Raw genomic sequence first — 70,902 nt, forward strand, 5'->3', positions numbered from 1 at the left:
TTTTTCTACAGATCGAGTTTTTTTCTCTTCTCTCCTAATGCTTAATTTTGGGTTGCACCAAGAATCTCCTGTTGAAAGACTGACACTGCTCTCTGTCCATGCCTCCAGCCCATTGAAGGAGAAAAGTCGGAAGGGTGTTTGAAAACAGAGTTTGAGGTCTCTCTGTGTAACAGTGTGTATACCCGTGGTTCTATGAGTTCGTTCCCTTTCTTCTTTCTCTGTGACTAGAATCCCAATCTTTCTGCAGACAGTTAGTCTGGAGAGAATTGCTAATGTTACTTAAAGGTCACTACATTTACCGGCCTTTCCCTTCGTCCATGTCTGCCATGCATAAATGAAATTCAGCCCAGACTACTAATTCCTGCTACAACGAATGCTGATGCAGGAAGATACAAGGTTCAAGACCTGCCAGGGAAATTATTAAGATCAGCTCTCTAGGGAAGAAAAAAAAAAAAAAAAAAAAAAAACTCAGAGGCTCCACCTTACTGGGCAATTCCTGGATTGAAGGTGGGGGCTGAGAGCTACATTCAAATCCATTTCCTACCCAATTCAGTTCTTAGGGAAGAAACAGAAAATTGGATGAAAAGGTGAGAGAGAGAGAGAGAGAGAGAGAGAGAGAGAGAGAGGTGAACACGTTAGGAGAACCCTTTCTAGAAGTGACAGCGTTTCTGTTTCTTTGGGACATGGTACCTTTATACAGCCCAGGCGAACCTCATGTAACTGCCCTGTTCCACCCTCCCCAGGCTCTGGTGTTACAGGTGAACATTGCAGCCCAGGTCTTCCCTATCTGTCAAAGGACAGCACAAGCTCCTGATTGATTTTAATACTATAAAGACTGGAAGGTGTCTGCTGATAGGAAATACTTGAGAACTGCAAAAGGACAGGGAACAGGGAATCATGGCCTTTGGTGGTAACATGGGCCTCAGACATCATCCTAGGACCATTCTGCAGAGTCAAGTACCCTGCATGGTCCTCTTTGACAGCACAGGCCTGGACATCACCATGGCCTCATGTGGCAGCTCACGCTACTCACATCAGGCTGTTCCTCACAATCCCCATGTCTCCATGTCTGCCTCTCTTCATAGTGCCCAAACAGTTCTGCTTCTCTTTTTTTTTTCCCCATTTTTCCACCATATACTTGATCATCATAGTGGATCCTGCCCTGCCCACATGGCAATGGGGAATGGAGGGGTCTCTCCAGTGTCTACACCAGCTGTACCACGGTGATATCACTAGCCTTTTTCTTTTGTTTCATTTGTTTATTTTTGGTTTTTCTTTTATGTAAAGAAGGTCTCACTTTATGACCTAGATTGGCTTGGAAATAGGCAGACCAGGATGATTTTGAGATTTTCCTGCATAACCCTGCAGAGTTTGGGTATTAATAGGCCTGGACCTCTACACCCAATACTATGATTGCATTGGCTTTTGAAAATTAGACAGCTGTAGAGATTTTCAGTAACGGGATCTCATTTTATACACCACCCCAGTCTTGATGATTCTGTACTGCTATAGCATCCCAAGTCATAGGATCCAACCGTCTCCGAGTCTACTGGTCTTCAGTACATGTCAGAATCTCAAAGAAATAGACTCTAAGGCACTGAAGGAATGGGCTTGCTGGTGAGAGCCAGAGAAAGCTTGCAAAGAGAGGGCACGGTTCCTCAATTCATGCCCTTTATACAGGCTGCCAGCAGGAGATTTGGTACAGATCAAAGATTCATCTTCCAACCTGGATATATCAAAATTAAAGATGTGTCTTCATACCTCAAAGATCTTCATTAGAAGTGTATCTTCTCACTTTAAATGATTTAATTCAGGAAAAATCTCTCACAAGTGTCTAGTCATTTGGGTTTTAGTAAATTCCAGATGGACTCGAGTTGACAACAAAGAACAGCATCACAAGCACCGTGCCTCCTGCCTGTTGCCATGCTCCCCACTGTGGTGGTCATGACCTCTAACCCTCTGAAGCTGTAAGCTCCAAATCAGACACCTTCCTTGTAACGTGCCTCAGTCAAGCTGTTTCTCACACTTTGATGGTTAGAATAAAAATGCCTTATAGCAGTGGCATTAGTAGAAGGTATGACCTTGTTTGAGTAGAGTGTGACCTTGTTGGAGGAAAGGTGGCCTGTGTGATTTCTGAAGCTCCAGCCAGGGCGATTAACTTAATCTCTTCCTGCTGCCCTTTGGTCCAGATGTAGAGGTCTCTACTACCTCTCCAGCACCATGTTGCTTATATGCTACCATGTTTCCAGCCATAATGATAATGTGATCTGTAAGCCTGCCCTAATTATATGCTTTCATTTATAAGAGTTCTGTGGTCACAGTGTCTCTTCACAGTAAAAGATATTGGTACTAAGACACACAGCAGTAAAAAATGTAAGTGAACACACTAAGTACTTATACCACCACAACTAGTTTTGTACAGTGTGAGGAACAACCACAGAGTTCCACCTGTGTTAGGCATGCATTGTGCCAACTCAACCTTATTCCCAACTCTACACAATTTCACTTTTAATTGATGAGATGCTAAGGCAATGCCAAAGGTCTTTAATAGAAAACCTAACTTAAATGGGGGCCTGCTGAGACATTCTGGTGTGGGATTCCTAGAAGGGATTCAATGAATGTATCAGATCAGCACTTGGAAGAGGCCTTTGTCTGTTCAGCAACAGAATATATAATCGGTAGAACAAAACTGAACTGCTAGAAAGCGCTCTGCAGCTTGCTAGCTTAACTGCCCTATGTGGAGAAGTGTCTCTGCAGGGCTCTGCATGGGAATCTTCCCCATCCTGTTCCTTCTGGGTGAGAATCTTGATTGGGTGCAACTGTCCTGAACTGCAGCTTCCTCCCTGTTTATATCCTGTAAGTGCCCAAGTCCAACTCTAATATGGGCTTCTCCTCTATATGCTATGATATGTTTTATTATCATTGGTGATACGGGATGTCCTTCTGTATATGTGTTGCTCTATTGGTTGATGAATAAAGCTACTTCTGCCTATAGCAGGGCAGAATAAAGTCAGGTGGGAAATCCAAACAGAGATATAGAGTAGGTGGAGACTGGGAACACTGTGCATCTGCTGAAGGAGACAGATGCTGGACCTTTAGCAGTAAGCCACACCCACATGCTGATACACAGATTAATAGAAATGGGTTAATTTAAACTATAAGAGTTAGTTAATGAGAAGCCTGAGCTAATAGGCCAAGCAGTATTGTAAATAGTATAGTTTCTGTATGACTTTTTTAGTCTGAGCTGACAGGAAATGAAAGAGTAGTCTCTTACTCAGAAATGGTACTATGGGAACTCCTTCAGCCAGTGGCCTTTGGGATGCTGGCCCACTTTGGGCATGGTCTCTTGTACTATAAATTCAGGTATAGGGGCATTCACAGCCCCTTGGCTGCTGGATTTGGTTCCTGTTCCCCACATACACAGAGGAATTCAGATCACTACTCTTTCTGTGAGTTTGCACCCAAATAAATAAACCTTTGTTATACTCCATTCTGGTCTAATTTGAAACTATTTTGTATCGCAACAAAAGGGTGTGCCAACATGGGAGAACTACATCCACATAAATCCTGGGAGTGCTTGGGTAGGAATTCTTGACATACAAGAAAAGGAGAGTTAATCATGGCTTCTTAGTAGCAGCATTTTCTCAGGCAAGCTGTGTTTGCTAGAAGCAAGCAGAGGCATGGTTCCATTAAGAGAAGTCTTCCCGAGTCAGCATTAGCAGGAACAACTGCACAGCTTCTTTAAGAGAGGGCTTCCTGGTTCCTGCTGGCAGCACAAACTCTGTCTCTTTTAGAAGTCCTGTACTTAAATGGGTTTTCTGAGCAGCATGCTACAAGTTACATAATGGCAACATAGACCTGCTGCTGTGTCCCTGGATAGGGGCTGTGAGCATGGTTTGCAGAGCTGGCAGTGAATGTACCTCTACCATGTTGGACTGGGCGGGGCCAAGAGGCAAAGTAGTCTTAGTCTGAGCTACTCCACCTAGCATTTTAAGAAGCACTCCTGGACAGAAAAGGATTTCAGATACACAATAGGATAGACTCAGATATAAAAGACCTCTAAATGAGACTTGATTTAAAAAAAAAAAATGTATGCAGGATTGGGAGAGATAGAAAAATAGACAGTTACAAAAAGAAACAATTTTAAAAAATAAAGTCTTTAAAGAGACAGTAAAAGTAATATAAAAAATACAAATAGTCATAGATTAAAGAAGTAAAGAAAAATAAGCCACATAAAAAAATTATACACAGAGAGTCTAGATTAAATATTGTGTTTTCTTTGAAAATTTGACTACAAAGAAACATTTAATTCTGGGAGCTGCTAAGTTAAACCAACATAAAGGTATCTTAATTTCAAAATATGGGTCTACAGACATACTTCCTTGGAAAAGAGGTTCTGCTTTTGTTTCTACAGAGGATTGGAACCGAAGGATCACTTCCAGACTAATTTTGTATGATGAAACAAGAGGCCCTGAAAGGTCTTTCTGAACCTCTGAAAATACTTCACCTAACAAATAGCAGGAAGCAGTTTGGAGAAAACAACACCCAAATTCCCAAAATAATTGTTTATAAATGTTTATAATCTTCAAAGAATATGGCATTTAAAATTTTTAAGAACTTAGACTTTTCTTGACAGTGAGACATGTCTGTTTCTGGCAGCACAAATTATTTCAGAGAGGTTGATGGGCATTGAAGAAACTCATTACAGAATTTGCCGTCAGTGTGACAAGGCTAGGCATTTGGGCAAGAAACTGCTCCTGCCTGGACTTCTTGATGGTATGCTGTCTGAACTGGACATGCAGAACCCACAAAAAATGACTTTTAAAATTTTGAAAAGTTGGAATGGTCCTTTAGGGTTCCTGTTTCACAGAAGAAACTACCAGAAATTCTGTAGGACAAAAAAGAAAGCAACTGATGAACTTTGCTTTTACAAGGCAGAAGAGATCTTCAAATTTCCTGCTTCATGGAAAAGTCTTAAGGGTACTTTGGACCTGTAGGCTGAAGATGGATTCCCCAATGTTACAGCAGAAGTTTGAGTGATTTTCCAGGCAACAAGATGTCTCTGTCAGTTCTAGAACTTTGGAAGCTGCTTAGAATTCACTTCCTAGTTACATAGGTAATATTATATCCTTCTCGAGTCTTTGATGGAGATAAAGACCAGAAAGTTATAGTTTTTCTTAATTATGACAAAAGATAAATTAGATATGAAACTCTAGACTCACAAAGATGAGACAGATGATAGAATATTTTCTTTAATTTTTGCCTAGTACAAATCTATTAAATATTATAACTGTAATTCTTGCTTGATACCTATTTTATTATATTTAATTTTACTATGTTATAGTTAAAACCTTCCTCTTTAATTAGACAGAAAAGAGATGCTGTGTGTTGTCCTTATGTAGATGTGTTGCTTTATTAGTTGATGAATAAAGCTGGGTAGAATAAAGCCAGGTGGGAAATCTGAACAGAGACATATAGAAAGAGTGGGTGGACACAGAGGACACTGTAAAGCTGCCAAAGGAGATAGATGTTAGACTCTTACCAGTAAGCCACAACCTCCTGCCAATATACACAATTAATAGACATGGGTTAGTTTAAGACATAAGTTAGTTAATGAGAAACCTGAGCTAAAAGACTAAGCAGTATTGTAATTAATATAAATTCTGTGTGTTTTTTGGGGGGTTCTAGCCAGTCTGAAAATGAACAAGTAGTTTCTTACTTACACACTGGTTAATATTAAAGCTTTTTCAACCAATGGTTTAGCAGAGAAAAGTCAAGCAGGAAATCCAAACAGAGACAGAGAGGGAGAATAAGTAGAGTCATGGAGATGCCATGTAGCTGCCTAAGGAGAAAGACATTGAACTATACTGGTAGGTTACAGTCTCGTGATGATACACAGATTAAGAGAAATGGGTTAATTTAAGATGTAAGAGCTAGCTAAAAATATGCATAAGCTATTGGTCAAACAGTGCTGTAATTAATATAGTTTCTTTGTGATTATTCAGGTCTGAGTGGCCAGGAAAGAACATAATAGCCTCTCCTGACAAAATGGTGCCCTCCATCAGGGGCATGGATCCATATAAGACCTAAAAAAGCTTAAGGGGAAAAAAAAAGAGGGTTTCTAGACACACAAAAATGGGAGCCAAGTACAGCTTCTTGGTAGCAGCATTTTTTTTTTTCAGGAAGGTTTTGTTTGCTGGCAGCAAGCAGAGGCATGGCTCCTTTAAGAGAAGGCTTACTGACTCAGAATTACCAGCAAAAAACTGCTCAACTTCTTTGAGAGACAGCTTCATGGTTAGTGCTGGCAACACAAATAGCTCTGGCTCATTCAGGGGGCCAAGCACTTAAATGGTGTTTGTGATCAGCATGTTAAAAATTGCTTTATGGCAACATAGATCTGCTGCATTGCTGGTGCTGGGGTGGTGAGCTTGGCTCGTCGAGGAAATGAACATACCTCTGCCATGTTGGAAGGGGCAGAGCCAACAGCTAAAGTAACAGTGTAACAGTAAAGTAATCCTAGCCATGCCCGCTAAGCATTCAAAATAAAGAGGCCATCCGGGTCAGAAAATGATTACAGATGCACAATAAAGACAGAATCAGACAGACAAAAGTAAAACTCAGGACAGATCACAGTGTGTTTAAAAAATGTACATAAGCTTGGGAGGGAGAGGAAAAAGAGAATAGACAAGAGTACAGACAGTTATAGATTAAAAGGAGTAAAGATAATAAATTAAATAATAAAAAGTTATAGAGGTAAAAATAAGTCATGTAAAGATGGAATATACACAGAGAGTCTGAATTATGTATATTATTACATTTTCTTTGAATTTTCTGTCTATGAATGAGTTAGGTACAGAGAGACATTTCATTGTATAGTCTGCTAAGCTAAACCAACATATATATTTGAAAGGTATCTTAACTTTAAAATTTGAGTCTTAGAATTTGTTATTTTGAAAGTACGTTATGTTTTCATTTCCAAGGAAGATAAGAACATGTGTATTCCTTCCAGGCTATTGTGGTTTGATGGAACAAGACTCAGCCCAAAAAAAGTCTCTGTGAAGCCTAAAAATACTGTGCCCAACAAACAGCAGGAAGCAGTTTGGAGGAAACTATGTTCAAATCCCCAAAATGACAGTTTATAAATATTTATTTTTATTTTAAAAGGGTTGGCTATAAATGGTTTCTGGAAAGAAGAGGGAATATAATACAGAGATGAGTACTTTGCATTGGTATGGATCTTGGTCTATTGATACAAATTTAAGGTTGCTTTTGTTACACTATATATATGTATTTCTGCTCTTGTTTAAGTTATTTTGTTTGTGCAGCCCATTTTAAAATATAATGCATAATTAATAAATAGAGATTAATAAATAGCCATCTATAATAGTCAAACTGTAGTCATGCTATGTATGCTTTCTAGATGTACATAGATATATAACAGATAAATAGGTATTATTTAAAACTTTCATTGACCTACAAAACATGGCATTTAAAATATTTTTAGAACTTAGACTTTTCTTGATAATGAAATACATCTGCTTCTGGCAGCACCAATTTACTTCAGAGATTATGGGCAATGAAGAAACTCCTTGTGAAGTTTGCTGTCGTTGTAGCAAGATTAGCCATTTGGTCAAGAAACTGCTCTTGCTTCAACTGCTTGACAGCATATTGTATAAACTAGACAAGCAGAAAAATGACTGCTGAATTTATCTACATCAGGTGAGAAAGCCTCTCAGGGTTCCTGCTTCATGAAAGAGTCTGTGAGACACTCTTCAGGACACAGAAGAATGTGACTGACAAACTGTCAATATAGGCAAAACAGTTTTTCAAATTTCCTGCTTTGTGCAAAAGTCTGTAAGATACTATGGGCCAGTAGGCTGAAGATAGATGCCTCAATGTTACAGAAAACTGCTGGGTGACTGTCCAGGCAACAAGATGTCTCTGTCAATTCTAGAATTTTGGAAGCTGCTTACAAAGCACTTCCTTTTTTATTTGGTAATATTATATCCTTCTGGAGTCTTTTGTGGAGTTGAAGACAGTTATAGTTTTCTGTATATGATAAAAGATTAATTAGATATGAAACTTGCAAGATACAAATAGACTGAATATTGTAAGTGTAATTCTTGCTTGATAACTGTTTGCTTATATGTAATTTTACTATGTTAAAGCTAAAACCTTCATTTTTATTTATACAGAAAAGGGAAGATGATGTGAGATTCCCCTCTGTATGCTGTGGATATGTTTTATTACCATTGGTTAATAATAAATCTCTTTCAGCCAAAGGCTTCGCAGAATAAAGCCAGGTGGGAAATCCAAATAGAGATAGAGAGAGAGAGTAGGCTTAGTCATGGAGATACTTTGTAGCTGCCACAAGAGAAAGATGCCAAACAATATACCAATAGGCCACAACCTTGTAGTGATTCACAGATTAAAGAAGTGGGTTAATTTAAGATCTAAGAGCTAACTAGAAATATGCCTAAGCTATTGGCCAAACAGTGTTATAATTAATATAGTTTCTGTGTGATTATTCAGGTCTGGGTGGCTGGGAAGCAAATGAGCATTCTCTACTTACATAACTCCAAAGGAACACTGCAGTTCTCTGTCCCTCACCTTGTCTTTCCTTCCCTTTGGGTGACACCTGCCATACAAAGCAAAACCCAGCCAGGAGCTCAGATGCAACAAGAGCCCATTGCAAAGGCTTCCTTTTCTTCAGGGACAGCTTTCCTGGGGATCAAGACCTTTTTTAGATGATTATAACATGAGCCTTAACAAATGACATGACAATTTCCTATAGTACTGTGTCCTAAGCTCGGGGAAGGCAGAGCTGACATAGGGAAACTGATTTCCTCTGATGGTAGAACCCCAGATACCAATGTGCTAGCATCCCATTGGCTGGTACTTGTTTTGTTTCTCTTTCTCAGTTTCAACCTTCAAAGTCTTAAGTTTCATTTCTCTTCTGTCTTGGCAGAGATCAGACTTAGGGAACAAATCCTCAAAACATGGTGGCCTCAATTTGCTCCCCTCTACAGATTCAAGATCTCTTGGTTGGTGTCTGAAGGCCTGAGAGCAAATCTAGAGGGCAGAATTTGGAAGAACTGAGAAGAAAACACTCTTCATTACGGTGAGTTTAATTTTAAACTGAAAAGAGCCAGGAAAGAGGAACTGCTGGCTCCCTGCTGAGTCCTGGGGTGAGGAGGATGGTGAGGAGCAAGCAAGAGGGGAAGCCTTGAGGAAGAAAGTTTTCAAATAACACAGATGTTTAGCTGTTTCTTCAGAGGAGTTCATTCTCCTCTTGAACTGTTTACTATTGAGTCTCTCAGGAAACCCCTGCTGCAAGATAGGATTAAAGCTAGAGTTGTGTCTGAATACAGAGTTGAAGGTCTTGCTGTGTAATAGTGTATTTGTAGATGGTTCTATATTGTCATTTCCTTTGCTTATGTTTCTATGATTAGAAGTCCCATTCTTTCTGGAGCCTCTAGTACATTCACTTGTACTGTGAAAAAGCCTCAAGTCTGTAGAGAATTGCTAATGTTACTTAAGGGTCATTGCCCTTGCCTGCCTTTCCCTTGGCCCATGTCTGCATGCCTAAATGAAATTCAGCCCAAGCTAGTAATTTCAGCAACACAGAAATCTAATGCAGTAAGGTCCAAAGAGCAAGGCATCCCTTGGGACCCAAAAGACCAACTCTAAAAGAAAGGAAAGAAGGAAGGAAGGAAGACTCGAATGATGTTGTTACAGTTAGTGAGTTGGCAGGCACTTTCAAGTTTACGCTAGGCCCAGGATTTGATTCGAATGAAACAGACAAAGAAGAAGTTGACAGAAGAAAAAGATTGTGTGAGAACACTGGATTCACACACTGAAATCTCAGCCTTTCTTTTCCGTTGAGACATGGTACTTTAATTAAGTGTTGGGTCCACGGGGGTCACACAAAGATGGGGATAGACCACCAAGTCTAATAAACAAGAAGCAAATTTTATTCCAGAAACCAGATTCCAGGAAAAAATAAAAAAATAAAATGAGAACTCTCTATGGAGCACAAAAAGCTGATCAGCTAGCTGAGACCACAGCAAGAAATGGATTTTGTAAAGCAGTAGCAAAGGCCAGTTTTTGAATTCCTCCTTTTATAGCAAGCATTAGGCAATAACAAAAGAATTTTTACAATCTCAAGGTAAAACTCAGATACAAATTGCCCTTCTTTGCAATTTCCATCAACAAAGTTTTTTAGTTAAACTAGTGTTTGTATTTAGTTCCTTGTTTTTTCCTGACACTCCCTGATAGATAGTGTTTATCAAGGCTCGGCACCTCCCCTGACACTGCCAATTTCACATAGCAGGGAAGGGTATGGGACAACATAAAACCAAAAAGTCAAAAGTCACGTACATCCCATCATTTAAAAGTTAACTCAGCTTGCATCAATTTCTTGTCATAAGCGGCCAGGGGCAGGGGGAGGTAGGATCTAAAAGCTGAACCTCAGTTAGCAGAGCTGATTCTCAGTTTGTAGAGGGCTGCTTCACTCATGTAAACAGAACAAACAGTTGTAGAGTTACCCACTGTTAATAGTTAATCCTTAAACTCCAGATAAAGCTGCCAATAGCTTGCTCTCATTCTCCTAGGTTTACAACTTTATATTTCTTTACTTTTACATTCTTATTTCTGGAATCTAAATTGTGTTATATTCTTATTCTTGGATCCTTCATGCAGCCCAGGCTAACCTCATCTAACTATTCTGTGGCACCCTCCCCAGACACTGGGGTTACAGGTGAACATTGCAGGACTTTTCTGTCTTTCAATGAACAGCACAAGCTCCTGGTTGTTTTTAATCCTATAAAGATTGAGAGATGTCTGCTGTTAGGAAGATTTCCAGAGCCATGAAAGGACAGGGAATCACATCTTTACACAAGCTAATGTAGACACCAGAGGACACGGGATGGGCCTCCTGTGTCCAGGTTGACTTGGAGGACTGTCATGAGTCCATCCTCTTTCCCTTTGCTCTCCCCTGCTCTTCATCAGTTTTGAACCCCTCCTGCCTGATCTTAGGCATCCACTCTCTTTACTGCCATGTGTTATAGGATATTACAGTGCATACATTAGAGTTCTCCAGGTTTTAAATTTATCAAATTCTAGGGAGTACATATTAAGTTGTTCCAGATAATACTATTTTTATTGGTTTTATTGAGATCTACATTTTTCTTTGCTTGCCTTCCTGCTTCTTCCCTCCCCTTCAACCCTCTCCCATGGTCCCCATGCTCCCAATTTACTCAGGAGGTCTTGTTCTTTTTCTAATTACCATATAGATTAGATCTATGTGTGTCTCTCTTAGGGTCCTCATTGTTGGCTAGGTTCCCTGGGATTGTGATTTGTGGGCTGATTTTCTTTGCTTTATGTTTAAAAACCACTTATGAGTGAGTACATATAATAATTGTACTTCTGTGTCTGGGTTACCTCACTCAATATGATGTTTTATAGATCCATCCATTTGTCTGCAAATTTCAAGATGTCATTTTTTCTGCTGTGTAGTACTCCATTATGTAAATATATCATACTTTCTTTGTCCATTCTTTGGTCCAGGGTCATTTAGGTTGTTTTCAGGTTCTGGCTATGACAAACAATGCTGCTTAAAACATAATTGAGCCCATGTCCTTGTGGCACAATTGAGCATCCTTTGGATATATACCCAAAAGTGATATTGCTGGGTCTTGAGGAAAGTTGTTTCCTAATTTTCTGAGAAATCGCCACACTGACACCAAAGGAGCTGTATCAGCTTGCACTCCCACCAGCAATGCAGGAGTGTTCCCTTTACCCCACAACCTCTCCAGCATAAGTTGTCATCAGTGTTTTTGATCTTGGCCATTCTTACAGGTGTAAGATGGATCTCAGAGTTGTTTTGATTTGCATTTCTCTGATGACTAAGGATACTGAACATTTCCTTAAGTGTCTTTCAGCCATTTTAGATTCCTCTGTTGAGAGTTCTCTATTTAGGTCTGTATTCCACTTTTTTATTGGATTATTTGTTCTTTTGATGACAATTTCTTGAGTTCCTTGTATATTTTGGAGATCAGACATCTGCCTGTTGTGGGGTTGGTGAAGATGTTTTCTCATTCTGTAGGCTGTCGTTTTGTCTTATTGACTGTGTCCTTTACTTTAAGAAGCTTTTCAGTTTCCTAGTAGCAACATAGTTTGCCATAGAAACCAGGCAGTAGTTGTGCTGGCCAGTAAACCCAGAATTATAGAGGATTATAAAACAGGAGGTAATAGCTCAGGCTCAGGCTCATCCTGAGATCCCTGAAGACAGGATCACCATTTTACACTGAGAGAGGTAAGAGCCAGTCACTGGCTGTTTCGCTTTTCTGGTCTTCAGATTGAACCTCAGTATTTGTCTCTGAGTTTTTGTTAATCATGCTTTATAAAACAAAGGATTGTTCTCTAGAAAATGACAGTGGAAACTCCTTGCCTAGGACAACATGCACAGAATTCACTGAACATGAAGAAGTTGAGCTGGTGACTACATGTAGCCTTCACCTCTACATTTTAGTCTCTCTGGTGAAGGAAGGTCCTCTGCAGGCTACCAAAAGAAATGCAAGCACCAACCAGGTCACAAAGCCTTCACCTACAGTCTGTCCTGCTTGTGAGATATGCTAGCACAGTGGTGGCACAGAACTGGTGGCTGTAGCCAATCAAGGTTTGATTTGACAGAAGGCCTGCAGCAAGAGAATGAACCCATACCAAACATTGCGTGGGCGACAAAGAACCAGAGACAACATACCCCAGAATCCTAGGGTAAAATCCAAACACTGCTGGATGAAAAAAAAAAAACCCAAAACAAATAAACAACGTTTCCTTTTGCTTGCTTTGAATTGTGTATTTGTGGGTCTTCCTGTGTGTATACACATTTGAAAGGATGGTTGGGGTGGTCACAGCTGGTAGATTCCTGAATTTACAGGCAGCTATGAGCTGCTTCATGTGAGTGCCAGAATCTTCTACCGAGTAATAAACACTCTTAAACAATAGGAAAAATCAAGAGACGGACAGTGTACACTCCAGGTCAGCCCCTGGACTCTCTGGTACGAGACTGGTAAGAGAAGATGAGAGGATTACACTGACTGGTGCTGATGAAGGAGAAAATACAGTGGGAGAGACATGAGTAGTTTGATGCTTGTAACACTGAAGATGTGATTTTGTCCTGGGAAAGAAAAGGAAGGACAGAAGGTTGGGTACATGAGGCAATTGGAAGGAACCAAATTCTTTCTGCTCTTCAGTGAAAGGTAATACTAATCCTGCATCTCAAATTAGTCATTTGGGATGAAATATAGCAAAGGACCTGAAAGGATGACAACATGCTCTTTTGCCATGTCACTGAACTTCTCTCTGTATTTCTCTCCTTTCTTCTTTTCCCTTATCATCGAGGGCATTCATTGATCTCTTCACGGTTCAGGGCTGATTTTCCCTTTCTCACTTGTCTCTTTCTCATCACCCAGTCACTCAGGTACCTGAGCAGAAGTGTCAGGAGTACACACAGACAGACTCAGCATCACAGCAACAATGGCCTCGTCAGTCCTGGGGATGATCAAGGAGGAGGTGACCTGTCCTATCTGCCTGGAGCTTCTGAAAGACCCTGTGAGTGCCAATTGTAACCACATCTTCTGCAGAGCCTGCATCACTCTGAACTATGAGTCCAGCAAAGGCAAAGAAGGGGAGGGCATCTGCCCTGTGTGCCGAGAATGTTACCTGTTTGGGAATCTGAGGCCTAATTGGCATGTGGCCAACATAGTGGAGAGGCTCAAGGAGTTCAAGTCCAGCCCAGAGGAGGAGCAGAAGGTGAATGTCTGTGCAAAGCATGGAGAGAAACTCCAGCTCTTCTGTGAGAAGGACATGGTGGCCATCTGCTGGCTTTGTGAGAGATCTCAGGAGCACCGTGGTCACCAAACAGCTCTCATTGAAGAGGTGGCCAATAAGTACAAGGTAGGAAGTGGGAGGGTATGGGACACAGAGCAGGAGGCAGTAACAGATGGGAAATCTCCACTTGGTGTGACAGGTCAATTACCTGGACATCATAGGCTCTGGGGTAGTTACATCATTCTATTTAGAGTCCTAAAAGGACATGATGGTTTATTCCACTAAATTGTATAAGAATCCACCTGGAGTACAAATATTAAGATGGAAAAACTGTTTTGTAACTCTCCCTATGAATTTGAGTCAATGATCAAGAAAAGCCACTTGTAGAACAGGTTATTTATTCCATATTTGTCGTCCTTCATTGTTTATGTCAAATTCATTCATACTACCCAACATCCAATCCAGTGACTTCCAACCATGTAACTAGTAAATGATTGACATACAGAAGTGAAGACAATGTGTGTGTGGCAGTTGAAATGTCTGGGAAAAGGGGAAAGAAATCCATAGTGAGATGCACAGAGGCAAGTTCTGTGTTGGATCTATGTTTTCTGGGTTGTTTTTTGTCTGTTTGTTTGTTTGTTTGTTTTGAGTCCACATGTAAATTTATGGAGGCTTGTTGACTGAGTTTTCTGTCCTGCCCAGTTCCCGCAGTCGTTAAGTCCCAAAGAAATCATGCAGGGGTCTACAATAGTTATAAACTGATTGGCCAATTAGTCAGGCTTCGTATTAATTCTTATGACTTATATTAGCTCATTATCCTTGTCTATGTTAGCCACATGGCTCAGTACCTTTTTCAGCAAGGCACTCACATTTTGCTTCTGCTGTGGCTGTTCAGGACTCCGAGGAATGGACCTTTTAAAGAGCTGCAGGGTTTTGCAGCTAAAGCTGAGTCAGGAAGCCTCTCTTAAATGATTGCCTCTAGCAAGCAGAACCCACCTGAGAAAATGTTGCTATCAATAAGCCATGCTTAACTCTATTCTTTTCTGTCTAGAATTACTTTCCAAGCTCTGTCAGGCTTTATGTGGATACCGGTATCCACATGTTGGTACCATTTGTTGGAGGGTTTCTGTCTTACCCAGTTCCTGCAGGAGGTAAATCCCAGAATATAGGCATTTGTCCCAACCAGAGACTGTTGCAACATGCACCAGGCCTGCCAGGGTTTGCACCAGATGGGATTTTCAAGATGGGAGAAGTGGGCACAGGAGACATCCCTAACCCAGAAGCAATCTGCAATTGATAGCTACTTGTAAATGAAAACTTACCTTTCTCCAATGGAGTATCAATGGGGAAATGAACTATTTTTACAGCTCCGCTTCTCAGCAGTAGACTGACGACTGAACAACTTTAAGGGAACCCATATTTGGAGGTTTTTCCTCTCAGCTGTTAAGTCTGGACTGTGGTGATATGTACAGTTAAGCCTTTATGTCTAGCTTTGAGTGAAATGATTCATCAAAGCCTTTGCTATGTTTGTGTTAATCAGTAGAGGCAGAGAAAGTGCTCTGAGAGTGTTTAAACCTTGAAGAATGTTGTCTGGGGAATCTATACTTGGTGTTACATGAGAGTTTGCAGCTGCACAAAACTCGGTCCTAAAATACTTCTGGAAGTACTGAAGGTTTATTTTTGATTATTCCTAGCCATAGTCAAACAACGCTGAGATTTGTGTAGGATATCTCCTTTCTGATGTGGGATTTCCCTCTGTTTGCTGTGATTACCATTAATGAATAAAGAGACTGCTTTGGACCTATAGCAGTGCAGAACTTAGCTAGGCAAGGGAAAACTAAACTGAATGCTGAGAGAAAGAAGGCAGAGTGAGGGAGACATCATGAAGCTAGCACTGGAGACAGATGTGCTGAAACTTTGCTGGTAGGTCATGACCTCATGGTGATGCACAGATTAATGGAGATGGGTTAAATTAATACCTAAGAGTTAACCAGTAAGAAGCTAGAGATAATGGGCCAACCAGTAATCTAAGTAATATATTTTCTGTGTGATTACTTCGGGTCTGAGATACTGCATTGCCAGGAAATGAGCAAAGGCCCTCCTTGCTACAAATCAAAGGTAACAAGAGCAAGATAACTTCATTAATTCCCAGCCCTATAAACCTTGTACATGTTTGGATAGAGTAACTAGAGTGAGCTTCCTGGGTGTCAGTACTTTCAAAGAGACTCAACCTACCTCTCTGCTCCTTTGGAAAATGAAACTTAGCATATTAGTGAGCTTCTCTTTCTACTTAGGCACCTATGATTGATGGATGTCAAACAATACTGGGGATTTTGTTTTATTGCTATGTTTGTGTTGTCTTTGCTATTGTTATTGTTCTTAGTTTTTTTTTTTTGTTTTGGGGGGATTTTTGGTATTTTGTTTGTTTTGTTTCATTTTTGTTTTTTGCTTTTTCTACTCTACAATTTATTTGTTTTTATGTTAAATCTTGAGATTTTTATGGGATTCCCATGAGTTGGAAACCTGTGTGTCTCTGCATCCATATGCATTTCTTATGTTTTTCATTTTGCTCTTTTTCTGGTTTTATTGTTTTGTCAAATTCCAAAGGATTTCTTATTGTGTTTAATTTTATTCCCTTATTATTCTTTAGATTGTTGCTTTTTTTTTTTTAGCAAGAGACATACAGTGTATGTATCTGAATGAGAGGGGAGGGAGAAAGAAACTGGGAGGTATACAAGCCAGGCAATCTGTAAAGAAAATACATTTTATAAACAATTTTCAGTGAAGAAAAAATATTGAATACAGAAAAAAACTACAGTTCATAAAAAGAAAATGAAATGACAAAAGATAGTGCATGTGACCAGTATGGTAGGGTTGGCTCATTCCCAATACTCTGGCAGGTGATGAGTTTGAGGTTATACAGAAATTCCAGGACAGCCAGGCCTACATAGTAAGATAGACTTTTTAAAAAAACAAACAAAAAAAAATAATGTACATTTGTCAACAGCAAGTCATATGATGTATGTATATATTTATAGGAAAGACCAGAAAACATAACAAAATTATTCCAGTTTATTAATAACAGAATCAAAGTAACCAGTTTGTGCTTGGTGGGATGACTGACTGAGACACATTTCTGTGTCTTTGTCTGTTTAGTTATTGTGTGTGTCAATGCAAAAATTGATTGAGCTGAAGATGAAGAATTATCTACTTTATGGGCACAAATCATGGCACAAGATATTAAAAAGAGAACAGTCTTAGACATCCTGTCTTTCCAGAAGGATTTCTTGGAGTTTGCTATGAGCAGCTGTCTTACTAAGCACACAGCTGGACTCTGCTACAATTCCTCTCCCACAGAAGCTACTCCAGACTGTCCTGAAGATGCAGATGGCTAATGAGAAAAGATGTGACCAGTGGGAAGATGACCTTCAAAAGAAGAGAGTTTCCTGGGAGGCAAGTGGGGACCCTACATCCTAAAAGAGTTGGCTTGATGCCTGGAAGGGACTTGGACAAGTAGCTCCCTCGTTCTTCATTCCCTGGGTGCTGATGGGGACAAGAGGCCTTGATTAGTCCTCTCTGCCTGTTCCCTTGGAGCTGGGACTGAGCCTGGCTGTGTGAGGAGCTGACACCATGGCAGGGGACTTGGTGATAATGGCACTGAGTCCTTGGACTCCAACTGTTGTGTTTTATGGAACTCTGACTGTTGGGAAAATGCTTGGGAACAGTCACAGTTTTATTCTGGGGCTAGCTTCTCTCAGGGGTTCAGTGGTAGGATCAGGAGTATACAGACAGGAATAGGGATCAGAAACATTTGTGTGAAAACTGAGCCACAGCCTTGCATCCCAATTTGGCTCAAATGACCATGGTAAATATGACCTAAGATCTGTGTTTTGGAATATCATGAACACATACTGAAAAGAGACGCATGCTTCCCTAAAATTCCCTTCCCAACCCAAGCTCATTTCCCATGAGAACTCCCAATCAGAACAATTTTTTTTTTCTGTCTATCTGTCCCATTAGGACAGTCTGAATAAATCTTTCTTTTTTTAATCCCTGAAGAACCAAATACAGCGTGAGGTAGAAAACGTTCAGAAGGAGTTTAAAGGACTGCGGGAATTCCTGAACTCTGAGGAGAAGAATGAGCTGCAAAAGCTGATGAAAGAAAAGGAAGACATTCTTGATATCCTGGAAGATTCTCAAACTGAGCTGAAGAAGCAGAGGGAGTCAGTGAGAGACCTCATCTCAGATCTGGAGCATCGCTTGCAGTGCTCAACCATGGAGATGCTTCAGGTAAGTCTGCAGGAGAGCTGTCATCTGAGAGTCAGGACACCTGGAAGCCATTTCCCTCCCTCTGTGCTGCTGTGATCTCCCTGATGAGGACAGTAGGGCTCTCTGGGCTCTCCCTGAACTTTTTCCTGTACCAGTTTCTCAAACTAAGGAAATTATCACACGCCTGGATGGCCAGGGGAAACTGAATGTTTTAGTTTATCAAATAAAGTGTAGCATCAGAACCTTGAGAGATCTATTGCATCTTGGGTAGTTACTATCCTACTGCATTGTGAGCATGTGTGAAGCATATTCAACAGCCATTTGTCATTTCACCTGAATTTGAGATTAATTTGGAGAATTTCACCCCCACTGCCTCTGGTTCGGTGATGTGTTCAGTGGAAGGGGACTTGCCACCCAAGATATGAGACAGTTTCCCTCCTCTGTCTTTGATTGCTGAGCTGAAAGGTGTCTTCTTTATCCTTGCAGGTATAAAGTTTGTATTGTATTTTATAGCAATGGGCATTTTTAAGTACTTTAAACCAAAGGCATATTCTGGTAATGAATATCTCAGTAGGAATTTGTTTCTTTCATCTCAGTTGTGATTTTTATCAACCTTAGTAGTTCTGGTAACTTATCATATGCCTTTAATTTACTGGTTTCCATTGTGACGATGTAATTATTATTAATATCACTCAGTTATCACCTATATTTAGATGGAACTAGACATATTTGGCTAAACTAAGCTAGTTAATGTAGGTAGTAACTACAGCCACCACACTCCACATGTCTGAAATTGCATCTCTTAACCAAAGAATCTGCCCACCTTTCTCTTCCTTCAACCCTTGATGACCCAAATTCTAATCCTTACTATGTGAGGTCAATTTTTGTACATGACACATATATAATTATTTCACTTTGTGTTGTTTTTCTGTGCCTAGCTGGTTTAGTATATCATAAATTTTCTGGGTTCATCAAGTTACCACAAATGGCAATATTTCTAGCTTGGAATGTCTAATATTTTAACATTATGTGCTTATCATATTATTTTATCCATTTTATCTGGTGATTAGTTAGTTCTCCAGTTGACTCAATTTTATCTGCCATGATAATGACTCAGTGAACATGAGCATACAGATATCTCTATGAGGACAAGTTTGAACATCAGAATTCATCTATAACTAGAATGATAAGTTCTCCCCAGAATTTTTTTCTATGAAATCTGCTTTTTTGGTTTATGTTATATAAATAAAGTCATGTGTAGCTAAGCATCTACTGCCTGTGATCCCAGAACTTGAGAGTTTCTCATCATACACAAAAACAAAACATGAGATGCACACAATAAAAATTAAATATAAGCTTCCCAACCTACCGCCAGGTGTGCTGGCTCACATCTTTGATCCCATTAGTGGGAATGCAGAAGCAAATGAAGCTACATGGTTCAAAGCCAGTCTGGTCTATACGATGAGTTACAGGCCGACAGGTTTTCAAAGTAAAACCCACAACTGCCCAAGGTTGAGACAGTAAGAAACTACAGAAATGCCCAGCTTAAAATGGAAAATATACACTATACCTTAAATTTAAAGGCACAGGGACCCCAGTCCTGTGCAAGTCTAAGCCACACAGATTCAACTTTGGAAGGTGGACGTTCTTAGATAGTTCAAACACACCCAAAGAGCAAATGGTAATTGGCCAAAATATATGCATTTATAGGCAATCCAGGACTAGATGTGGTCTTGTATATCATTCTCCCGTCATTATCGGGGTGCATTCACATACTTTAAGGTGGCCTGGCAAGTTATTAAAACTGCTTGAAATCTTTTTAGGAGGACAGCTCTCTTTCTGGCAAGAGCTGTTTTTTTTCTCCCAGTGTGAGATTCCTGGAAAAATTCCCATTTTAGAAGGGGACATTGTTTCAAACTTCTATCAAATTGAGAGACACACATGTCTCTTTAGATTAATTTCTTTTCATGCCGGGACAATTACAGAGAGATGTAGTCACAGACTGCTTGTTTGTTTCCCACTTGCCAAGACCTGAATTAATCACACAGAAACTGTATTAATTACAGCACCAGTTGGTCAACAGCTTAGGCTTCTTATTAACTAACTCTTACATCTTAAATTAACCAGTTCCTATTGTGCTCTATTTTACCACAAGGCTCATGGCTTACCAGTATGGTTCCAGGACAGCTGTCACCTTTGGCAGCTACATGGCATTTCCCTGACTCCACCTTCTCTTCTCCCCAATCTCTGCTTAGAATTCCTGCCTTGCCCTATTCTGCACTGCCATAGGCCAAAAGCAGTTTCTTTTTTAACCAATGGCAATAAAACATATTCACAGCATACAGAGGAGAATCCCACATCAGAAAGAGAAGAAAAAGAGACTGAGAGATATGGTTAGTTGGATTAGAGGATCAGAAAATCTTCATTACAAAAAACATTAAATTGTATCTAAATGATTAAATAATGTAGAAATCAGCTTCTCAGACATGTTAGTTTTAAGTTAGTGATGGACAGCTAACATGAAGCATGAATAGAGTCATTGTTCATGTGTTTAGTTGTACTCACAGTAAATCCAATGTAAGCTTTCAAGTGATCATTTATTCGTCTTGGTTCTCCAAAGTCCTGTAGTACAGAAAATAGTCTATTAGTTTACATATAAGTCAAGTAAATAGCCATGCCTTACGTGTATATCATATCTTAGAGAACTGTGGGTGACAGGCCTTAATTCTCTTTTGACTTTGTCTCTGTATACAGTGAGCCTGTGACCAGGATTTGCAAGAACATTCAGTACATGCTATTAACTATGTTTTTTTCTTTTTCCCTAGGATGTGAATTGTGTTTTAACAAGGTATGTTTGGGCTGACAGGGATGAGCAGTCCTATTGTCTGTTGAAAATTATTTAGTATTCAGCTGGAATATATGTCTCATAGGTTTGGAGAAATTTAGAGAAATGTTATTCTGAAGTTCCAATAAGAAGGAGAAGGATGTAGGGAAAGGCAGCCTCTGACTGTTTGGTAACTACTGGGGACAGATTAGATTCTCTTTTAGGGGTCTGGGTAAGGGGAGTCACAGAGTCAGGCTCAGCAGTGGGAAGAGGCAAATGGAGCCATAGGAGCTTTCAGACTCCTTGTGGTTCCACCATTCTGTCCGTGCTCTGTGCTTGTGCCTGGCTCTGTCTGCAGCTCACAGGTACTTGATTCATAGATTCATCCTAGATAGGGTATGTCTTCCTTGTCTGCAGGGTTCACAGAATTGTATACTTGGAAAAATTCCTGTTGATCTTTGTATTTCTCATGGGGATAGAAAAGTGAGCACAACTGCTCCGTGTGAACCACACACTTAAGAAGACTGAAAAGCTATGTCCTTGTGTGTAAAGAGTCACACCCAAGCAGTCGGCAGCAGACTCATGTTCTTGTGTCCAAAGTCCTGTTCTCCAAAATACCACTAAGAGAAAAAATTGATGGAAAAGAAAAAGGGGAGGGGGTATGATGGCCAGGCAAAATGAGGAGGGCTTGGATAATTCCAAACCTGCACTGCATAGATACAGATCTAAGCCCTACAAAACAACATAGTTACATACTTGGGGTGGGCTCAAGCCTTAAGAAGTTGCAGCATTAATTCCCAGCATGAGGACATCTGGTTTTGTTTGTCTATTTCTGATTGTACTTGCCCTGTGGGGTCAGGTGTTGCTGGGCTCTGATTGGCTTCTCCCTATGGCTAGGACTGAGGCCAGGCTCTAAGATCAGGCTACAACTAAGGTAGGGTAGATACACCTTACTGTCTGACTGGGACTGCCTTGTACTGATGTCTGGGTATTCAGTGCCAGCATTAGTTTGATATTTCAGTCTTCTTTTCAAAAACTGTCATCTCTTAGAAAGGAACCTGAAGAGTCAGAAGCTGGCCAACAGTGTCCAGACTGACGAAAGTGTTTGAGTCCTGGTTTTCTCCAGTGGGTTCTCCACACTCCATGACTCTATCACCCAGGAGCAGCTTCTGTACCCTGACTTTAGTTTGTCCTGGAAAACACAAATTTAATTATCTATCTATCCATTTATTTATTTGTTTGTTTCTTTGTGTCTCTCTATCTGTTTGGTTGTCAGTCTGTTTTCTTGTTGTTGTTGTTTTATTGGCAGGGTTTCTCTGTGTAGCCTTACTAGACATGGAACTCACTCTAGAGACCAGGTTGGCCTTGATGTCAGAGATCTACCTGCCTCTGCTTCCCGAGTAAAGGGATTAAAGGCTTCTGACTCCATGCCGAGCCCACATAAGATGTTTTTAGCCACGTAAGTTTGATTTGTTTTGAAATTCGCTAATTCATCATTTCTTAAGAGTCTAGGAGGGAAGGATACAAACTCAGGAAGCAAGTATTTGGTTGTACAGCTGAGGAGCTCTTCTCCAGAGAAGTAAGGCTTTCCCAACATTACATAGCAAGTAAGCGGGAGGGGTCATTAGTGTGTCTCTCACGTCTGCAGAGTTAGTATCTACCCGTTCTCCCCCTTCTCAGAATTCTCAGGAGAGCTCCAGGACCTCTATGGACAGAATGACAGGGAGTGATAGGTAGTTGATGGTGGTCATAGGTCACACTGTCTTAGATGTGGAAGTCAATTTTTTTTCTCTAGGAGTCAGAATTTAAGACTGAAACAGCCTGAAATCACCTGGAGAAAAGAGAGAAAGATCTTCCGAGCTCCGGATCTGAAGGGCATGCTGCAAGTGTTTCAAGGTGAGAGCAGCTACATTCTGTGGTTGCTTGGGGGACTCTAGGGGTGGCTGGGGCTGCACCCTCTGGATAGAGAGTGATGTTTCTGATCAGGGGTAGAGAGAAACTGAGAAGAGCAGAAAGTGTGTCCCAGTGATGTCATCATATTTAATGGACAGTATCATTCATCCAGTCCTATATCACAGTTTCCAGACCTTCCCCCACTCTGCAGAGCACAATGACTTTAATGTTCTAAATTCCCTTGCTTGCATTTAATGTCGTGCATTTTGATCATTTCAGGGTTCCGGGAAGCCCAGCACCACTGGGGTAAGGAGAAATCACAGCATCAGCCTCTCTCCTCTTGATGTCTTTCAGAGTTTATTTCTCTACTAATAATTACATTTTATGTTATTGCTCCCAATATGCACGTCAATCTGCCTCTCTTTGACTTTAAAAATGGCTCTACCAAATTCCCTCTCACTTTCTTCTCAGGCCTCTGCTACTTAAATCAAAAATAAGGCAGTACCTTGTTTCTCATGTGACTCTTAATTTATATGTTTTATTTTTCTGCAGTTCACGTGACCCTGTGTCATATCAACATTAAAAACATTGTCATTAACGTGAACAAAAGACAAATACAACATAGAAGTTGCAATAGAAGAAATGTGCAAGTTTCTGAGTCCTATGATTTAGGTGTCCTAGGGTATCCAGCCATCCAATCAGGGAAACATTACTGGGAAGTTGACGTGTCTAGATGTGATGCCTGGCTCCTGGGAATAAATGATGGAAGATGTGCTCAACCCCAGCTTCCTTCAATGAATCAACAGGGTGTCAAAGCCAAATATAATTCTGATGTTAACCAACATGTAAATTATCAGCCCAAATGTGGCTACTGGGTTATAGGGATGACGGACAGGTCTGTATATAACGCCTTTGAAGAGTGTTCTGTCACCCACAATGCCAGTGTCTTGCTCCTCTCTCTGACTCATCCTCCCACTCGTGTTGGAGTTTTCCTGGACCGAGAAGCTTGCACTCTGTCATTTTATGATGCTTCCAACCATGGAGCTCTCATCTATAGATTCTGTAAACCTTCCTTCCCTAATGTGGTTTATCCATATTTTAATCCTATGGGATGTTCAGAGCCATTGACAGTCTGTGGTCCACCTTCCTAAGCCCTCACCCATGTCTGCATATTGTCCCCTTGTCTGATGAATCTTTTCTGTCGAAGCTCTGTGGGATCATTTTAACTTTTTTTTCTGTCTTTGCTTGCAGGGAAACATCAAACTGCTTTGACCTATCTTCTTTGAGAGGCATGAGTCATAGGTTTTCATGTTAGAGTTCATGGCTCCTGGGGTACACTGGGCCTTCCAGTACCCAAGAGATGAATGCGCTCACTCAGGCATGAAACATTCGGGCTATATTGCATTCTCTGTTTGTTCCCCCCAATAGTCAAGGAAGCATGGAAATTTGACAGGACAATAGGTATTAGACATTAATCTTGGGTACCCTGTATGACCTGCCATCTTCATTGTTTTCTGACAAGCAAAATGCATTGATCCTGGCAATTGCCACTATGATCTGTTTCTGATAAAGGTATAAAAGTCTTATTACTCTCAATAAAATTGTCACAGCCTTTATCTTGCTGTGGTCCCTTAACCTGAGATTGTTTCCATTCCTTACAGCCATATCAGGTGTTCTTGCCCTAGTAAGTGAGCACTGGCACTCCCATTTGGTCTTTCTATTTTAATAATTTTTTTCGCAATGCAAACCAGTATGGATTCTTTTCCTTAATTCAATTGCATGTCTGTTTACAAAACAATAACAATTCATCATTTTCCAAATTTCCAAAGACAATGTCTGTTTCTCACAAGGTGAGGTAAGACCTCTGCTAACCCATACTTCCTGTTTTGTGGTGCCACAGATGGAATCCAGGGCCTTTAGCATGCTGAGGAGGTGCTCTGCCCCTGAGCCACTTGTCTCAGCTCTGCCAAGTCTCCACAACCCCAGTCCTCTGTCACTGACAGAATATGACACAAAGCACTGATATTGGATGTACTTCTGTATATGTCTTTCTTTTATTGCTCTTTAATAGATTTGATTTGGCTTATGAAAGGGCAGAACATAGCCAGGATAGACGAGGTATATATATATATATATATATATATATATATATATATATATATGAGAGAGAGAGAGAGAGTAAGTGAATTCACAGTGATGCCATGTAGCTGCCAAATGAGAGAGATGCCCTGAACCTTACCCGGTAAGCCACAGCCTCGTGGTGATACACAGATTAATAAAAATGGATTAATTTAAGATATGAGTTACTTAATAAGGAGTCTGAGCTAATATACCAAGCAATGTTATAATTACTATAGCTTCTGTGTGATTATTCTGGTCGTTGTAGCCAGGAACAAACAAGCAACTTCCAACTACAAAGTTCCTCTCCAGCTCTTCTATTAGTTTTGAAAATTACATGTAGGTGTCTCTTTAGCCTAGGAATGGGCCCTTAGTTGTAGGTCAGTTTAACCACATTGCTGTGCTTCATCAAAACTTAAGAAGGAAATATCTCTAATAGTAAGCACTAATGCTGTGGGACAATGGTTTTACCCTGTAAAGATTTATTTCTTGTACTTGTTTAATAAATGCTCATTGGCCAGTAGCCAGACAGGAAGTACAGGCAGGGCAACAAGAATGCTGGGAAGAGGGAAGTGCAGTCTGCAGTCGTGACCCAGCCTCAGAGGAAGCAAAATGTGATTACCTCACCAAAAATGTACCAAACCATGTGGCTAACTCAGATAAGAATTATGGGCTAATGTAAGTTATAAGAATTAGCTAATAAGAAGCCTGAGCTAATGGGCCAATCCGTTTATAACTTATGTAGACCTCTGTGTTATTCTTTGGGACTTAACGGCTGCAGGACTGAGTGAAAAAAAAAACTTTAGTCAAGACACTAAGACTGTGTTCAGAGTAGCTGGGTTTCTAATCCTACCACTCCACATTGAAGTGTAAACCTGAATAGCAACCTCAAAAGCCTATGCTTTATGGGATTTTTGGTTTTGTTTGTTTTTTGTTATTATTTGTTGTTTTTTAAATTTTTTCTATAAAGAGTATACACATACTATAAGTCAGTGTGAGAAAATAAATCTCGATGTGTGAGAAGGCTCTGATGATAAAAGCATCGTCCTCCAAGCCCAGTGACCTGAGTTCCATCACTTAACCCACATGATAGAAGGAGGCAGCCAACTCTGACCTACAGATTATCCTCTGTGTTGACACATATGCAGTACACGCTGGCCTAGACACATTCACAAATGTAAAATGAGTTATGTGTTTTAAAAGGAAGTTCAATGTATACAAAGCATCCAGTGAACACTCCATAGATGATTGTTCTGATAATTACTCAGTTTATGTTCTGATTCCATGCAAAAGTCAGGAGAAGGGACACATGAAGATTTCTCATTCTTGATGTCAAATTTACTCTAATATGCTGTAGATATGTATGATTATCTTTTGGTTTTAACATTATTTTTTGACAGGATAATTGTGGTGGTGCTACATTTGTTTCTTATCAAATATGTAAACCCTATGATTTCCATTTTACAGTGAATGATGGAGATGCCAGTGATGCTGTAAACTTCCCTTGTGCTGTGTTGTGAAATGTGAACAATAGAATGCTTCTAGGATCTTACGGCATGTCCGTGGTATTCAACATGGCATCTGTCTGTTTCTTTCTCACTGTGACTGTAATAAAGGATTTTGAGGCCGAGTCCCAGAGCCCGGCATAATGGTTTTGATGTAGTGCCAGCACTCAGGAGGCAGAGACAGGAGGTTGCTGTGCATCTGAGCCAGGCTCAGTTACAGAGTCAGACCCTGCTGTATTTTGTCTCACCTTTAAAGAGGAATGTTCCAAGTTTTAAATGAGGTAGTTGGTTCAATGGGACACGGTCGAGAATTGGTGGGCAAAAGGAGTTTATTTGAGTCAGATTGCCATAAACAGAGAGAGGGGCAGAAGAGGGGGGAAAGAGAGAGAGAGAGAGAGAGAGAGAGAGAGAGAGAGAGAGAAGACCCACCATGGTGAGTGCTCCCAGGAGAGTTCAGGGCCCACTACAAGAGAAGACTGAATGTAGGAATCTCTGGAGAGCATCAGGGTCCCCGTGGCTGAAGGACAAGACTCAGACTTTGTAGGATGGAGAGGTAGGTTCACAGCAGGCGCCTGCAGCCAGGCTCTCTAATTTCCAGGCAGGACAGACATGTGACACAACATAGGATGCCCTGTCATGAGAACTCACGTAGGTTAGTGTGGCACCATCAAGGCAGCTCCTGGGGACGCATTTTGAGTGGAGCTCCATCATGTTTCTCTCTGTGACAGCAGGGAGGCAGTTACAGTGCGGCATGTAGATTGGAGGTCTAGCACTACACGCTGGAAGAGATTGCAACAGTCCACTCAAAACATCACTATGCTTTTTTGAAGAATTACAATACCTGTATTATAAAATATCAGGGGAGTTGTGGCACACGCCTTTAATCCCAGCACTAGGGAGGCAAATGTAGGCGGATCTCGGTGAGTTCAAGGCCAGCCTGGCCTACAAGTGCTAGTTCCAGAACAGGCTCCACAGCTACAAAGAAACTCTGTCTTGATAAACCAAAACAACAAAAATAATAATAATAATAACAGTTGATTTTATTTAAATTTTAAATTATAAATTCATTCAAGAAAAATGTGTAACACCCGATTCTGTGTTACTCCCTTGGTATAGTTAGCGCACCACTGTACCATATGCGAGTCTGGCAAGGGCCTGGAGATTGAAAGAACACACAAAGAGACCTGGGTCATTCGAAAGGAGATCAGCAGAATGCTGTTTATTCAACCTTGGGGAAATCCTTATATACCTCCCTGATGCTCAAGGATTTCAAGCCAGGCAGGTGGGAAATGACCTCACCAAAGACGGAGCCAACAATGCCCTAGAGCTAATCACCAGGCAGGGCAGAGTGAGCACGGGAACAAACAGAATGCTGACCAGAAACTGTCCTCAAGCTGAACCCCAGGAACAAGGGTAGACGCAGGCCCTACAAAAATGTTCTATCTTCATATCACTCCTAGGTTCTTTTTGGTTAATATTTCTTCCATAATTGTTTCATGGGAAAGCCTTTCCTGTGTTGAAATAGATGTCAGCGTGTATTGACACAGTTAGACTCACACACGTTGCCGCACTGCTCAGCAGCGTGGTCAGTGCTGTGCTCTCCTGGCTGCCTTCATTCTTGTCACTGAGGTTCGAGGCTGGTGGCAGACCCGATAACAAAGTCAAATCTTTGCACAGAGTTGGAATGAAATTGTGGCTGCAGAGAAAGTTCACAAAGAGGTAGATGACTGTCTGAGCATTTTATTATTTTGATTCCCAAGAAGGCCTTAGGAAGAAACAGAGGAGGCACTGGTTCAACTCTGTAAAAGACAAATATGGTTGCTCATCCCTCTAACACCTGCACTTGCTAGATTGAGGGAGGAGTAGTGCCAGCAGCTGGAGACCACACTGAACATGAGAGAGCTCCAGCCCAGTCTGAGATGTGAAATAAAACCTTGCTTCCAAAACAAAACCGAACAAAAGTTGCAAAGAATTTTATATAATCATTAACAATTGAGAAGAATCAGATTACAATATCGATTGATAGACATTGTGTTCACAGCAAGAACAGCAGTTCAGTCTCTTGACCTCATCAAGATGTGGAGTTTGAGCTAGGGGTTTAGCTCAGGGATGGAACACTGGCCCAGCATTCACAAGGTCCTGGGTTCAATCCCTCAAGTGCAAAGACCAAATTAAAACAACAGCAAAAGTCCAGGGGCTCAGCACTGGGGAGGGTTAGGGAGTTAAATCTCAGCTAGAGGTCAGGCTGGGGTGCACTGTAAGAGCCTGTCTCTAAAAATAAGAATAGAAAGAAGAGGAGGCGACAGGTTTGTTAAACAAAACTCAGACAATGCGGTCATATCCCTTCCTGCCCCGTATGTCATGTTTAATAGATCTGAGAATATACGAGACACATGAGATAGGCCTGCAGGAGTGGGGGGTGGGGAGACTGAAAGTGGGGACGGCTCATTGCTTTCCTCATACAGCGTTTCAGTTTTTAGATAATTCTCATGTATCTCAGGCTGTCTTGGCATCAAAGTCCCCTGTTGCTGAGGATGCCCTTCAACCTCCTAATCCTTCTGCTGCCAGCTCCAAAGCAGAGGAATCCTGTGGTGGTTTGGATAAGAATGACCTCCATCGGCTCATGTCTTTGAATACTCGATTTCCAGTTATTGGCTCTCTTTGGGACAAACTGGAAGGTGTAGCAGTATTGGAGTATATGTGACATGCGTGTGACCTCTGAGATTTCAATACGTTCTGGGCATTCCCAGTGTCTGTCTTTGGCTCAGGTTTGTGTCTCAAGTGTGACCTCTCACCTCCTGCCCCAGCACCATGCCTTCCTGCCTGCTGCCATGTTCCCCACTGTGGTGGCCATGACCTCTAACCCTTTGAAACTGCAAGTCCCAAATCAAGCACTGTCCCTATAAGGTGCCTCAGTTGTGGCATTTGTCACAGAAACAGAAGAGTGACTAAGACATACACATGCACGTGTCAGCACACCTGGGTGTGTACAGTGCTCAGGATCCACCCCAGGACTCCACCCTGCTAGGCATCCACTGTGCCAACTCACCACATTCCCAGCTATACACATGCTCAGCTTCTAATTCATGGGATGATGAGAGAATTCTAGAGGAATGTAATAGAAATCCTAACTCAAAGGGGGACCTGTGGGAGACATTCTGGGGAGGGATTCCTGGAAGGGATACAATGTATCAGATCAGCACTGGGAAGAGGCCCTGCTCTGGGCAGCAACAGAACACCTAATCTGCAGGACACCCCTGGGCAGCTGGAGAGCCCCTGCAGCTTGCTAGTTTCCCTGCTGTGAGTGTGGAAAGTGTCTCTGCAGGGCTCTGCATGGGGCTCCTCCCACGCTGGGTGGGAATCTTGATTGTGAGCAGCTGTCCTGAACTGCAGCTTCCTCCCTGTTCTCATCCTGTAAGCGCTCAAGTCCAGCTCCAGAGGACACTGCAGTTCCCTGTCCCTCACCTTAATTTCCTGCCCTTAGGGCCACACCTGCCACACAAAGCAAAACCCAGCCAGGAGCTCAGGTGCAAGAGCAGCCCAAGAGAAGACTTTCCAGACAGGTCTGGATCTTGTTTGGTCAGTTTGACCTGACCCTCAACAACTGGCTTCAGAAATTCAAACAAAACAAAACAGTTAAGGGTGGGAGAGCTGATTGTCTGCTCTCCAGACAGGCTGTGCTGATCTGAGGGGAGTTCCTTCAGTAGGTGGAGCTGGGTATGCTTATGCGGAAGCATGCTATTGGTCAGTCCTTCTTCTGTAGTTTCTCTTTCTCTTCCTGGGCTCAAACTTTCGTTTCTTCTCCTTGGAGTCGGAAGTACTTTGAAGTTCTGGGTTGGTGCGTTAATTCTCCGTATTTTACCACTTTCAGGTTGGCTGCTGGTTGGCTGAGCAATATTAGGGGCAGAGTTTGGAGGATTTTTCAAGAAAAGCATTGCTTTTGCTTGGGTGAGTTTGTAGGCTAAAAAGGAGGATGAAGAGGGAGGGGCTGTTGGGCTCGAGCTGAAAATGCAGAAGGAGGAGCCTGAGGAAGGAACTGCCGGTGGGGGAGGGGGAGAGGCCTAGTTTAGAGATGGCTTTTAGCCAGGTCCAGCCGCCTCCTGCCATTTCATAATCTATAAATTTGAATTGTACCTTGACGAACACAGTTCCTTTCTCTACAGCTGACTAAGTCAGAGCCTCTTTTATTGAATATGTTTTTGTGTTATAATGTGGTGTTTCCGCAGTCGCTGGGACAGTGGTTCTCAACCTGTGGGTCGCGACCCCTTTGGGGTTCCTTGAGCCTTTCACAAATATAATTCTATGGTTGGGGTCACTCCAACATGAGGAACTGTATTAAAGGGTCACCTCATTAGGAAGGTTGAGAATCTCTGCCCTAGGAACTCTTAGGGCTCCTCTCTGGGGTTAGGGCTGGAGGCTGTGAGCCTGTTAGCTAGTCACTGACTCCCTGTGATAGCCCCAAGCCAGGACATGACCGCTGTTGTTTTCTTCTCCTTCAGCCATTTCCTGAAAACTGAAGCAGTGCTCAGTCCAGGTTGAGATTACAGCTACACAAAAGGCCAGAGGATCAGAAATGAGCCTCATTTATAAAATATTTTTTAAAATGTTTGTGACTTAGCTCAGGGGTAGGCTCTTTTCAAGCCTTGGGTCCAGTTCCATGGGAAGGGGGTCTTCGAAGATGGGCAGACGGAGGAGGAGGAGACTCGCTAGAGTAGCATATCTGAAGATTCTCCCAGAAGTGACCGCTTTCCTGTTGTCTCTTAGAGAGGTGATACATTTTTGTTGCCCAGGCTGGTCTTCAACCCCTCAGTCGGCCCCCATCCCCACCTCCCGTCACTAGAGAGGCAAGTGCACATTACTGCTGCCACCCCCTTTTCTATCTCTAAATAATGGAAATTAGATTCTTGATTGGTTTGGAAAACGTCTAATTATAAAATATCGTGAGAACCATGAGATTAACCAGTTTGATCAGGGATTTCACGGTTTTATCAAAGCTAATCTGGGCACCCAGGAGACATCGACGAACCTTCTTAAGATCCTGTTGGTTTTATTTCATTGCATATTGTGCCGATTGGGCAGATAGCACATGCCATTAATCCCAATACTAGGAAGGCAGAGGCAAGAAAATCTTTGTGAGTTTTAGTCCAGCCTGATCTACATAGATGTTCCAGGGCAGCCAGGACTGCATAGTGAAAATCCTGTCCTCAAATGAATTGGAAAGAGAGAGAGAGAGACAGAGAGAGAGACAGAGAGAGAGAACAACTGAGATGATGATTCCTTACATTTTCCTAGAGTCTTTCTGTTCTTCTTGTTGTATTTCTGTTTTCTGCGTTCTTTTCCCATCGTATAAGTTTTGGCTTAGTTTCTTCATTTTTTTTCTTACTTCCCTGAGGTCAAGAATTAAGTTATTTACTTGAGACTTTATTTGTTTTTTATTTATTTAATGTAATTTTGTCCCAGTGGGCTTCCCTCTTAGACTGTAGTACCCAATGGAATTCCTTGAGATGAATGCTTCTAAACCTCTTTTTGATTTTTTCTTTGCTCATTAGTTTAGAGAATGTTGTATAATTTCCATGTGTCTGTGAGTTTTCCCCAAATCCCTCTTGTAGTGATTTCTAGTTTTATACCACTGAGGTTAAAGAAGATATTTCATTTCGGTCTTCTTACATCAAGAGACCCAGTCTTGTATCCCAGAGGTTCCTTCTAGAGAAGTGTTCGTGTGTGTGTGTGTGTGTGTGTGTGTGCGTGTGTGTGTGTCTGTCAGTGGGGGGAGTGTCCTGTGCGTGGCTGGGTGAGTGCGATCCCTTGCTGAGTTCCTGTCTGCCTTCTCTCTGTTTCATTTCCTTGTGAAACACTTAGACTGAGTATACTCATTTTCTAAACAGTGCCCCTTTGTTCTCTCTGTGACTTCTGTCTTTTGCATGATACTTTGAGATAGGTATATTTATTTATCTTTTTATTCTAAAAAATATTTTCAAAAATGTGATCATATTCTTTCCCCTTCCCAGCTTCATCATAGGAGCCAGACTGCCATAGCTTAACCAGGGCTCTTTTTCCATGAGAAGTGGGCCCTGTTAGGTTGGCACCGGGAGAGACAGCTTCATGGCTCAGCCAGATTCTGTTTTGCTGGAATAGGAGGGCATTCTTACTGGTAATTAGCATTGGTGGGATTTTTTTTTAATATTTATTTATTATGTATACAGTATTCTATCTGTGTGTGTGTCTGCAGACCAGAAGAGGGCACCAGACCTCATTACAGATGGTTGTGAGCCACCATGTGGTTGTTGGGAATTGAACTCAAGAACTTTGGAAGAACAAGCAGTGCTCTTAACCTCTGAGCCATCTCTCCAGCCCCAGCATTGGTGGTTTTGCACTAACTTTAGGAAAGAGCTTCGAGTTCGTTACCTGTTTCAGAATCTGATACCTAGACCTTCATTTGAGAAGTGCCATGTATTCTGTCTCCTAGAGGCTGCTGTAACACCAGACACTGTCCAGCTCTCTGCATACCAGCTACACTGGCAGCTCCAAACTAGAGAAGAAGCCTGAACTTCTGTGGCAGGATGCATTTGTCTTTGTCCCATAATTCCTTGTTAATTGTTAACCTTCATTTAAACTCTTGTGTTTTGAATTTGGGAAACTTGGACAACCCCATTTCTACCATTGTTTATGTTATACTTTGTGCACACCTCTAGTCTTGTCTGTCTTGTCTGTTATTTCTGATTTTAATTACTTGTTATTTTGGTTTTTGTATATGCAGTGCTTGTGACCAAACCTTGAACCTTGTGCATTCTAGGTCAGTACTGTGTATTGGAGCTATTTCCCAGGCCCTTTATTCTCAGAACTCAATATAGGATAACTGTAATTAAATGTTTAGATGCATAACTGTAATTAAATGTTTAGATACATAACTGCAATTAAATGCTTAGATGCTTGTTACTTTTGCTTGTGTGTGTGTGTGTGTGTGTGTGTGTGTTTGTGTGTGTGTTTTAAGGCAGAGGTTTTTTGTTTTTTGTTTTTTTGCTTTTTCGAGACAGGGTTTCTCTGTGGCTTTGGAGCCTGTCCTGGAACTAGCTCTTGTAGACCAGGCTGGCCTCGAACTCACGGAGATCCGCCTGCCTCTGCCTCCGAGTGCTGGGATTAAAGGCGTGCGCCACCACCGCCTGGCTAAGGCAGGGTTTATCTGTATAACACCTGTAGGTGTTCTGGAATTCGCTCTGTAGACCAGGCTGGCCTCAAATTCACAGCTCTGCCTGCCTCTGCCTCCCGAGTGCTGAGGTTAAAGGTGTGTGCCACCAAGACAGGTTTACTTTTGCATATTTATCTCAGTTGTTCATATTGTTTCTCTCTCTTAGCTTCTTTGCCTTATGCTATTGTGGTCATGGCCCATCCTTGATATCTGCATAGTCAGTGTTCATTCTGTTCCTCCCTTTCTTCCTTTCTTTCTTTCTTTCTTTCTTTCTTTCTTTCTTTTTCTCTTTCCTTCCTTCTCTCTCTCTCTCTCTCTATCTCTCTCTTTCTTTTTCCTCTTCTTTTTGTTTTTTTGAGACAAGGTTTCTTTTCTCTGTAGCTTTGAAGTCTGTCCTGAAACTCGCTCTGTAGATCAGGCTGTCCTCAAACTCACAGAGATCCGCCTTCCTCTGCCTCCCAAGTGCTGGAATTAAAGGTGTGTGCCACCACTGCCCAGCATTCCTCCCTTCTTACTTGTCCCTCTTTTCATCTTCTCAATCATGCAGGCTCCTTAGCAGGCGTGACCCAGGATCACAGCAATTATGGCTTCAGAATTCATGATGAATGTCAAGGAGGAGGTGACCTGTCCTATCTGTCTGGACCTCATGGTGGAGCCTGTGAGTGCAGATTGTGGTCACAGCTTCTGCCGAGCCTGCATTACACTGAACTATGAGTCGAGCAAAGACGAAGAGGGTGAGTTCATCTGCCCTGTGTGCCGAGTGAGTTACCTGTTTGGGGATCTGAGGCCTAATCGGCATGTGGCCAACATAGTGGAGAGGCTCAAGGAGTTCAAGTCCAGCTCAGGGGAGGAGCAGAAGGTGAATGTTTGTGCAAAGCATGGAGAGAAACTCCAGCTCTTCTGTGAGAAGGACAAGGTGGCCATCTGCTGGCTTTGTGAGCGATCTCAGGAGCACCGAGGACACCAAACAGCTCTCATTGAAGAGGCAGCCCATGAGTACAAGGTAAGAAATGGGAGGAGATTGTGGGAAATAGAGCAAGAAGCAGAACCTACCATGAAATCTACTTCTTGTACCCATTCAGTTACTTGATCATTGTGGAGTAGAGGCCTGGGGTTTCATTCCATCCTGGTACCTTCTGAGGCCTGAAAGCATAGGTCTATCCCCTGAGCTTTAACCTTAATCTTAAGAGAATCTACCATTTTTTAAATATTTATTTATTTATTTATTATGTATACAATATTCTATCTGTGTGTGTCTGCAGACCAGCAGAGGGCACCAGACCTCATTACAGATGGTTGTGAGCCACCATGTGGTTGCCGGGAATTGAACTCAGGACCTTTGGAAGAGCAGGCAATGCTCTTAACCACTGAGCCATCTCTCCAGCCCGAGATTTTTATGTCCAAGAGAAGCTCTGATTCTTCTTTGGTTGTCACAGTCATTGAGACGAGGGCTGGAGAGATGGCTGAATTCCTTGTTGCTAAGCATGATGACCCGCGTTCTAACCCAGAAACCACATGATTGAAGGCGAGAACTGATTGCTGCAACTTGTTCTCTGATCTCTACATGCCTGGGGTAGCACAAGTGTGGGCATACACATGCACACATACAAAATGAATTAGGCCGGGCGGTGGTGGCGCACACCTATAATCCCAGCACTCGGGAGGCAGAGGCAGGCAGATCTCTGTGAGTTCGAGGCCAGCCTGGTCTACAAGAGCTAGTTCCAGGACAGGCTCCAAAACTACAGAGAAACCCTGCCTTGAAAAACAAACAAACAAAAACACAAAATGAATTAGCTAGTTAAAAAGACTAAATGAAGTAAGTTGTTATACCTCATTTCTTCTTTCCTTGCTATCGGTTTTTTAACATTAGTGTAAAAAAATAAATCAGTTTAACTGGGTTTGGTAGCAGATGCCTGTAATCCCAACATTTCTGAGGCAACTGGAGCAAGGATTCTTTACATAATGAGACCACGTTATTATTAATTTATTTGCTTGCTTGTTTTTCTCTCAGTTGCCCTGGCTGTCCTGGAACTTGTGGCTTTGAACTCAGGGATGCACCTGCCTCTGCCTCCTGAGTGCTGTTATTAAAGGCATTTACCACCCTGCCTGGTTTGATAACACCTTTTTAACAGAGGATAGGAGGATGGGGAATCTTTTTGAGTTGATGGTGACCTTATGACTCTCTTCCAACTCCTAGACTCTAGTTGCCATTCTCTCGGTTTCAACCAACTTGAATTTGCCCGTTTGCCTTCTTTTCTTTTTTAAGATTTTATTTATTTATTATGTATACAGTGTCCTGTCTGCCTGCAGGCCAGAAGAGGGCACCAGATCTCATTACAGATGGTTGTGAGCCACCATATGGTTGCTGGGAATTGAACTCAGGACCTCTGGAAGGGCAGACAGTGCTCTTAACCACTGAGCCATCTCTCCAGCCCTCCTGTTTGCTTTCTTTTTAATGTTTATTATCTATTTGCTCTTAATAGATCTAAAAGTTCTATGTGTAGCCGGTGGTGGTGGTGCACACTTTTAATCCTACCACTCAGGAGACAGAGGCAGGCAGATTGGCAGATCTCTGTGAGTTGGTGGAGAGTCTGGTTTCCAGAGCTAGTTCCAGAATAGCCAGGGTGATACTAAGAAACCCTCTCTCAAAAAACAAAAACAATATCATAAAACATAAAAAGACAAAAATCATATATGTATGTATGAATATATATATATGTTATGTATATAATTTATATCACATTCCTTTAAGGAGACGTAATAGTCTAAGGCCTCCTCTCTTTCCAGAAGAGTTTCTTGGCCTTTGGCTAGGAGCAGCTGTCCTACTAAAGCACACAGATTGACTCTGCTACAATTCCTCTCTCACAGGGGAAGCTCCAGGTGGCTCTGCAAAAGCTGATGTCAGACAAGAAAGAAATAGAGAACTGGAAGGACGACCTTCAAAAGGAGAGAACTTCTTGGGAGGCAAGTGGGGACCCTACCCCCTAAGGGAGTTAGCCTGATGCCTGGGAGGGACCTGGGCAAGAAGCTCCCTGGCTCTTCATTCCCTGGAAGCTGATGGTGACAAGAGGCCTTGATTAGTCCTCTCTGCCTGTTCCCTTGGAGCTGGGGCTGCACAGAGAGTGCATCACAGCTGAGCCTGACTGTGTGAGGAGCTGACACCATGGGGGCCTGGTGAGAATGGTTCTGAGTCCTGGGACTTTCTTCTGTGGTGCTTTCTGGAACTCTCACTGTTGGGAAGATGCTTGGGAATGGGTAGATCATGACAAACAAAACAACAACAACAAAAAAAAAACTTCCACTAGCACATTTTGACAGACTGAATAATTCTTCCATTATCTTTCCATTCTTCTTATCTCTGAAGAATCAAATACAGAAAGATGTAGAAAACGTTCAGACAGAATTTAGAAGACTAAAAGACATCCTGGACTCTGAAGAAAAGAATGAGCTGCAGAAGCTGACGCAAGAGAGGGAAGACATTCTGAGCAACGTGGCAGAGTCTGAAAGTAAGCATGCCCAACAGAGCAAGTTGCTAGGAGACCTCATCTCAGATGTGGAGCATCAGCTGCAGTGCTCAGCCATGGAGATGCTGCAGGTAAGGCTGCGGGAGGTCGGCATCTGAGAGTCAGGACACCTGGAAGCCGTTCCCCTCCCTCTGTGCTGCTGTGATCTCCCTGGGGAGGACAGTAGGGCTCTCTGGGCTCTCCCTGAACTCCTTCCAAACCAGTTTCATAGGCTGGGAAATCATTGCATGCATAAATGACAAGGAGTGGAATCTTTTTTATTTAGTTTATCAAGTACAGCACAGAAGATAAAGTTTGGGGAGAAGCTCTGTTGAAGGCATGGGTATGCATGACACCTGCTCTTTCTGAGCGGAGCTGTGTGTTGTTTAAGTACCACATTAACTCCAGCTAGGCACTGGCAAGCAAGAAACTTGTAGTTATGAGAGGTGTTTATGTTGTCCACCATAGGATGAGTTGAGGCTTCTCCCCTCTTCAGTGGCTGTTCTTCTAGAGTGCCTGGGTTCAGTTCCAGCATCCACATTGTAGTTCAACACCGCTTGGAACTCCAGTGCTTCTTCTGACCTCCACAGGTACCAAGCGTGCTGGTGATGCACAAGCACGTGTGCAGGCAAATGTTCATATGTATAAAATAATAATAAAAGACAAGAAATAGTGAACTGGAAGTATTTTTAAAAAGTATTTGAGCTACTTGAGCCACTGAACATTGTAGTTTTTTGTTTTATTTTGCTATTTAAAGAAATGTAAATTTTTTATTTTATTTTAGTATCACATTTATTTAGATCATTTTTACTCCTTAAAAATATTTTATGTACCAGGTGGTGGTGGTGTCCACCTTTAATCCCAGAACTCAGGAGGCAGAGACAGGTGGGTTTGAGTCTGTGAGTTTGAGGCCAGCCTGGTCTACAGAGCAAGTTCCAGGATAGCCAGGACTATAGAGAGAAACCCTATTTCAAAACACGTGTGTGTATGTCTCTGTGTGTGTGTCTGTGTGTGTTATGTATCAGAAAACAACTATGGAAAGACTACTTTACGTCACTTCCAGGGACTGAACCACATGCTTATATGGCCAATGCCTTTCCCTGCTGAGCCGTCTTGCAGCCCAGAGTTAGCATTTTGCAGCATTTGTCGGAGATGTCTCCATGGGAATGTGTTTCTTCCATCTAAGTTATAAAATTTATAGGCCATATTGGTTGTAGGAAGTCCTCACCATCTTTTCAATTTCTTACTTTCCTATTGTGTTCATTTTAATTTTAAAAACGTACATATTACAGGGTGTTTTGCAATATGCTTACATTATGAAATACTATATGGAGCTAATTCACAAATGCATGGCCCCACATCATACTGCTTTCTTTGTGTGATGGCAGCTCAAAGTCTTTTTGTAACTTGAAGAGTATGTTATTTACTACCCCCTCTCACTGTACTGTACAAGACTAGGAATTTATCTTTTGAGCAATATCAACCCACTTTTTTCTGCACAACTACTGTCGGCACTCACTCTAGTCTCCTATGAGATCTTCTACGTAGTCACGTGATATCATGCGGCATTTATTTGGTTGAACCTGGCTTGTTTCATGTGACACAAACTCTGTTGGTTCATCCGTGTTACCGCAAATGATTGCGCTTCCTCTTTTATAAAGCTGTCTCGTATTCCACTGTGTACGTGGACCACCTTGCTTTTGTCCATTCATCTGTTGATCCATGCTGAGGTTGAGTGCCTATGTCAGCTATTGGTTTACGACTTCAGGAGACAGGTGTGTGCAGCTTGCTCTAGGCCGGCTTGTTTGAATTCCAGATATGCTGCCACACATCTGTATGCTTAGCTCTTTGGGTCCATGAAATCTGACACCCTCTGACCTCTGACCTCCTTTGGCCCCAGGCACCAGGCAGAGCCACAGAACAAGATCCTGTTTTGTTATTCAAAATACACACCCACACATGGGAAAATATAGATTTTTTTTTTTTTTAAACGGGGTCTCTCTATTGTAGTCCTAGCTCCTGGCTGTCTTGGAATTTGCTTGCGTGGACCAGATTGGCCTTGAATTCCTGACCTGCCACCACCTGGTTGGGATTAAAGGTGTGCTCCACCACCTGGCAAATCATTTTTTTAAAATAGAGATTTTTTTTTTTGAAACAGGGCTTCTCTGTATACCTTTGGAGCCTGTCCTGGAACTCGCTCTGTAGACCAGGCTGGCTTCAATCTCACAGAGATACATCTACCTCTGCCTCCTGAGTGCTGGGATTAAAGCTGTGTGCCGCCACAAACCAGCTAAATGTATTTTTTATTTATTTTATGTGCATGAGTGCTTTGCCTGCCTGTATGCATGGGTACCATGTGTGTGCCTGGTGCCTCTGGAGGCCAGAAGAAGTCATTGGATCCCCTAGAACTGGAGTGACAGATGGCAATGAACCACTATAAAGAAGAGCAACAAGTGCTCTTAACCATTGAACCATCTCTCCAGCCTATGTATGAGATTTTAAAAAAAAAAAACTTAAGGTGGAAAAATTATCTTTAAGGGGAACATTGGGACACTGTCAGGTTCCACAGATTTTAGAAGTCATTGAAGCTATGAAAGGCTATAATTAAAGAATAAAAAAGTGAGGCCAGAGAGATAGCTCTTGCAGAAGACCTAGGTTCCATCCCAGAACCCACATAGTGACTCACTACCATCTCCAGTTCCAGGAGATATGACACCCTCTGACCTCCATGGGCACCAGGCAGGCATACAATGTGGTGCACAAACACACATGCAGACAAAACACATATAAAGTATAAAAGAAATTTAAAAAAGAAATTTAAAAAGAAGTTAAAAGAGGAGAGATAATAATGAGAGGAAGAAATGGAGGACTAAGAAGAGAAGCCCATGAGATGTGGGGGGAAAGTCTGACAAAGGAAGTGATGGAGTAGACCGTAGAGACACAACCATCTAAAGCCTAGCAGAGCAAGTCACAGACAACAGCCAAACCATGGTGTGGCGTGTCAAAGAGTGGGGTAGATAAAGAAAGAAAACAAGAAACAAGAACATTACCCTAGTTAATTTCTGACACAGTTGTGTTGAATTCAAAGATGACCTTCTCAGATCCCTTTGGCTGTAGGCGGTTCTCCTTGGTGCTGTGTCTGAGCAGTGAGTGGCTTACATAGATCTTGGGTGCCACCATGTTTCCATGTTCTGGTGTGAGCAAGGACAGGCTCTAAGTCCTTTCCAAGTGCTTCCTTCAGACCCCTGTGCTCCTGCGGGTCCAGATAGTGTTGAGTGCTTTGTCACATCCCAGCATGCTGTGCACTCTGGGAGACCATTGGTGGAGAAGATGCCTGCCACCCACAGTGATCTCTGCCGCCTTAATCAGCTCATTTACAGACTGTCACTTGCAGGAAATGGCTCCTCGTATGTTATCATGACTGTTGTCTCTCACAGAGTCTCGGTTGCGAGGATGCTCACCCGCCGTCTTAATGAGAAGTCTTAACTCCTGTTTTCTCTGTTCCTGTCTAGGGAGTGGATGACATCATAAAATGGTATGTATGGCTGCCAGTGGCAGTCTTTCCGTGTGGCAAGAATGGCTTAGTTTTCAAGTAGAACATAATTCTCCCAGGTTGGGGCAATTTAGATTTAGTATTGGATTTCTGATCAAAAAACAGGGACGGAGTGTGTTGCCTCTGTTGAGAATAGATTAGAGCCTATGGTAGAGAAAGGGGTTGTGAGGAACTATTTGGCTCAGTAATGGGATTAGCGATAAAGACTGGGGTACTCTTAGCTCCATTGTAATGTCAGCACTTTACCCGTGTGCTTGCATGTGGCCCTGGATCTGGATTTAACAGGTGCTTGGTTTATGGTAGATGGGATGTGGCAGATGTCTGCAAAGTACACAGAATTGTCCATTGGCAGAATTCCTATATGTTCACATTATTTTCTCCTGAGACTAGAAGACTTCCAGTCTTGGGGCTGGAGAGATGACTCAGAGGTTAAGAGCACTGACTGCTCTTCCAGAGGACCTGGGTTCAATTCCCAGCACGCACATGGCAGCTCAAAACTATCTGAAAATCCAGTTCCAGGAGATTTGACACCTTCACACCAATGCACATAAAATAAAAAGTTAAATAAATCATAAAAAATAAAAATAAGTAAAAAAAAAAAGAAATCCAGTCTTTCTGGATGTACTTAGATTTGCAACAATAATCTTGAATCTCTGCACATACCACTTTGATACAGGTGTGAGCGACTGGTCCATTTCCATCCCATACTGTACAGGAGATGACAAGCTTGCGTCTAGATAGCACACCCACATAACCACAGCGAGGATTTTCCTAAGACACTGGGATCATATTAGTATTAGTTTGATATCCTTGTCTTTTCCAACTGTTTGTAATCTTTATAATAGAGCCTGAAAAATTAGGTATTACTTGCAATTTTCTATATTGGCTAAAGGTTTTGAAGCCATCTGACTTTCCCAGATGTATTTCCCATACTTGATTTGTGTTGAGCTCCAAGGTGTGTGTTCTGTACTCTACTATTTGATTTTTCCCCAAGAATCCACATTCATGAAAATATGTTTCCACACAGTTTTCCCCCAACTACCTTAGCTTTGGTTTGTTTTAAAATTTATTATTTTATCAAGGAGGCAGAGTGGGAGAAAATAAGTTGTTTCATTTTAGAAGGCAAGAACCATGATTCCGAGAACATAAGGCCTTCCAACACTGCAATTACTGAAAGTAAATTGGAAGGACACAATTGTGCTTTTCACATCCCCAGATGGCAGGCTACCCTCCTCAGCATTTTTGAGAGCTCAAGTGCATCTGTGGTTTGAAATGAGAGGAAGTAGTGGTGGCTGGGGGTATTCATTGTTTTTAATTCCTAGGAGTCAGGCCTTTTCACTGACGAAGCCCAAAGCCATCCCCAAGAAACGAAGAAGAGTGTTCCGAGCCCCTGATCTACAAGGCATGCTGCAAGTGCTTCAAGGTGAGGAGAGCTACGTTACATGACGGGGCTTTGGGATTCTAGTGGCTTCTAGATAGGGACAAGGAAGAATACATACCACATACTGATGATTGGACCTTCTCTGATGGGACATGAACTTTCGTCTTTGACCCTGTTCTGGTTTTCAACTCTTGCCCAATCTGCAGAAGTGGACTTTAGATTACCTTTGCTTGCATTTAAGATTGTGAATTTTTGTCCTTTCAGAGCTCACAGAGGCCCAGCGCTACTGGGGTAAGGAGAAAACACAGCACTGTAAGCCAACCCCTCTTCCTGCAGAGCCTATGTTTCTGTTAGACCTCATGTTGCTTCTCCCAGGCTATGTAATATGCTTCTGCAATCTGCCTCTCCAGTGATTTCTACACAAGGTTCCTTCCGGGCCTGCACACTTTCTTCTTAGACTTCTTTTGTTTTTGTTTGTTTTCCAAGACAGGATTTCTCTATGTAACAGCCCTAACTGTCCTGGAACTAGCTCTGGTAGACCAGGCTGGCCTCTAATTCACAGAGATCCTCCTGCCTCTGCCTCCCGCTGGGTAAGGTGTGCACCCCCACCACCTGCCTTAAACTTCTGTTCCTAACATCATAGTATTTCCTGACCCCATGACACTCACTCCTGTCATTTTTGTGCAGTTCAAGTGACGCTGGTTGAGAACAACAATCCAAACACCGTTATTTCTGCAGACAAAAGACAAATAAGATATGAAGAACAAACAAGAAATTTTGCATCTGGGTGTGAGAACTCTCATGATGGTGCCCTGGGCTACCCATCTATCCAATCAGGAAAGCATTATTGGGAAGTAGATGTGTCTGGAAAAGGTGCCTGGGTTCTGGGATTAAGTGATGGAAGCTACCTCTTCAATCCGATATTTCATTCAAATGCTGAAAGCCGCCTAAATCCCTTATTTCGTTTGGGTATTAACAATAATTCACATTATCAACCTAAATATGGCTTCTGGGTTATAGGGCTGTGGAACAAGTGCGTGTATAATGCTTTTGAGGAGTGTGCCTTCACAGGCAAGCCCAGTGTCTTGACCCTCTCGCTGATGGTTCCTCCCTGTCGAGTGGGCGTTTTCCTTGACCATGCAGCCGGCACTCTCTCGTTTTACAATATTTCCCACCATGGGACTCTCATCTACAGATTCTGTGCAAATTCCTTTCCTGATAATGTTTTTCCATATTTTAATCCTAGGGGATGTTCAGTGCCCATGACAGTATGCTGGTCAGACTCATAAAACTTCATCTGTTTCTGTGGAGGGCCTTTGGCTCTGGTGTGTATCTTATTTGCCTGACCTCATGGGCACAATTTTACCCATAAATATATATGGAGATAATTTGCTGTCTCTAGCCTTCCTGTGTGAACATCTTTCACTGGTAAATGAAATATATTCATTTCTTTGGGCCATATTCTCTGTTCCTTGGTATTTTAGGTAAGAATAGTAAATCATTCACCATATATTCAAGGACAAATATTTGAGTTTTCTCTATGGAAGATAACACTGCTGTCAAATTCTTCTTTTATTCTCCATGCCAGAGATGGAACCCAAGGCCTCATGCGTATTGAGAAGGGGCTCCATGACTAATGCTCTTGCCTCAGTTCCCCTCATGTCTCCATCCCTCATTCTACTCCTCAGTGAAAGGAAAAGAAAGGAAGTTCTTCAACAACTTGTCTACTAGTTTTAAGAATTATACGTAGGAGTCCATGGTTAAGAAATGTACCCTTAGCAAGTAGGCCATTTTTACCATGATTCTTCTTCATCAAGGAACTAAGGAGAAAACATCACAGATGATATGCACTGAAAGTCGCCCGTGCGTGCGCTCCCCTAGGCAACATGTCTACCCAAAGTGGAATGATACAGAGAAAATTAATATGGCCCCTGCTGAGGGATGATACACACATTCATGAAGTGTTCCTTTTTTGTTTTGTTTTTTGTTTTTTTGTGACAAGGTTTGTCTGTGTAGTTCTGGCTGTCTTCATTTTGTAGATCAGGCTGGCCTTGAACTCACAGAGGTCTGCCTGCTTCTGCCTCTCAAGTGCTGGGATTAAAGGTAGTACCACCACCACCTAGCACCTGGCACATGTTCTATATTTTTGAAGAATATTAGTGTCCTAAAACATCTTAGAGAGAGAGACAGACACACACACAGGCACGTGCATGCACAGCCACACACTAGAGGGAAAGAGAGACAGACAGATTGAGAGAGAGTAGACAATGTGGCCAGAGTTCCTGAGTTCAAGTCCTGGTTCTAACATGCCAGAGGTCCTGGTGTGAATAGCACACATAACAGATATGCTTATTCTGTTATAATTTTGCTGTAAATAGAGTGCAGGTGCCTCAAGCCAATGTAAGGAAATGAGTATGAAGCTGTCGATACAGCTCAGTGGGTAATAGCCCTTGTCACCAAGCTGAGACACCTGAGTTGCATCCCCTGAACCCATATTCATACAATATTCCCTCTGAATTCACATGCACTGTGGCATACAGAGACCTAGACACATACATCAACATAAAATAAGCAAATGCAATTTTTTAATCAACTGAAGTTTCTCAGTTTGTTCTGTCAATTCCCATGAGCCGTACACTGTGTTTTAGTGTCCCATGAAGCCATGGGCAGGTGGGGAACAAAGACCAGCTTTCTACCAGTCTTATTTCTAGTCCCTAGATAAGTCCCTTGATCACGTGACTCCAGGGTTCTCAAGGGTGTCCATGCGTGTGTATGCATCTTCTTTCTCACTCTTGAGGGTGATTTGGTACCTTATTGAGGGCTGAACTCTGTGGCATTCTGATCTTTCAGTGCATTGTAAACATAGACAATAGAGTATTACTAGAGACTTGCCTTGTTTCAGCAGTCCAGTATAGTGTCTTATTCCACTGGGGAGGGGTGTCTGGGGAGGGGTGACTAAAATAAATGATTATTAAGATTCTGTACCAGATCTTCCATGGTAGCTCATTTGTGCTATCCCTGTATCTGGGAGGTTGTGGCAGGAAAATTGCTGTGTATTTTAAGTCTCGCATACAGAGCGAGACTCCATCAAAAACAAAACTAAAGTGTATATATTGGCTTACTTCAAAACCATTGCTCCACTTTGTTTTAAGAAATGAAATAACTAGATTGCAAAATCCTAGATTGTTTTGTTCTCATAATTTGTAAATGTTTCTGTTTGCTAAAATTAAAATTCTTAACTTCAGAGCTTTCTGACCTTTTTTATGTTTCTTCAGTAATTGTGTTTCATGGGAATTCCTTTCCTCTGTTTGAAATAAATGTCAGTGTGTATTACGTGCAGTTGGAATCTGACACATTTGTGCCACTTCTCAGACCCGTGTGGCCAGGGCTGTGCTTGCCTGGTCACCTTCAGCCTTTTCCCTGAGGTTAGAGGTTAATGGTAGACCTAAGGGCACCAAGTCTGTTTATACTTTTTAAGTTTTTAAATAACTTTTTAAGATTTTATTATTTTAGGTGTATGCATATTTATCCTGCATGTATGTCTGTGCACCACGTTCATGCCTGGTCCTGTGAAGGTGCTGAGCGGCCATGCGAGCGCCGAGAATAAACCCAGGTTCTGTGTAAACACACGTGCTCTTAGCCACTGAGCCAACTCCCCAGCCCCAAATCTGCTTCCTTTACAGAGACAGGAGGAACACTGTCTGCAGAAAAGCCCACACAGGGCTACATGGTTGTCTGTGTATTTTAACATTTAATCTGGGTGTCTGTCAGTGGTTACCATTCAGTGTCTGGGTCTCCTTGTTCCCTAATGATGCAGAATAAAACTGAAGCGCAGTGGGAGGAAGCAATGCTAGAGCGATATCCACTGTTGCTTTTCTTGTGTCTTAACTTAGCAATGAGGAAAGTTCCTACCAAAGGGGGAAGAAAGATTTTTGTTGGTAAGGAATTCTTCAACATGACACTATTATTTGATTTCTCCAATACTGTGACTTTCCGTTTATTTACCCCAACCAGAATTTGGTGTATTAACAAGATAAAAGGACAGATTAAATTTTTAGATGCAAATGAATTATAATAATTTAGAATGACATTATAGATCAACCTTTTTGAAAAAATAGAACTACTCCACATGAGGTTACACATATTGGATCAAATTGTCAAGGAAGAAAAATTAGCATTTTAAGACAATGGATTGTTTAAAATACTCCAAATATCACATAGAATATTTTATGGAGTACAAATGACTATAGGCACAGGGCAGCTGATAGCAGTCATGTCTTGTTAAAAGCTTGACTCAAGCGTAGGAGGTTTTTTTTTTTTTTTTTTGGTCTGTGAGTATGTCAGCATCCCTTATCTAGTACCTATATAAAGGCTATACTTTGTTCTTGATTATTTTTTTCTTTATATATAATACTATCATATGTCACATATTGTTCTGTTTGAAGGTTGCTCTATAATAGCCAGACTTTACTTCTGAATAAATGAGAGTATTAAGGGCATACCAAGCAAAAGTTCAAGTACAAAACAGTCCACCTGTACCTAGTGTTTCTGGTACTCCAGGCAATGTCGTGCCATGGGATAAAGAGAGTAACCTCTGTTGGAAATGGCTTACCCTCTCAGTGTTCTCAAGGACTCAGACGTCTTTAACACCCTTCTCCTTTCCTGTCGAAGTATCATGGCATTGGTGTGTCTCTGAGGACATGGGATAAACATGCTTACGTCTCAGTGTTCCCCACTTCTCTTTCAATAAGCACAGACATCGTGTGCCAGTGTACTAATTTATATTGCAGTTATGAATGCTATCTCATATACAGACAGCAGAAATAAAACAGGTTTGCCTCGCAATGATAGTAACAATGATATGATCCGGGATTTCTTTTTTAATGGCAGGGCCCAGTCTGAATGAAATGAACAGGGCAACCGGACAGCATGCATGCATGAACTCATTGCTCTCCGCTTTACAATTACAGATGTAGTGTCCAGTCACCTCAAAACTCTGTAGTATGGGCCACCAGCTCACAAATAATGACACAGAGACTTACTACAGCCTGGCCTTAGCTTAGGCTCATTCCCAACTAGCTCTTTTTTAATTTTATTGCTAGTTATATTTACTATTTATTGGGAACCAACTAGTGCTTATAACTTAACCTGTTCCTATTTGATGTTCTGCCACGTGACTTTTACCTCTCCCTTCTGTACATCCAGCCTGCTCTAAATCTCGCAGGCATCCCCTGCATGCCTAGATTCTGCTCTAAATCCCGCAGGCATCTCCTGCACGCCTAGATTCTGCTCTAAATCCCGCAGGCATCTCCTGCATGCCTAGATTCATCTCCTCTTCCTCTCTCCCTGGAAATTCCGCCTACTCTCTCCTGCCTAGCTATTGACCATTCAGCTCTCTATTAAACCAATCAGGTACCTTAGACAGGTGAGACAAAACGTACACACATCTTCATGCAGGATAAGCAAACGCTCCCTAACCTACCTTTGACTTTCCTACAATGAGGGGCTGGAACCTCCCTGGACTCCAGCCCTTTCTCCCTTAGGCTTTCTTTCCTCAGGGTGATTTGTTACAGCAACAGGAATTAAACTAAGACTTAAAAGATGTAAAACGATTATTTAGAAATAACACACTATCCAAATGGAAGTTGAGACAATAATGTCATTCACAGTACCAACAAAATAAACACTGAAGTCCTGACCTGCCGGACTCTCCCTGGGCCTGAGAGGGATGGTGACTGTCTAGACACAGACCTCCCCCCGGCCACCAGAAAAAACACACACACTGAGTTGGGAGGATGTCAAAGCAAAATCTTGTTTAATTGTATTATGAGGCAGGAACTTGTATAGGCTGAGATATGGGGTAGAGGGGAAAGCCTGGGATGGGCCGAGGTGGAGCAAGGAACAAGAGCCAATAATATTCTGCGATGATCTTAAGTTACACACATTTCAATTTACAGTTTAAAAACCTCTGCATTTGTTACGAGAGAAAGGACCTGAATTTGTAGACCAGAAATAACTCCACTCTAGGCTCATTACTGCTTATATTTTTCTGTTCCTTGACTCCCTGTTGAACGTGAGATATCTTGGGCAAATTGACATAGTCCCATTAGTGATGGTTACGAGGCCAGTTCTTATGGATTGTTTAAATAACTGGGATGAGTGGCTAACCGGCTTTGTCACATTTCTTGAAGACAGAGGGAAATACAGAGTTGAAGGGCATAGATGTTATACTGATTGGTCTAGCTAGCTCTCGGCTTGACTTGAGCTGTCTTTGAGGATATCAACAAGAGTAAATGGGTAAGAATCTCTCCTAACCACATATAAGCATGATTTAAAGTATTAAAGTACAGTAGGGAGACCACGGGAAGAGATGGCTGAATGGCACAGGTATGTCCAGATGAAGGCGAGCCTCAAGGCAAGAAGTAATATCAGAAATGGATGAGCATGAGAAAACTCAGGAGTTCACAGGACACAGGGTCATGGGAGCTGGGCAGTCCCAAGGATTAAAGTATGGATAAGCAGGGTGGGAAAAGCAGCATTTAAAGAACGTGTAAATGAGTGACCCATGGTTTGTGACATTGAAGAAGGACACTATGCCCTCTTCACAGTCAAGGAAAACCCCAACCCGATGGAGAGGGGCAGCCACAAAGGGGGTCAGAATGGTAGGGTCACAGTTGGAAGAATCCTCAAAGATACTATACTTTGATCCATCCTGTAATCCTATAACCCAGTAGCCATTCTGAGGTTTGTATCTGTGGCAAACATTTGGCTGATTTTTGCCTCTCCTGACATCAAACTTTAAAGTACGTTTTCTAACGTAAACTCCCAGTGTCCAGGCATTCTTCTTAGACACGTCCACTTCCCAGTAATGTTTCCCTGAGGAGAAACATTTTGAGCCCAAGATACCATTATTATAACACTTAAATGGCCAAATGGGCACAGATGTCACTTGTCTGTGATCTTCTGAAAGAATAAGATTCAAATTTAGGTTTTCTGGATTAAATGTGAAATCCGCTGCGAGAAAAAAAGAAAGAAAAAGGTCAGGTGACTAATACAGAGGTGGCTTGTTTGATGACATCATGAAAAGCAAAAACTGGAAAGGTTAGAGGGAAATAATAGTGATCGATTGTGGGAGATGGTAAAACAATACAAAAATGTTATACAGTTGTTGTTTTAAGACAGTGTCTTGTTAAGTAGCCCAGGTTAGCCTTAGACAAGCAATTCTCCTGCCTCATCTCCCTAGTGCTCAGATTATAGGCATATACCACCATAGGAAGCCTTAGAGGAACACTCTGTGTGTGTGTGTGTGTGTGTGTGTGTGTATGTGTGTGTGTGTGTGTGTGGTGACACTGGAGACAACAAAGTAATGAGACCTCACTGAACCAACCCTTTGGAAAGGTGACCAGAATCCCGTGATTTGAAGATCTGCAACTTCTTACCCCAATAGCCGCGGACAGCTGTTAACTCTGAAACGATAAAAGATTTGGTGATTTTATCAGAAGCAAAAAATTGGAAGAATACTTCTCTCTAGAGGTAAGGAAGGCTGGTAGAGTGAATCTGCCAGCTGGTAAGTGAGAGACCAAACCGAATCCTTTCCGGTTCTCCCCCAGACACAACTGGACCCTCTTCCTCCCAGGATGCCCCTCGCTGACCCCTGCTCTCTTCACCTGCAGACTTACCCCCCAGCTGCCCACACCCACACTCGTCACTGCGCCTCACTCACCTCTAAACTGTCGGAGCATGTCGCTCAGATCAGGAGCTTGGAATACTTTCTTCACTTTCCTAGAAACCGCTTTTGGCTTCTTCAACGTCCAGATCTGACTCCTAGAGATGAAGAAATATTTTACCTTTACATCTGTCTCCTTGTTGTCTCTGCCACAACTGCCTTTATCCCTCCACATCACTGGTGAACTTGATACTTGAACCTCAGAGAAAACCCTGACTTTTTTTTTTTTTTGAGACAAAGTTTCTTTGTGTTGCTCTGGGTATCCTAGAACTTGCTCTGTAGACCAGGATGGCCTCAAACTCATAGAGATCTGCCTGCCCCCTCCACAAAAACAAACCCCCAAATGAGTCTAGTTTTAATTTCATGTGTTTTAAAGGAAGTTGATGCTATTAGATTGGCAACTCCAAGGCTGAGTGGTGGTGGCTCACATCTTTAATCCCAGTGTTGTGCCCAGATTACAACCCCCAGAGAGGCCCAGACTGTAATAAGCAAGGTTTAATCAGCATAATACAAACATGTTTGGAGCTGGGTGGTGGTGGCACACGCCTTTAATCCCAGCACTTGGGAGGCAGAGGCAGGCGGATCTCTGAGTTCGAGACCAGCCTGGTCTACAAGAGCTAGTTCCAGGACAGGCTCCAAAACCACAGAGAAACCCTGTCTCGAAAAAACCAAAAAAAAAAAAAAAAAAAAAAAAAAACAACCAAAAAAAACAAACATGTTTGGAACCCCTGTCTCCAAATGACAGAGAGGTAGAGAGAGGAGTTGTATCTTTTTGTGGGGTAAGCTTTTAAAGACATAACTACAAAGAGACTCTTTGACTGCTTTGGCACTGGTGCAAGAACTTTTGCTCCCTCCCATTCTGTTAAGTCAGCTTTTTCCTTGTTCTTAGAGCAAGACCACTATTTCTGAGTTAGGCCATCTTTATCAGCCTGTACCAGGTGGCTGGCTGGGCTGAGCTAAGTGACCTTGTGCTCAGAATCTCCCAGGTGGGAGAGGGGAAGGCCACTATCTTCCTGAGAAAACATTCTGCTAGGAAATTTCTTCTTGCGCCTTTGAGAACAAGGGGTGAGGGTTCCACACCAGCACTCTATGAGTTAGAGACCAGCTTGGTTTAGAGTGAGTTTCAGGACGGTTCCAAAGCTACAGAGAAACCCTGTCTCAAAAAAACAAAAACAAAAACCAGATTGGCAACTACAGATCAAGGATTATACTTTACCACAAGAGCTTGTAAAACATGCCAAACAAGAGAATAATTTTTGGAAACTTAGATAAGAATCACAAACCCCGAGGTGTGTGTCTTTCTAAAAGTTGGTAGAAATCTTCTATTCTCAGTGAACAAAGTCCCCATGGCCTGTCTAGGCCTTGGTCAGGCTTTCTGTTTACGAAACACCTGTGAGACAGGAGATCCAGGACTGGCGGCAGCGAGTCTACAGGAGTGAAGTTACGTCACAGGAAAATGATGCTGACATCTCTAATGCCCTTTGTGACCCCAACTCTGACTTAAAACGCCACGTTCACTACCACTGAGTCTAGTTCATTCTCTGAGGGGACGAGACGATCCAGTCTTTATCTGGGACCAGCAGTTCTAGACGATGTGGCAACCAAGTGTCCTTGACCTGGGAAACAGTGTTTCACTGGTACAAAGATGTTGATAATGGCTCCTGTTTTAGTCAGGGTTTCTATGGCTGTGATAAACACCATGACCAAACACAACTTGGGGATGAACGGGTTTATTTCAGTTATCAGCTATCATGTCTGGACCACAGTCCATCATTAGGGGAATTAGGGCAGGAACTCAAGGCAGCTACCTGGTGGCAGAAACTGAAGCTGAGCTGAGACCATGGAGGGGTGCGGCTTCATCCTCACTGCTCACTCAATCTGCTTCCTTATACGATCCAAGACCATACAGTACATCCATTTCAACGGTTAAGCAAGAAAATGCCTTAGTGGCAATGCCAATCTGATTGGTTCATTTGCTCATCTGAGGTTCCCCTTTCTCAAATGACTCTAGATTGTCCAAACTGACAGGAAAACTAATAGAGACAACTACTAATCCATCTGTACTCCACAAACCCCACTTGGAGTCATCCACACTTACCATTTCAAGGTACCGCTCATATCCTAGGGAGGAAAAAATAAAATCACAAGTCACAGAGTGTGAGCTTAGAGCAGGGTAACGGAAAAGGAGCAAAGGAGGAGGGGGAATCAAAGCATCAAGAGTAAATTATTTTATCTTTTTTTCTAGATAGCTTTTTTAGATGTGGCCCAGGCTGGTGCTAAACTGTTGATCCTCCTGCTTCAGCACTGAGGTTACATATATTTGCCAGCAAAACTGGCTAAAATTATGGTTTCTTTCTCCTTTGTGTGTGTGTGTGTTGTTTGTTTCTTGTTTTTTGTTTTCTGAGACAGGGCTTCTCTGTGTAACTTTGGAGCCTATTCTGGCACTACTCACAGAAATCTGCTTGCCTCTGCCTCCCAAGTGCTGGAATGGGATTAAAGGCCTGCACAATCACCATCCCGCTAGTTTCTTTCCTTCTCCTTTTTAAAAAGTAATGTAAAATACCAACAGAACTGGTAACCCTTAGGCTAAACACACCAGGAAAAAATAAAGGAGAGGTAGAATTTTCAAATGGGGAAGAAGAGATGAGACACTGCCACCGGCCTTGAACAAATTCAGAAAGAATGGTGGTGAAACAGGCCTTTAATCTCACTCAGGAGACAGGGGAAGGAGGTGGGTTACATAGTAAGACCCTGTCCCTAAATAACCAAAACAAACAAACTAAAAAGTTTCTACACCCCAAAAAGCTTCTCGGCCGAGTCAATAATCCAAAGCAAACCAAATTAGAAAAAGCCCAGATTTAATGAATATCAGTGCTCCCAGATGGCTTTCCAGCCTCGCATGAAAGGAAGACCAGAAAACCACGTGTTTGTTCTCTGGTTTGTTTTTTTTTAATTCCCTGTGGGAGTGGTCTTGAGCATCTCTGGGGAGAGGGTCACCATTTGGTGGGCTTACTCAGAGGTGGCGTCTGGACTGAGGCAACGACCAGGGGAGGGGCTGAGGTGGTTCCACCCAAACATTCCTGACTCTGGGATAAGGGTGCCAGGAACACAAACAATCAAAATTGAAAAGAACCACAGGAGCTGGGGTATGTCTTGGAGGTAGAATTTTTACCTAGCAAGTGTAAGGCCCTGGATTCAACTCCTCAAACCCTCTCCACCCCGGTTTGTTGTGTTATGAACGAAGTAGGTAAATTAGAGGAGAGGAACGGATCCCGGAAGTGCAGTGATTCAAGAAGAGAGAAAACATGCATAGGATGAAAGCACGCAACGAGAGTGGATTGGAAGTCAAGCTTCATGAGAGGAAAAATCAACCATGGCTTCACTGCTGAATTTTACTAAAAGCTTAAAAGAATAAGGAACGCCAATATTTTAAAAATTCTTCCAGAAGATAGAAAACGGCTTTATGTGACACTAATTGTTGAAGCATCACAAGAAGAAACCAGCGAAAGCATCATGGAGCTGGGGTAGAGCCTGGCAAGAGGGTGCTGGGGACAAAATGAGAAAGGGCAGTCATGACAGCCTAGTGGGTAGAAGTCCTGCTGCCAAGCCATGGACGCAGTTCCTGGGATCATATGGTAGGTCCCTCTCAGGCTAACATCTTACTTAATGGCAAAAAACTGGAATGTTTTCCCTTAAGACTGGAAAAGAGGCAATAATCTTCTCTTCCATGACTTCCATTAACACTGAGTGCACAGTCCAGGAAGGAAAGGGGCAATGTCTCTGTGGCCTGCCTTGAGAGGTGCTCATTCCTACCTGCAGCAGCTCTGTCGCTGGCCACCGGCACCGAAGCTCCAGACCTGAAATAAGTTCCTGTACCAACTGGCTCTGTTGAGCCAGCTCAGCTTCTGCCTTTGCCAGGCTGTCAAGTATCAGCTCCTCCTCTTCCCCAAGTCTTTTCAGCTCTCTCTGCTCCTCCTCGTCCAGGATTCTTCTGAGCTGATCAAAACCCATTTGTATCCTTTGTCTCTCAGTCTGGATCTGGCACTGCAGGAATGCACAGGGGGAGAGAGAGATGTAATGAGCCTGTCAGGCTGAGGTAAGATGTCACTATAAGGTAGCAGAACTTAATCCAGGGCGGACATAGGAAGAGAAGAGCAATCTGGGGGGTGCTATTTTTAGCTTCTATTTTCCCTTTATTACAAGTCAACCCAGACAGGGACAAAAACTAAACAATCCCCTCCTGGTCTTATTTAGGAGACCTCCAAACTAATACAAGACTGGAATAAAACTCAACTTGTAACGATTGTCTTGGGCACTCATGGCACCCTGCATCAGCACTTCTGGTTTTGAAATTTAGAGAACTTTTCTTTTTTTTGGCCTGGTGTCTTCCAGCAGAAGTGTCAGAGCCTCTGGAGACAAGAGAAGAACAAAGACTCTTCCAGTCTTCAGCATTATACAGTTTATCATTGAGTTTGGTTCCAAATATTTATGTGTATTTACAACAAGTCTGCCCCCATCCCTCATCCCTAAAAAGGAACTTATAGATAGCTTTGAACTCATTGCTTGTCAGGGAACAAAGATGAGGGCCCAAGCATCTCCTGCCTTCCAGGAAATTCTGTCTTCTTCAATGTCAGCTTCCAATTTCTTCGCCTTCTCCTGTTCCTTCCTCAGCCTCTCGAGAGCTTTCTGGATATTCTCCTGTGAGAAATGAATCATATCTGTCATGCTTGCCACCTGGACAGAGAACTAACAAACCAGGTTGTTCCCAGTTTGTAGAAGTCAAGAGGTTGATGCTGAACAGAAGAACATCTAAAGAGAAGGCATTCTGTAACCCTAGGGGAACAGAGCCATCATCTGCATACCAATGGGAGTCTACAGCTCTTCCTAAGAGAAGGCATTCTGTAACCCTAGGGGAACAGAGCCATCATCTGCATACCAATGGGAGTCTACAGCTCTTCCGCCAGAGAAAGTACAGACCCTGTAGCAAGTGCAATCCTTCCTCACCCTGATGACCTTCCAGTTGGCAGTATTCCCCAGCAGAGGCCATGCATGATGAGAGGCAAACTGAAAGCATTCCCCAATTGTGCATACAAGGGAAAGGAACCCCCTCAACCTTCTGTTCTTGATCAAGAGATTGTGTGTATTGCAAGCCAATCCATTACATAAACGGAAAGAAAAGGCATTTCTAGGCATTAGGGACCGAATATAAGGTAAGGGCTCAATATTATGGTGGTAATGTGAATCAAGAAGGTCGGGAAGTTGCCGGTCTGTGATGGCAAACGCCTTTAATCTCAGCATTTGGGAGGCAGTGAAGTGGATCTCTGAGTTTCGAGGCCAGTGTGGTCTGTAGAGTGAGTCCAGGACAGTCGGGGCTATACAGAGAAACCCTGTCTTAAGGAAGGAAGGAAGGAAAGAAGGAAGGAAGGAAGGAAGGAAGGAAAGAAAGAAAAGAAAGACAGGGAGGAAAAGGAGGGAGGGAGGGAGGGAGAAAAGGTGGGAAGGTACAGTTTCTCATCAAGAACCACTTTGTGCCCTATCTTCTTCCCTTCATGAACTTACCTGACATTCCTTGACTGCTTCCTCCTGGAGGAAAGTGTGGTGACCACGATGCTCCTGAGAACGCTCACAAACCCAGCAAATGATCTTTCTATCTTCCTTACAGAAGAGAAGGAGTTTCTCTCCATGGTGGATACAGAGATCTCTTTTTTCCCCAATGTCAGGGTTCACCTTGACTTCCCTAAGTCTCTCTACTACGTTTGCCAGATGTTGATTAACCTGTAGATTTTCAAATGAGAATCTAGTACCACACACAGGACAGCTGCTTCTCCCTCTGGGGTTGATCACTGCATTCTTCTTGTTTGTGGTGATGCAGGCTTTGCATGCATTGTGGCCACAGCCTAGACTCATGGGTTCTTTCAAAAGTTCGTGGCAGACAGGGCAAATGGCCCCCTTCTCTGCATTCATCGGAACTGTTGAAGCCATTCTATTTCTCCCCTACTTTTTCTTGCCCTAACTTCTGAGGCTCTTCTTTCTTACAGACTGCTGGATGGCGAGGAAGATTATGAAATGACGGTGTATCAGTCTGAAAGGCAATTTAGAGGAACACGGTCACTTCATATCCTTCGGCGGGGGGGGGGGGGGGATATGATGGCAAAAACCACTTCATTTTCAGCTGTGAATAGATAGAATCTGAAACAAAGAACAAACCAATTACAATTTGTTGAATGGAACAGAAATACTCCAGAGGAAGAATGGAGTGGCGGCACAGGAAAGAGCAGGGACTGAGGCAAAATGAAGAAAGAATGAGAAGCTCAGAAAACACAGTTCACACAGGCCCTGGTTTAGCACTGTGCAGAAGTGCAGGCTACCAGCACAAGTCCTGGGATCTGCAACGCACACTGGCATGGGCAAGGTCTCTTTCTTTCCTAGAATTTGGCCACAAAGTGCAGTGTTGAGTCACCCTGATTGGGAACTGGCAAGTTTGGGAGTTTCCCTGTTTCTGTTATTAAAAAACAAAAACCAGCTGGGCAGTGGTGGCACACGCCTTTAATCCTAGCACTCAGAAGGCAGAGGCAGATCTCAGTGAGTTTGAGGCTGGCCTGGTCTACTGAGCAAGTTCCAAGAAAGCCAAGGCTACAAAGAGAAAAACTGTCTTGAAAAAACAAAAATAAAATTAAACTAAAGTTTAAAAATCATATATTTCACATCAGGATCTCACTAAGAACAAGAATGAAGCAAAGCCAAAACGGTAGAAAGAGAAGAGCTGAAGCTGCTGAGATGGAAGCTGAAGGGGTAAAATGAATCAGTTAACCAGAGTCTGAAAGGGTGAACTGCCCGAAAACATCTTAGCCAAAGGAGCCAGCAGAATGAGAGAGGTGGGTGCATATTATCTGTACACCTTGTATAAACAAATGCACACAATGTAAAAGAACAAAAGATATCATTATTAAAAGTTAACAAGGCTACCAGAACATTAAAAGATGATGCTCAACCTACTGTTGATTGGCCCGCAATAAAAGAGAAGCTTGAAAAGCACTAAGCACTGTATAGATGTGGTTCAGTAGCTAAGAGCTCTTGTTGTTGCTCTTTCAGAGGGTTCAAGTGAGTTCCTAGTCCCCATAGAGCGTCTCAGAACTCTCCATAATTCACGTTCCATGGGATCAAACCCTCTTCTGACCCCCAAAGGCACAAATGGCACACACACTCTTTCTCTTATCCTCCCATCCTTTCTTTTTTATTATTTTCTTAAATTTGTATTTTGTTTGTTTTGTTGTTTTTTTTTCTAGACAGGGTGTGTGTGTGTGTGTGTGTGTGTGTGTGTGTGTGTGTGGTGTGTAGTTTTGGCTGTCCTAGAACTAGCTTTGCAGACCAGACTGGTCTGGAACTCACCGAGATCCGCCTGCCTCTGCCCCAAGTGTTGGAATTAAAGTCATGCACCACCACCTCTCAGCTTAATGTGTAGTTTTGAGACAAGGTCTCAAATAGCCTGGGCCAGGCCTCAAGTTGGCAGGATAACCAAGCATGACCTGGAACTAATTTCTGATCTTCCTGTTTCCACCTCCCAGGTTCTGTTATTCTATATAGATGTCTATCACACCTCATACTTTCTCCTGACTGCATATTTGTTCTCTGTAATAAAACTCCCTCCGACTCCTCAGAGTGCCTCTCTGGATTCTTTCTCTAACTACAGCAAGAATCCAGAGACTCTAGGTAGAGGTCTCTTATGGGCTCACTGCCTTCGAGACCTCCCGAGCTATGTTCTCACTGGAGCAACTCCCATGCCCACGTCCTAGTCCTTTTCTCTGCAGCTCCTCTGGTATGCAACATCTTACTTTCAGTTCAAAGGAAACACGTCAAATTCCTCACTCTTTTTTATTTGTTTATTCAATTTTCTTTATTCCTCACACTCTAAGATTCTACTGAAGTTTCCTAACTCTGAATACTGAAGTTGAAAGCTTTAATCTTCTAAACCTGTGATTCTGAGCGAGAGGCAGGCGGATCTCTGTGAGTTCAAGGCCAGCCTGTTCTACAGGGCTAGTTCCAGGACAGCTAGAGCTATTACACTGAGAAACCCTGTCTCTCAAGACCAAAACAAAAACAAACAAACAAATGAAAACTCCAAAAAACAACAAAAAAAACAAAACAAAAAAGAAAACTGTCATTCCATAGCATCAGTTACTTCTTGTATTGTCTAAAAGTTACTTAATTTTTTTATTGCTATTCCTAGGTAGAGTGTAAGCTTGTATATTTCATATTTAGTAAATACTGAGTGGATGCTTATTACACTTATTTAATACCTGACACGTGCTTTATTTCCATTGACATTTTCTTAAAAAAATAAACACAGAAATCCAGATTAATTTCTGTGTTTGGCCATGACTAAACTCTGTAGCGACCTGAGACATCTCCAGCAGTCAGGTGCAGACTGTGAACAAGGCAGGTGATGTGAACTCTGAAAAGGGAGGGTCTCAGACAGTGGCAGGTGTTGAACCCATTCATCAAGGTACAAAATGTCCCTATGTTAGCCTAACAGGAGAGATACACAAGATCAACAGAAAAAACATCTTAGCAAGACTGTCAACACCACCGGGGGTTCTCCTCAGCAATAGGTAGCTCTTGTTAACTAGCTCTGAGCAAGAGAACAAGGAACTGACTTAACCTTCAGTATGAAGATCCACGCAGGAAGAATGGGTGACAGCCAAAGGCAGGTGAGGACACCAAGGTCACTTAAACAAGGTTGGAGGAGGTACAAGTTTGCAGTCCTGGCTACTTAAGAGGATCATGCAGTATATCTGAGCCCAGAAGGCCAATCAGCCTCAGCAATGCAGAAAGACAAGTCTCAAAAATAAATGAATGAATACATTTTTAAAACAATCACTGTTAGGTAAAAACAAATAGTCGTAAGATTGGAGCGCCAAAGCTACAAAGGCTAAAAAGTTACACAGGGTTATCCAACTTGCTGTTCTCAAGTCGGTCAAGGGCTCAGGATGTTAGGATAACCCCTTAGTGGGAGTAGGAGGGGAGTAGCGACTCTCCTTAGTCCAAGTCCCTGAAACTACAGTAGCTAGTAAGGAGAGGGAAGAGCAGGGAGGATCACCCTAAAGAGGGGGGAAGGGAGGGGGAGGGTTCCTGAGATCCAGACCTGTTTGCCAGGCATGCCCCAGAGAAAGAAGGGTTCCTTCAGAAGCGAGGCCCTCCTATTTAACTTTCAAGTCGATTCCGCCCCAAACTCCTTTTCTTCCTTCAGATCACAAGGGTTTCTGCGAGCTAAACGATCTTCCCCAAGCTTCACTGAGTTCTCTCCTCCCCGGGTCTCCCTCCCTCAGCCCTGCACAAACTTTCACACACACCTTTGGACCCTCACCTCTGGACCCTCCAGGTTGAAGCGGTGAGGGGAAAAGCCAGGGGCAGGCTTTGCTCAGCACCCGGGTTCAGCCCACCAGCAGCCCCTCCCTCTCCCGACACCAAGAGAAAAGAAACTGAAACTCCGGACCTGTAGGAGGAAGATAGAGGAAGAAACTTCTGGGCAAAACTCTATGCCATCGATAGAGGGCGATGCAGCAACCTTGGTGATGGGGAGAAAAGAAGACTTGATCCAGAGTTGAAATTTTCAGAGGCCAAGTTCTTTTTGGTGATTGTAACCAAGGGTGTCGCTGACATCAGGTAGGAAGAGGCCGTGATCAGGAAAGACTCCACACAGTAAGAAGGCAGACACGAACCTGGGAGAGGCAGGAGAAGCCTTTATTAACGTGTGAGCCGAAAATCAAACAAATGGCCCGCTGAGCTTTACAGTTTCCTTCAGCCTTTTCTACGCCCCGCGGCGGCAGCGGCGTTTCTGCTCAGTCGCTCTCTGAGGGTGGTCTTGGAGTTCCTTAGTCATTAAAGGAAGTTCAGGGAGGCAGGCTTACGGGAACAGAAATCACAGGAGACAAAGTTTGTAGTCATGAAAATGCGCAGGAATTCCTGAATAACACTAGCCCCTGGGTTGTGAAAACAGGATCTGCTGCATGCCCTTTGTCTGTGACAATCTCAAGTACCCCCACACACACCCACAAGGCATAGTGTTTTTTGTTTTCCAGACTGGATTTCTTTGTAGAATATCCCTAGCTGGCCTAGACCAGGCTGATCTCAAACTCACAGAGACCATGCCCCTCTAACACCGGGCTACATAATGGTTTTTAACAAGCAGGCAGAACTCTTGGACTACCTAGGTAAAACCAGCTGACTTAGTTCTAGGCTAGGGTTTCTCTTAACTAACCATTCTATCTGAAAGACCCCCGTGGTAGGCAGTCTTTCAGACCGGGGAGACCCTCCCAAGGAACAGCGAGACCACTCTCCGGATGCAAACAGCAAGAGGCTTTTATTGAGTACACAGGTACCTGGGGCGGCTTAGTCTTTCGGGAGACAAGCGCGCCTGCAGACTGGGGGAAGGTCTTTTTATAGGAAAGAGGGCAGCAGAAGCAGATTACAGAAGCAAATGCATCGTTAGGGGTCAGTTGGAATGGGGCAAGGGGCACAGGGGGTTTTTCCTTTCCCAGCACAGATGTATGGGAACAGACATCCTGTTAATTGATGTCCTGTCCTAATCTATGGATATATAGATCCTGTTTTGCAGCCAAGCAAATGCATCGTTAGGGGTCAGTTGGAATGGGGCAAGGGGCACAGGGGGTTTTTCCTTTCCCAGCACAGATGTATGGGAACAGACATCCTGTTAATTGATGTCCTGTCCTAATCTATGGATATATAGATCCTGTTTTGCAGCCAGGGACACTGACCTTACTCTGCACTTACAGTCGTACGTCAAAAGCTCTTTGAAGTGACGTTACAGCAGATAAGCTGGGATCTTTCATAGGGGGAGTTGTCTCCTCTGTGAATTACTGATATTCTAGATTGGGCACGTATACTGACTATAGGCATCCTGTTTCCCTAAGCAACCGGGATGTTCTCATTAGAGCAGGCCAGCTGCGGGTTCCTTATCGCTTGAGGCCAGATGGCTGACCGGCTGACCGTGGATATCTTGCCTGGCTTTTCCGCCCTCATTTTCAAGTCGAACTTCCCTGCTCTAATTACTTGCGTTGCTGCAAAGTTTAAGCCTTGCAAAATGGCGTTACTGCTGCTTAGTGAGTGGGGGTCTTTCATTCCCCCCTTTTTTTTTTTTTTTTCTCCGAATAAAATCCTTTATCTACTCAGCTGCGGTATCCCTATTCTCGGGATCAAATTGTCTAAGTTGGTGGTACTGTTGTGTCAGGACCAAAGCCTGGATGACAGACAGCCTGTCCTTCATAAATTGTACTAGCCGGTTGAGAATGCATGGTCCGAAAAGCAGAATCAATAGTAGTATGATTAGGGGTCCCATAATGGAGGAAATCAGGGTGGTGAACCAGGGCGATCTGTTGAACAGTCCCTCAAACCAGCCTTGATCAGATTCAAAGAGCTGCTGTCTCTGCTTAAGTCTTTCCCTCAGCTTTGCCATGTTGTCTCTGACTAATCCTGTGTGGTCTGCATAAAAGCAGCATTCTTCCTTTAGGGCTGCACAAAGTCCTCCTTCCTGCAGGAACAGTACGTCTAGTCCCCGCCTGTTTTGTAGGACTACCTCAGACAGTGAGGTTAAGGACTTTTCCAATGCACTGACCGATTCCTCCAAGGCTTTTATGTCAGTGTGCATGGCTGCCTGTAGTTGCCTAAACTGCTGGGTGGCGGCAAGGGCTGTTGCTCCGGTCCCTATCCCTGCCGTAATGCCTCCAACAGTCAATCCCCCAAGCAGGAGGGCTAGGGTGAGGGACACTGGCTCTCTCCTGAATCTAGGTCTTCCTTCAAACTGAGCATACACATATTCTGGTTCATGGTAAGTTATTTTCGGCCATAACTCAATTAACACACAATAATCAGAGGATATGTTTAAGACTGAGGAAGACACACAGGGGGTCAGTCCCGTGCTACAGGCCCAGTAAGTGCCATTGGGAGGTGTTAGGTAATAAGTGCCCTGGGGCAGGGCTAGTGTGGTGTTGCAGAGAAGTGAATGTGAGGGTGGGACTTTTCCTATACAAAGGCCCTCTCCTGACACCTCCGATAGCGTCAGCTTGTGCCGTGGTATATTGGAGCATTGGGCTGGTGGGGAGGTCTGATTGGTAAAATTCCCCATGAGTGCCAACCCTTCATAATAGGGGGGCCTAGGTAGTAGGCAGAGCCAGCATTCTTGAGTCCGGTTAGGGTTGGTTAAGTTTAAGGCTTGATATGCCCCCTGTATAAGGCCGACCAACCTGTCCCCAGTTCCGGATACCGCCGGAGCGGGCACTGACGGGAACGAGCCCTCCGCTAAAGAAGTTGAGGAGAGTGCCGGGGTGGCGTTTCCTGAAGGGGGTTGGGCTGGCGCTGGGGGAGGTTTGGGAGGGGATGGAGCCTGTTGGTCGCCCAGGACTGTGTTGGGGCCCAGGGACGAGGATGGAGAATCCGGGGTGAAGCCATAAGTGAGAGTAATTATAGCTCCATGGTCTGGACCGGTGGGGTCGTATCTCCGGATCCCCCATGATCCTGTTAGGGCAGGGGCCTGGTCCTTACATTTTGAAAAGGTCAGGCGAATGTTTGGGCCGGAGGGGTAAGGGGTCTTATCCCAGTATTCTATATGTAGGGGATCATTTCCCTGGGGGGTTCCCCAAGAGCTAGCCAGGGATCCCCAGGAGGAGGTTTCGCAGCCCCAAGCGTTACAATAATATTGGTTGGCCGTGCTATGTGAGCATCGTTTATGGCTCCGGGTCCCCGGACAGGCATACCAATCAGCATTGTTACCGGGAACCAGCCCTCCCACTGCCTGGAACAAGGTGACTAGATTGGCTTTCATTTCGGGTGGGCATCCTAGATTCTTGGGCCCCTTCATGGTTGTAACATTGAGAATCACATCTGTACCGGCTACTAGGAGGGTCCAGGTGCTCTTTCCCACAATGTGGGGCGAGACTGAGCGTTCTCCCAGGGCGCGGGGGGAGGTTATGAGCATCATCAAGACTAGGTACGGGAGAGTCTTATCTTTAGAGGGTTTTGTGTGCGGTGGATCCTCCATGATGCCCCGGTTGTGGTTCCGTCAGGAGGGCTGGCTGCTTTGACGTGCGACGCGTGGACCCAGGCTGCGATGCCGTCAACTTTCAGCGCGGTCGGGGTGGTCAGTAGCACGGTATAGGGTCCCTTCCTTGCAGTAGGCACATTGGTCCTTGTCAAGGGGTTGCCTTTCCCTGTCTCCTCCCTGTCTATCCTGCCTTTGCCCTGACACTACGGTGGCCAAAAGCTTAGTCATTTCTTTATGTCTCTTGCGATCCCTCTCCTTTTCCTTTTCCTCAGCTTCTTTTCTGAAGCGGTCCTCTCTCTCCTCTGCTTCTCTCCTGAGGCGGTCCTCTCTCTCCTCCTGCGTCTCCCCTGAGGCGGTCCTCTCTCTCCTCCTGCGTCTCCCTTTTATTGAAAATCTTTTCTGCCTCCTTTAACAGATCCCTGAGTGAACTTTCCCTGAGGTTTTCTAGGCGCTCCAGTTTGCGCCTGATATCTGGGGCTGACTGCCAAATGAAAGACATGGAGATATTGGTCTCCTGTCCGGGGTCGTCGGGGTCATAAGGAGTATACCTGCGGTAAGCCTCTTTAAGCCTCTCAAGGAACGCAGAGGGAGTTTCCTCTGACCCCTGTACAACCTGCTTTACCTGAGCCAAATTCGTTGGGCGTCGAGCCGCCCTGTGGAGACCCGCTATGAGCAACTGGCGATAGAGAACTAGGTGATTCCTACCTTCCACCGTGGTGAAATCCCAAGAGGGACGTTCAAGGGGAAAGGCAGAATCTATTTCATTAGGCAATTGGGTGGAGCGGCCATCAGGTCCCCGGACTTCCTTCCGGGCTTCCAGGAGGACCCTCTGCCGTTCCTCCGAAGTCAGCAGGGTCTGCAACAGCTGCTGGCAGTCGTCCCATGTAGGCTGATGGGTGATCAAGATAGATTCAATCAATGCGGTCAGCCTAGAGGGGTCCTCAGAGAAAGGAGGGTTATTATTTTTCCAGTTATAAAGGTCCGAGGAGGAAAATGGCCAGTACTGCAATTGGCCATTCATTCCCGTGCGGAGAGGGAATGCCTGTGAGGAGGTTGTATCTGCTGCATGCGGCTGGTCCCTCCGTCCCCTCAGGCGCGCGGCCATCGGCGAAGGATCAGGAGAGGCAGGCGTCTCTCTCTCAGTGGGGTCCGCCTCATTCGGAGACTGCGGGGCTGGCTCCTGGTACGGCGGCGGAGGATCCTCCGTGAGGAGGTCCATTAGCAAGTCGCCCTCTGGAGGCAAAACTTTGGGGATAGGGGATCCTGAGGACTTGGTGAGGGCTGGGTAGAGGGAGGAGCGGGGCGGGGGTCCCGTAGGGGTGGGAAGGAGTGGAGGGGGTAGAGTGGGTGCAGAGAAAGTGAGGGTAGGGGGATTTGGGGCGATGAAGGGCTTGACCCAAAGCGGTGGGTCATAAACCATCGCTTCCCAAACCACAATATATGCGACCTGGTCTGGATGCCCGTGAGGGCCAGGATCCATCACCTTGGCCTTCACCTGTAAGATAACATTGATGTCAAAAGTTCCATCCCGAGGCCAGCCCACATTGAATGTGGGCCACTCTGAGGAGCAGAAAGTTACCCAACGTTTCTTCCGAATGTCCAGTGACTGGTTATTTGCAATGTCTTGGACATCTCGCCAGTGCTGCAAAGTGAGGCTTAAAGGGGTGGTTACAGATTGGCCCATTCTCTCAACCGCGGTGACAGTAACAATCAGACAAACGCACAAAATACAACTTAGACCAACACAAAATCGCGCAGCGCGGCTTCGGCGTAGGACCGAAAGCAAAACTTCAGACGGAGACTCTGAGGATCCGGATTCCTCGTCTCCCAGAAGAATCACATACCCTTCGGACTGTGGGGGCGCCCCAAACAATCCTATTCGGTAAGGATTCACAGAGTTACCGATGGGCCAGGCACCACATCCAGCCCCAGATGTCCCTGGGACGTCTCCCAGGGCTGCGGTCGGGGGTATGAGCCCGTCGGCTCCCCACGTCCGCCCGATACAGACCTAGTCGGCCAACTAGTACAGAGTCAGTCGCAAGCGCAAACACAGAACACCGAAACACGGATACACTGAAACACTGATATTCAGGGGAAACAATCGCTGGCCAGCTTACCTCCCGGTGGTGGGTCGGTGATCCCTGGACAGGAGTCTCCAGATCTCGGTGGAACCTCCAAATGAAAGACCCCCGTGGTAGGCAGTCTTTCAGACCGGGGAGACCCTCCCAAGGAACAGCGAGACCACTCTCCGGATGCAAACAGCAAGAGGCTTTTATTGAGTACACAGGTACCTGGGGCGGCTTAGTCTTTCGGGAGACAAGCGCGCCTGCAGACTGGGGGAAGGTCTTTTTATAGGAAAGAGGGCAGCAGAAGCAGATTACAGAAGCAAATGCATCGTTAGGGGTCAGTTGGAATGGGGCAAGGGGCACAGGGGGTTTTTCCTTTCCCAGCACAGATGTATGGGAACAGACATCCTGTTAATTGATGTCCTGTCCTAATCTATGGATATATAGATCCTGTTTTGCAGCCAAGCAAATGCATCGTTAGGGGTCAGTTGGAATGGGGCAAGGGGCACAGGGGGTTTTTCCTTTCCCAGCACAGATGTATGGGAACAGACATCCTGTTAATTGATGTCCTGTCCTAATCTATGGATATATAGATCCTGTTTTGCAGCCAGGGACACTGACCTTACTCTGCACTTACAGTCGTACGTCAAAAGCTCTTTGAAGTGACGTTACAGCAGATAAGCTGGGATCTTTCATAGGGGGAGTTGTCTCCTCTGTGAATTACTGATATTCTAGATTGGGCACGTATACTGACTATAGGCATCCTGTTTCCCTAAGCAACCGGGATGTTCTCATTAGAGCAGGCCAGCTGCGGGTTCCTTATCGCTTGAGGCCAGATGGCTGACCGGCTGACCGTGGATATCTTGCCTGGCTTTTCCGCCCTCATTTTCAAGTCGAACTTCCCTGCTCTAATTACTTGCGTTGCTGCAAAGTTTAAGCCTTGCAAAATGGCGTTACTGCTGCTTAGTGAGTGGGGGTCTTTCATATCTATTCTCTTTCCCTCTCCACTCCCCCACCCCCGCACCACCTAAAGTGCTGTGGGAAGGTGCCAAATGCAGACAGCTCTGTCTGTATACAAAAAATGACCTATCAACCCGCTCATCAAGAGGGACACTTCTCCTTGAAGAGATGGAAATCATTACAGAAAACCACAACCAATGTGGAGTCCAGTCCCAACTGATCTACAAAACACTCCTCAGGCTCAGGGGGAAGATTGTAATAGCCAGAGGACCAGGGAGTCGGCTATGAGACTCTGTTTCCGGGTAGCATCAGCTGCCCCATGTTTCACCATCGTGATGGTGTGAGCATGAGGTCAACAGGGAAGATGACAAAAATCCAAAGGGGAGAAGGTTCTGTGTCAGGAGCGGGCACAGGGACGGGGATGGAACGGGACTCCAGGATAGCAAAGGAGAAGCGCCATCATCAGGCTCAGCTCGGACAGTGCTGGACAGAACTTTGGGGATCAGCAGAGGATTTAAAGGAGCACTGATGTGGACACAAAGGGGCTAAGAGTTCATTCAGAAGCCACTGATGAGTGTCCTTGACGCAGGAGCACCCAAATTCCATACCTCAATGTGAAAGTAGCTTACTAAAATTCTGATAGTAACAGAACACAGAAAATAATAAATATATATATATATTTTTGGTGTTTTCAATACATCTCTGTATAGCCTTAGCTGTTCTTGGCTGTCCTGGAACTTGCTCAATAGACCAGACTGGCTGCTGCAGCCAGCGCAGCCTGGATAGCCAAGATTGGCGGGGGTAGGGGGGTGGGGGCCTGGGGGGTGCAGGGATTGAGACTCAAAGGCTTCTTTCCAGGTGGAAGAACAGCAACCTTTATTTTGCCCAGCAACCTTTTATACCTCTACTCCTTCTTTGGAGACCACCGGCCAGAAAGAACACAACATCCTTGTCAATTACAAACCACAAGGAAGTTCGGCTGTCAGTCAGGGGGAGTGAGGGCAGCTAGATCACAACAACTGGCCTTGACTATAGACCAGATTTGCCTTGAACTCACAGAGGTCCGCCTGCCTCTGCCTCCCAAGTGCTGGGATTAAAGGTGTGCGCCACCACTGCCTGATAACACTCTTAAGCCTTTTGCTTGGTTAGGAAACCACTTCTGCTTCTTATGCAGTGAGCACAAAGGCCTGTGCAGAGGAGGGAGCACACGGCTACTAAACGGGACCCCAAAATACTTGACTGTGAATTTCATAGCATCCCAATGTTGTAGAGCTCCTGGTAGGGGAAATGGGACACAAGCTTCTTGTCCAAGGAGGCAGTTTATCGTGTCTGCACGCAGGGCTTGGTACATTAGTATCCCAAGGTCAAGCTCTGACTGCAATGGGGCTCCCTTTTCTCTACAAGTTTGGCTTCTGTGTCTCCATACATGGTAACGTACAATCTGATTGAGTAGCCTAAACTATCAGGTTATGGGCCTAAAGATGTGAAGGGAAGGGAGCATGGCAAGGCTCCAGGTAAGCACGTTGGCTAGACACATACAGTTTTCAGTTCTCTGGAAAACCCCACTGCTCCACCAGCCTTGCAGCGCTCGCTGACATGCCGATCAACCAGCTTTGCCAAGGCACAGTGGGAACTGTAGCTTCTATTTTGACTTTAGTTGACAAGGACTTGATGTCACAGACTAGAATGGAAAAAGTATGAGAAAATAGTTGTGGAATGTAAGCAGAGAGATGGGGGCTCTAAGAGAGAAAACAGGGAGACATCAAGCCTGAGGTAACAGGAAGGGAAACCACCTGTCAGCAGTGTGGCCCAAGCCGCAGCAACAGGCTGGACATGGCCAAAGATGAATCTGAACTTGAAGAGATAGCAATGAAAATTCTCTGTAGTAAAATGCAAAGGGGTGAAAAGAATGTATCTGGGAAGCAGACAGCATCATTGGAATTTTGGAACCAGGATAAAGATGGTAAGACAGGAGAAGAAATACTTCAAATAGCCAGGCAGTGGTGGTGGGGCATGGGTTTAATCCCAGCGCTCGGGAGGCAGAGAGAAGAGAATCTCTGTGAGTTCGAGGCCAGCCTGGTATAGTTCCAGGATATTTAGTTCCAGGATAGACTCCAAAGCTACAGAGAAACCCTGTCTCAAAAAACAAAAAGAAATATTTTAAATAATGGGCAAGAATAACAAAAATTAATGTCAGATACCATATCAGAAGTCCACAAAGCATAACAACACCCAGCCAAATAATTTTTTTTTTAAAAGCAAACAATAGAGTTGTCAGGGAAGAGAATATCCAATTAGTCGGTGCAAACAGTTGAATATAGTGCCTTGCGCATGCTAAGCTTCTCCTTTGAGTTCCTCCTGAAATTAATTTTTAATTATGTAGTGTTGTGCCCAGATTATGACTCCCAGAGAGAAACCATCAGAGAGGCCCAGATTGAAATAAGCAAGGTTTAATCAGCATAATACAAACATGTTTGGAACTCATCTCCATCCCCCTTATAGCAAGGTAGAGAGAGGAGTTGTATCTCCTCTATGGGGTAAACTTTTAAAGGCATAACCTCAAAGAGAATCTTTGAAGATGCTTTGGCATGGATACAAGGACTTTTGCTCCCTCCCATTCTGTTAAGTCAGCTTTTTCCTTGTTCTTAGAGCAAGGCCACTGTTTCTGAGTTAGGCCATCTTTATCAGCCTGTACCAGGTTGCTGGCTGGGCTGAGCTAAGTGACCTTGTGCTCAGAATCTCCTGGGTGGGAGAGGGGAAGGCCACTATCTTCCTGGGAAAACATTCTGCTAGGAAATTTCTTCTTGCCCCTTTGAGAACAAGGGGTTAGGGTTCCACATGTAGTATGTCAGTAAACTAAAAAGAGAAGCTATTAGGATAATAACATTTTTGCTTTAAAATTAAGATTTCTTTACATTGAATTATTTTATAACTTAGATAAAATTTAAATCGCCCTGTAATAAAGTACCTTTTTAAAATAATACATGTGTTGTTGGGACCTAATGGAGTCCTCCTGGCCTTCCTACTCACCTCCCCTGTTGGTGACCTTTCTTGCCCTTGTTGTTCTAGGTTTCTGAGAAACTTGCAAGTTCCCTGCTCTCAGAGTTGTTTACCAACCCTGCTTCCTGAGTATGCATTGCCTTGGCCATAATCGGATGGTGGCCATGAGGTCTCCATCCTGTTAGCCCACCTGTCTGGATTAGGTATAAAACACCTTTGGTGATGTACAATAAAGGCTTCTGATTCTGCAACATCCAGACTGCATGTTCCATTAATCCTGATGTCCTTCGCTTGGACTCGGAATCCAGGTTATGCTGGCGCAGCAATGTGTAATTTTTTGTTGAAAAATAATTCTTTTAGGGGCTGGAGAGATGGCTCAGGGGTTAAGAGCACTGGCTGCTGGCTCTTCCAGAGGTCCTGAATTCAATTCCCAACAACGTGGCTCACAACCATCTATAAGATCTGGTACCCTCTTCTGGTGAGCAGGCATACACATGCAGACACTGTATACATAATAAATAAATCTTTTTTTAAATTTTATTATTGAGAAAGGGTCTTACTGTGTAGCCCCTGGCTCGTAAGCCCTTATATAGATTAGGCTTGTCTTGAGTTTAGAGATCTGTCTGTATCTGCCTCCCAAGAGCTAGCATTAAAGTCATGAGCCACCACACCTAGCTCTTGTTTTTAATTATGTATATATGTATGTTTGTGTGTGTTAGTACACCTGAATGCAGAGTCCAGGGAGGTCAGTAGTGGTAAGTGCGCTGGAACCAGCTACAGGGGATTGTGGACTTCTGGATACACAAGTGCAGGGAACAGACCTCAGGTCTCTGCAGGAGCAGCACTTTCAGTTGCTGAGCCTTCCTCCCTCCAGGCCACTGGTACTTGCTGGTGCTCAGACTGAAAGTCAAGGTCGTCCTTACACTTGCTAATGTGTCTGTCTGGGAACTCTTCCGCCACACTTCTTAAAGAACGCTAATTTGTATTCTAAAAATGACTAGTATGTTAAATTGCAGGCAAAAAGCAAGAATAAAATAACTGAAAGTACTCTGGGCTACTAGGTATGAACTAAAATTAAAAATTATCCAAATATCCTATTATTTAGTCTCTGCGATACTGTAGAAGAATACTGTTACATGACACAGGGGAGGGGCAGATAGAACCTTCTTGAGGCTTGATAGATGAACAGAGCCTGGAAATAGACCCTCCCATACATGACCAAGTTGCTGGACAAAGGGTCACTTTCTGGATACCTCCTTGGAGCCTTCTAGGCTTTCAACAAGTGGTTTTGTAAACACTGCTTCCATGCAGTCAATCCACACTTGGCACCATTTATGAAAATTATGTCAATGAGGATTGTGAGGTTAATGTAAAATCTAAAATTACGAAATATACAGAATAGTCTTGATCTTGGATTTAAGACTTTGCATTCTTTTCTTCTTGTCTTTATTTCTTATATAGTTTTATTTGCTTTTATTTTTCATTTTTTTGAAACAGAGTCTAGGTAAACCTGGCTGCCCTGAGACTCACTATATAGACCAGGCTGGTCTTGAACTCAAGGAGTGTGCCACCACACACAGCTAAACTTATTTTTAGAGATAGTCTTGCCCTACCTATTGTTTGGGCCCACCTTAACACTCATGTTAGATAACTTGGGAGAAAGAGGCAGGTGGATCTCTGTGAGTTCAAGGCCAATCTCGTTTACAAAGTGAGTTCCAGGACAAGACAGGACTGTTACACAGAAAACCATCTTGAAAAACCATAAAAACAAATAAGAAAAAATAACATCTGTTACTGTTTGTTTGATGTATATTTCAGAGTAGCTTAACTTAGGTGAGAAGACTTCTGCCTCAAGACCCCTCTGGAAAAGGTTAGAGCTGAATGCTTGCTCTAGTCTATTTAAGCAAGACTTCCTTGAGGCTTACAGAATTTTTTTAGTGTCTAGGGTCATTTTCTGGACACCTCTTTGGAGCTATCAAGCCAATTTAAGGTTTAGGGGTTTGGACTGATTCCTTTGGTGTGGACTTA

The 70,902-nt window shown here is 43.4% G+C and overlaps 3 protein-coding genes and 1 non-coding gene across 5 annotated transcripts in view; 3 read left to right on the top strand and 1 right to left on the bottom strand.

Annotated features, from left to right (window-relative positions):
• The first annotated feature begins 13,533 nt into the window (after positions 1-13,533).
• On the top strand, positions 13,534-24,428 carry LOC121457812 (tripartite motif-containing protein 30A-like). The gene is made up of 7 exons (XM_041666826.1): positions 13,534-13,959; positions 17,191-17,286; positions 17,893-18,123; positions 20,928-20,950; positions 22,722-22,822; positions 23,099-23,125; positions 23,372-24,428. Exons 1-7 carry the CDS (start codon positions 13,540-13,542, stop codon positions 23,968-23,970), a joined length of 1,497 nt encoding a protein of 498 aa, XP_041522760.1. The 5' UTR covers positions 13,534-13,539; the 3' UTR covers positions 23,971-24,428.
• Positions 24,429-30,245: 5,817 nt separating this feature from the next.
• On the top strand, positions 30,246-44,149 carry LOC121457301 (tripartite motif-containing protein 30A-like). 2 transcript variants are annotated; one of them, XM_041665939.1, is made up of 8 exons: positions 30,246-30,280; positions 34,176-34,631; positions 36,497-36,592; positions 36,993-37,223; positions 40,644-40,666; positions 42,007-42,107; positions 42,330-42,356; positions 42,753-44,149. In XM_041665939.1, the coding sequence occupies exons 2-8, from the start codon at positions 34,212-34,214 to the stop codon at positions 43,352-43,354; spliced, it is 1,500 nt and encodes a 499-aa protein (XP_041521873.1). In that variant the 5' UTR covers positions 30,246-30,280; positions 34,176-34,211; the 3' UTR covers positions 43,355-44,149. The 2 variants fall into 2 exon arrangements, with proteins under 2 accessions (XP_041521873.1, XP_041521872.1); XM_041665938.1 differs by having other exon boundaries at positions 30,253-30,390.
• Positions 43,935-44,041, top strand: LOC121458174. Its single transcript, XR_005975814.1, has one exon. It is a non-coding gene; the product is annotated as a U6 spliceosomal RNA (small nuclear RNA).
• A 3,713-nt stretch (positions 44,150-47,862) lies between the features above and the next one.
• The window catches only part of LOC121458036 (tripartite motif-containing protein 34A-like), a 33,330-nt gene continuing 10,290 nt past the window's right edge, over positions 47,863-70,902 (bottom strand). The window contains 9 exon segments of the mRNA XM_041667154.1: positions 47,863-49,079; positions 49,505-49,531; positions 49,789-49,889; positions 51,890-51,912; positions 53,605-53,835; positions 54,394-54,489; positions 55,351-55,781; positions 55,784-55,822; positions 70,732-70,758. Of these exon segments, the coding sequence (XP_041523088.1) occupies positions 48,520-49,079; positions 49,505-49,531; positions 49,789-49,889; positions 51,890-51,912; positions 53,605-53,835; positions 54,394-54,489; positions 55,351-55,781; positions 55,784-55,822; positions 70,732-70,758 (1,535 nt within the window). The 3' untranslated portion in view covers positions 47,863-48,519.

This window comes from Microtus oregoni, unplaced genomic scaffold, assembly GCF_018167655.1.
Source record: "Microtus oregoni isolate MIOR12 unplaced genomic scaffold, Mior012 000016F_ref0000370, whole genome shotgun sequence".
Taxonomy (NCBI): domain Eukaryota; kingdom Metazoa; phylum Chordata; class Mammalia; order Rodentia; family Cricetidae; genus Microtus; species Microtus oregoni.

Coding starts and splice junctions, on each gene's coding strand:
- LOC121457812 (XM_041666826.1), top strand. CDS start 13,540: ATGGCCTCGTCAGTCCTGGGGATGATCAAGGAGGAGGTGACCTGTCCT. Junction 18,124..20,927: donor CAACCATGGAGATGCTTCAG/GTAAGTCTGCAG, acceptor CTTTTTCCCTAG/GATGTGAATTGTGTTTTAAC. Junction 22,823..23,098: donor CATGCTGCAAGTGTTTCAAG/GTGAGAGCAGCT, acceptor TGATCATTTCAG/GGTTCCGGGAAGCCCAGCAC.
- LOC121457301 (XM_041665939.1), top strand. CDS start 34,212: ATGGCTTCAGAATTCATGATGAATGTCAAGGAGGAGGTGACCTGTCCT. Junction 40,667..42,006: donor GTGGATGACATCATAAAATG/GTATGTATGGCT, acceptor TTTAATTCCTAG/GAGTCAGGCCTTTTCACTGA. Junction 42,357..42,752: donor AGAGGCCCAGCGCTACTGGG/GTAAGGAGAAAA, acceptor ATTTTTGTGCAG/TTCAAGTGACGCTGGTTGAG.